Source organism: Haliotis cracherodii, unplaced genomic scaffold, assembly GCF_022045235.1.
Source record: "Haliotis cracherodii isolate W230 unplaced genomic scaffold, xgHalCrac1.p SCAF_7, whole genome shotgun sequence".
In the NCBI taxonomy this organism is placed as follows: domain Eukaryota; kingdom Metazoa; phylum Mollusca; class Gastropoda; order Lepetellida; family Haliotidae; genus Haliotis; species Haliotis cracherodii.
In genome coordinates this window covers 52,968,674-53,040,762 of record NW_027266330.1, presented here as the reverse complement: position 1 = coordinate 53,040,762, position 72,089 = coordinate 52,968,674, and the positions used below count along the sequence as shown (strand labels likewise).

The following is a 72,089-nucleotide window of genomic DNA, read 5'->3' as shown; positions in this document are numbered from 1 at the left end:
CCAGTCTATCTGCTTCTGCTGCGGATGTTTTAATACCTTACGCCTTTTTATCTGTCTGCTCATCAATTTGATTACCATTTCCACGACTATATCATGAGCACGTGTCTATGAATCACTATCAAATAGCGACGATACAAGGTATTCGCGAAAAGATTAGCGCATCTTGCCCAATAATGACAATGTTGTTGTCGTTTTCATGCACAGATGGAAATCTGAAACAAAACAAGTAAATTGTATATAGTCAATTTTGTTTTTGTTGTTGTTGTTGTTGTTGTTGCTATCATCATCATGTTTCACTATTATTATTGATTTGCAGTTACCTTTAAATATATATTTTTAGTTTTGTGTTATACAGAGTGAGTGAGTTAATATTTAACGTCACATCGGCATTATTTCAGCCATATCGTGATATACAGAATATACAGGTGAGCTACAGTGCTTTTTCAGTATTTACCGCTCGCTGTAGGAAGTGGTTCCAGCCTCCATTCGTAAATATCACGACACACACCAACACAGGCTACACAATCAGTAAGCTAGTTGCTGAGGCCATTTTTTTAAGGTTTTGTTTTTAAATGAACGCGTCGAGTATTTAGCGTGGGCCAATACTCAGCTTGCAAACATCAATTATCGTATTACATCTGTTGGAAATGCCATTATACCATGCATCTGCAGTGGATGTTCAGCTGTGTTGTTAATGAACGCTTCGCGTTGATTAAACAAAATTGAGGTCACGTGAAGCTTGTGCACGAGAAACGAGTGTTTGAAAAGAGAATTTGAAACGGTATAACATGTATATTTTCGTTTAATGTTGTTGGCGCCCTAGGTGTTCTACGGCGCCATTGCTGATATTAGAGATATTAGAATGGTTCGATGCACAAACGAACATACTTGTATTATGTGTGAAGTGTAAAGTTTGGAAATCACTCACAGCATATCGTGATAAGAATAAAGACATCCTCTGGTAGCATTTGACTGATTATGAAATTAAAATTAATAGTTAACAAAATTTATATATTCAAACCAACGTGGTCCCGGCGAATCTATGGAAAGCTAAATGGGACATTGTCGCATTGTTGTTGCAATTTCGCGCTGGTATTTTTGTTTTGATAAGGAATATGTTTTTGAAACATACCTAAAACAATTACTTGAAAGTAGCCGAACAAATAATTTGTTCACGACATATTTGATTTTGCATTCAGTATGACCAGTTAACGTTTTCGTTATTTTCTCAACCCTGAGGCATAATTATTTTTTCCATTATTTTCTAGAAAAACTTGATAGTGTCAACAACTGTATCCCGAACTAAAATTGCAGTTGCAGCAGTAGTTATATGTGAATATTGATACCAGTAGTCCGGCGATGTTGCCACTCTGTGCCTCAAATCTCTCTACCATCATTCGACCACCTCCGTGGTTTAGAGGATAGAGCGTCTACCCTGAGAGTGAATTACACAATACATGTGCAATAATCTTGAACGTTACGTTAAACCTCACCTCACCTCACGAATTGTTTTTTTTGTTTTTTTGGTTTTGTTTTGTTTTTGTTTTGTTTTTTTGTTTTTTTTGGGGGGGGTTGCATTCATCAATAATCCAGCTATATGACGGCGGTCTGTAAAGAATCGAGTCTGGGCCAGACAATCTAGTGATTGACATAAGGCGCAATACAATTGGGATACGATGACATGTATTAACTAAGTCACCGAGGCTGACAACCCGATCCCGTTAATCGCCTCTTACGACAAGCATGGGTTGCTGAAGACCTATACTACCCCGGATCTTCACGAGTTCACCTCAAGTATGATCATTGTGGAAATAAACATATTTTTTTTATCGTTTGCAGGGTCTATGATGCTGACGTTACTTGCAGCGTTGCTGCTGGCAACACCTGCCCTGTGCCACTACCACTCCCTGTACCAAGACAGGGAGCCGGAGGATGTTGACTTCGAGCGCACCTTCCACGTGCAGGTAAGACCAAAGATGAGTGAGTGAGTTGAGTTTCACGCCGCATTGGACAACGAATACCAGTTATAGCACGTCTGATAGTCTGGGGTGGCGTGGTGGAGGGTTGGGTGAGTTATGTGGGTCGTCTGGGATTATATCGAAAAATATCAACTGTCCCAGAAAATTCTTGAAAAAATAAGTATTCTTGAAAAGAATTGCCTGCCACAAAAAGAATTCATTGTTGAAAGTTGTTACTCTTAAAAACGCATATTCAGGCTCATAGTCTTAAATATAAATAAGTATTTGGTTTTGTAGCGGAAAAAAATATCTAATCTCGATACAAAATCAAAGCCGAGTGCCAGGCAGGGTAACAACAAGTACAAACTCTTAACCAAGTCCCCGATCCTGTTAATCGCCTCATAAGACAAGAATGGGAACCTAAACAACAATCCTAACCCTAATCTTCACGGCCGGTTTGCCCAATTTGGTCGCCTCTAACGGCTGAGGTGAGGTGAAATTGGGTTTAACGTCACGTCCAAGATTATTGCGGCGTGCATGTACGTGTATATATGTGTTTGTGAGGCTGCTTGTACTAGTCCGGACTGATGCCGATTTATAGTGCTAGCTCACTGAGATACCATGCCGCAGTTTAACATGAATACCCCGCTCAGACACAGTATACTGACTCCGAGCCGACCAGTCCTTGTTTTAGCCCCTCAATTCTGAGCGCCAGACAGGGTAACAACAAGTACCATCTTTTAACGTCTTTTGGTATGACGCGGCCACGGAGGCGGTCCCGCCTCTAACGAGCAGCAACGGGATAATGAATCAATTCTAACCCCGATCTTAACGGGATGCCCAATTCAGTCGCCTCTTAGGACCAACAGTGAGGTGCTGGGGATGCATTCTACCCCAGATCGTTGCTCATGCTGTCTATCACTGGTTTGCCTGGCTCGATCGTCTATAGGTTGGCTTTATATTTTGAAGAATATTGCTGGGTGCGTCATAAAACAACATTCGCTTTCATTCTTGCAGCGACAACATATCAACGAAGAGTGTCCACCTAGGGCTATCTGCGGCGTCGCCTACGACTTCAACAGAACAGTCGGCGGTCGTCGGCTTCCAGAACGCCGAATCATTCAGCACTGCACATGTCCTGGAAACATTGAGTGTCCAATCGATGCCGAGCATAGAGTCTTCTCCAGTATAAAGAGGAGGTATTCACTCGTGTCATAACGGCCTACTGTTTCCTGATTGGCTGATAATAAAGCGGGCGGGGCATGTGATGTATTTTTGCTTTGATTGATGTAATGGATTTCGTACACACATTTAGCATTACGTCACAACCGTTTTGATATCACGGACTTTTCTCTTGTTGCAAAAAAACATTTATTCTGAAATCAGAGCAAACGGGCCCAAAGGTTTCAGTGCAATCTCATTAAAATGAAATCACTGACAAGAAATCGACATTAGCCAATCAGAGAGCAGCTTTTTCGAACTTTAAGACACTAGTTTCAAACTGGCGACTACGCTTCGAAATATATTTTGACGTATTCTCGATGAACAACATTAAAACTGATAAGAAGAACATTCTGGAATGGCTTAGAGATGGCCTAGATTGTATGGATTTAATCATAAAACCTGTAACTGTCGTTTGGAATACCCCGTGTTAAATATTTCGTGGTTGCATGATTAGAAAACACATTCCGACTGTCACTTTCATGATCTGGTAAGCGACGCTCTGATTGGTTGGATGAAAGGTCGTTCTGACGTGAACCTTAATGGGATGTCCTCAGATCTTTGTTCAGCGATAGCGAGAACTAAGATCTGATTTTAATTAGATTGGTTTCAGTGCGTTTTGCATATTGTTTTGCATATGTAATGATAAGCTACCATAACGGCGACATTTAGACTGTGACAATATATCTTTATATATTTGACCTTCGATGTGTTCATGTGGAGCCGTACAACATTGAAAAAGATAAATACGCAAATGGAAATAGATTTTCACGTCTTAGGATAGTTTATCAATGAAAGTTAACAATTTCATGACATATGCTTAATGAATGTAAAGATTGTTCAAAATGAAAAAAAGGTGATAGACAAATGTAATTTGTTGATTTGGCTGCGTAAGATGTGACGAATCATGACATTTCGATGGCCTGTGAGATATAGTTATATGTTGAGCACAAGGAACTGGGTAAACTGAATATGTTAATATCCTACCCAATCGTATCATTCCGTGACAAGCCGAATACCCAATCGGGACATTCCGTGACAAGCCGAATACCCAATCGGGACATTCCGTAAAAAGCCAAACTGTTTTTGGTGTCATATTCCTGAATAGCGTATGTTCCCCAATTCGTCACCACTCGCCCCTTTCCGTAACCTGCGAGAAGACTCGTCCCCCTATCGATGAATGTTATGTGCGAAATACGAGAAACCAATCAGAATGCGCGTATGACTTCAAGCTCTTCGGTCAAAGAATCCCTCAGGAATATTTTTTTATTTTACACATGTCTTGCATCTAACAATATACCCTATATACAGTTAGATGTGTTCAGTCATACTGTATACACACCGTAAGCCCCGGTGTGTTTTAAATAGCATCTGGATTATATCTGACATGAGGCAAATATATGTGATTCATTACGCAACGAGCTGACAATTCTTTTAACTATGCCCGTTTGCGCTTAGACGGAACCCAGTCGCAAAAATGGCCACGAGAGGGACACGAGTCGCTAATCGGTTTGTCCCTGAATAACACGGGTTAGCCACGAATGATCTTCCCCATGGAGTCCCGGTTAGGTCTCTGGCAAACCAAGCTTATCGTAACCGTACAAAGTTGCGCCACAAATGAAAATTCAACTTTGCAGGTCACTGGATGAGATAAACATATTACTTGACAAGATTCAGGGATGTTTATTTTTGTGTCACATGCACAAACGGTCATGGTAAAAATCATTTGACGTACAAAGTGTTTAAAATAAATGATTGTACATCCAGCCTTATTAGGCTTATGGGACACATTAAAATACATATGTATTCATAGTGAAATAATAAAAAAAAAATAATAATATAAGATAGATAAAAAAAAAATTTAAAAATATAAAATAAATAAATTGAAAAAATATATATACAATACTAATAAAAATAAAAATGATGTTTTACTTCTTTAAAAATAACAATATTAGTATAAACTGTTATAGTTTTGTCTTCTTTGAAACATATAATATAGACATTAAGCTAAATTATGTTGCAGTGATTCCTCTTGCATAATAAAAGTCAATGTATCGAAGACCAACTCTCATTGTATTGTTCAGGGAGTACTTGTGTCAACCGATATCAGACCTCGCAGCCTGTGATCTGGAGGACCCCTCAAGTCTGGCCGCCAAGCAGCTTGTGGAGCGACACCTCGTAGACATCCTCGCCAGGTATTTTAGGGTAAGTTGTGAGTGTGAGACTAACAATATTACTCTCACCATGATGCATGTTTGTTTATTTGTTGTTTTTAGCTATATGACGGCGGTCTGCAAACAATCGAGTCTGAATCAGACAATCCAGTAATGGACATCATGAGCATCGATCCACGCAATTGGGATACGATGACATGCATCAAACAAGTCAGCGAGCCTGACCACCTGATCCTACGATCAAGCATAGTCGCCTTTTACGGCAAGCATCGGTTGCTGAAGACTTATTCTACCCCGGATCTTACCGTTACAGACTGCCGTCATACAGCTCGACTATTGCTGGGGGTGGCTTGAACAACAAACAAAGAAACTATTTTGTTTAAATATACCCGTAATATATTATGAGAATCAGTATCATGATCATGTACACAAAACTGACAATCCAGTGTTTAACATCATGAGCATCGATCCACGAAATTGAGATACGATGACATGCATCAACCAAGTCAGCGAGCGTATCCCTTGCGGCTGTATTATTCTAACAATGGCCATCTGTGTCTCCAGATCAACTGTGTGTGTCCCCGCCACATCAACCCCGTTATCCCTAAGACTCCAGGGCGTCTAGAGCTGGCCACAACTATAACACGGGTCCGGCTTGTTGTCGGCCTGCATACTACTTTCCAGGACCGCAGATGCGTTGAGGTCAGTATGATGGGAACCTCGCATGGTTATCAACTATAAATAGATTCACCGAAATATATTAGGAACTTAATCTCGACACATCGTGTAACTTTCTTTACACAGCAGTATAGTGAGTGAGTGAGTGAGTTGGGTTTAACGCCGCTTTTAACAGTATTCCAGTTATATCACGGCGTGTCAACTTAATATGGGAGGAAAGTCCGAAGTGATGCAGATCTCAGACGTTTACCACTTCGGTGAAACCCACGAGCACGGGTATGGCGCTGACAAACCTAGAAACATAATCGGGGTGAACCGGGATTCGAACCAACAATCATTGGTTTTTGGTGTGCCCAAGGGACGCAACTCTGCACAGCGAATCGCGGCGCCTTGGACGACTGAGCCACCCGTGCCCCCTCATAGCAGTATAGACACTTTTGTAGGTCAGTTTGAATCGAAAACTGGGGGCACAGGTGGCCCAGTCGTCTAAGGCGCCGCGATTCGCTGTGCAGAGTTGCGTCCCTTGGGCACGCCAGAAACCTATGATTGTGGGTTCGAATCCCGGTTCGCCCCGATTATGTTTCTAGGTTTGTCAGCACCATACCCGTGCTCGTGGGTTTCACCGAAGTGGTAAACGTCTGAGACCTGCATCACTTCGGGCTTTCCTCCCACATCAAGCTGACACGCCGTGATATAACTGGAATACTGTTAAAAGCGGCGTTAAACCAAACTCACTCACTCACTGAATCGAAAACTGGTGATTTCCCCTAAGGTTATCATCTTAAATTAGATTCTCCGAAAATGATCATGAAAGGAATCTCAGCATATCGTGAAGCTTTCTTTGCACTCCATCATGTGAGGGCATTACAGCAGTGACGCAATCGTAGCAATCGGCCAACCTCGTCCCTTTCCGTAACCCCAAAGAAGACTCGGTTGTGAATTCAGGAATTGGGGCAAATTGTCCCCATACAGTAAACAGTCTTCCGCCTTAACACGGTCGCGGATGCACTTCTTTTGTGCGTTAACTGTTCATTTTCGTTAGTTTTATATATACTTAGTTACTTAATTAGAAGTTATTGTTCTCAATGTATTCAAAAATACAACCTTTTAAAAATACACTTCCAACATGATGACTGGAAACAAGAGCTCGAAGGTCCGTCCCCATGATAAATATCAGTGCCACCATTGAACTAATCTAACTAGTCTGCAGACCCTAGAGAATTAACTTAAAGAGGAGACCAATTCAAGTCTAGAATTTTCAAGTCTAGATTGTCTCAGCACTAGAATTAAGGATTGTTCTGGGTTCCATTTGGATTTTTTTTGTAGATATATATTTTTAAATAAAATAACTTTATTGTGGGACTAGATGTCAGTCTATCGTGCGAACGTCCCTGTTTGTCACATAAGATGTAATGTGGTGATCTGTCGCCGTCTATAATTACATACCACGATCAGATTACCGGTGTTCTCCGTCTGATGGATGTACCCAATGAAAATATATTTAATGTCTCCATGCGTTGTGTTTCAGTAACGGATATGGCCATGGTAACCAGTCCCTGGAGATTACAAGAAGGTTAAACAGCATTTCAGTATATCTCTGATATATTTTACAACCAACCGTTACTGTCATCAATGGCTTAAATGATGTACAATGCCAAAAAAATTACTTTCATTTTTTTTTACGTGTTGGCCTTCCAAGATATGTTATGTTAAATATATAATATCCTGTTTCTCTTCACGTTTCTGATTGAAATTTTTTGTTGCTGTTTTTTTTTTTATGTGTATCATTTTGAATTTATTGGGACACACAATAAAGTGCCGGATCAAAGAAAGTATACATGTACATCCACGTTTGTGGTGGAAAAAAGTGAAACAAACAAGAAATGATCATTGGATGGTGATGTATTGGATACGGGTATGCATCACAGTTGTGTTTCTGATCACAGGTTTGCAGTGTTTCGGCGTCTGTTTTCAGTCCAGTAACGTTTCGATAACGTTTGTAAATTCTTTTTGTCAGATCCAATTTTAAGTGTATACGTTCTTTTTTGCCCTGCATTATATACTGGGGTTGTTGTTTGTTTGTTTTTTTTGCGTAGTAGGGGCAGTCATTCGACTTATGATTGAAATTTGAATAAATAGAATTTAGACATCTGTTACGAAGTAAATTGTAATAACGGGTAAATTGTAAGAACACTTCGGTAAAATGTAATAAAAACTGCGGCAAATTGTAATAACTTAAACTGCGGTAAATTTTAATAAAACTGCGGTAAATTGTAATAACCACTGCGGTAAAATGTAATACGTTCACTACGGTAAATTGTAATAAAAACTGCGGCAAATTGTAATAACTTAAACTGCAGTAAATTGTAATAAAACTGCGGTAAATTGTAATAACCACTGCGGTAAATTGTAATAACTTCACTGCGGTAAATTGTAATAAAAACTGCGGTAAATTGTAATAACTTCACTGCGGTAAATTGTAATAACTTCACTGCGGTAAATTGTAATAAAAACTGCGGTAAATTGTAATAACCACTGCGGTAAATTGTAATAACTTCACTGCGGTAAATTGTAATAAAAACTGCGGCAAATTGTAATAGCCACTGCGGTAAATTGTAATAAAAGATTATTGATTTGCAAATATACAAAGAAACTTGCATGAAGTATAAAATGTGCGACCAAGCTGTTTGGAAATCAAATTCCGGACTTTGAAGTTATTACAATTTACCGCAGTATGTATTACAATTTACCGCAGTATTACATTTTACCGCAGTTTATTACAATTTACCGCGTTATTACAATTTACGTCGTAACAACATCATAACAAACGGTCAGGTAGAATTTAGGAGGGTTGTGATGATGATAGGATTGTTTTGGAGCACGACAATTCCCCGGTTACGATCTACATTACTATTACAATAATAACGTCTCCTCGACTGCGATTTGGACGCGACATTTCGAGGAAACGTTTATTTTGAGCAGTGGTGTTTGTGTGGGTGTTGCTGTTTCCAGAAAAGTGTAATTTGATTTGAACCATACCCAAACCTATGTGAAACTAATGGGTCCAGGGCATTGGAACAAAATGGAAATATAATACCCTGCACAATCGAGGATGGCGTTGACATGTAGTTGAAAGGTATAAGTAGGAGCTAAATACTATGTGTGTGTCTATTTCCGGGATTTTATCGAGTATTTGCATCTTGGAAATTCATCTCGAGACCCGAAAGCGTTAGACACACACATACTATTTTTCGATATTGTAAACCTATTGTTTTATTTAGAAAAAAGCATGCGCACTCTTTAACACCTCGTACTTACTCGGTTGTGAGGCGTCAACAGAGAACGTTCTGTGATTTTGGTAATTATTTCATTATATTTTTTTTTAATTAAAATTTTAAAATCCCAATAATTCCCAAGAATAGAGAATATCGAATCGGAAATATTTCTGCAAATATTTCTTCTGCTGAAGGCAGCGAGAAATTAATTTCCTGAGTCAGCTGAGCCATGGCGTCCATGTTAATTAGCATGCAAAAAATGCTGAGTAATTATGTATTCCTACACAGTGATTCGGTCGCTTGCTTCAGGGAATGCAAGTCATATTTTCACCCTTTGATATTTGGTCATGTGACCCAAATTAGCCAATCACAACACAGAACACACTTTCTATAGGTTTACAATAAGTAATAAACATGGCAACCCCGAATAAAATGCGTCAAATTATAGACAAAGATAATTGTTTCTAAATGGCGGCTAAAACACGGTTAATGACAAATTATTTTCGAATTGCCCGTTCGTATCTACAAATGTGCACACACTTAACCTATTTTAACGTCAGGAAGGATTGTTATGTCGCGTCAGTGTATGTGCATGTTATATATGACAGTGTATTCTCAATAAGCAGCAATAAACAAGAAAAGCAGTACGTATTATGTTACGGGACATCAAAGAAAGGTATATTAAACGTTATTCTTGACCTTCTGTTTGTGTCATTTATCAACTGCTATCTGGATATCTTAAGTTTGGTAAAATATACGAGTGCGCGAGCCAGCAATATCCCAGCATTATCACGGCGGCTATACGTAATCGAGTCTTGCCAGGCGCATGCGTTGAGTCAAGCGAAGATCCGGGTTAGAACTACTCTTTAAGCCAACCCATGCTTGCCGTAAAAGGCGACTATACTTGTCGTAAGAGGCGACTAACGGGATCGGGTGGTCAGGCTCGCTGACTTGGTTGATGGATGTCATCAAATCCCAATTGCCTCGATCGATGCTCATGATGTAAATCACTGTATTGTCAGGTCCAAACACGATTGCTTTACAGGCCGAAGTGATATAGCTGGAATAATGCTCAGTGCAAACAAACAAACAAACAAACAAACACAGCTGTGGATGGTAGCATCAACAACCACCCACGCCGATGACACACAATCAGCTGCAGAGACTGACCAGAGATCAATCATCGTTGCGCTCGATCCCATGTAAAAACAAGATGTCGACGTATTTCCGAAATCCGAAACGGACAAACCAGTGATTGATATTGTGAGCAACGTCCCAAGCCAGGGTACGATGACGCGCGGTCAGCCAAGTAAAAGGACCTAACTCCTGATTTATATGGAATATTGACTTGAACATCACAGAATCCAATCACTTACAGAGAAACGCAACCCAGTGCCACATGAATGCGACAAGAGCTATGTGAAATGTGAATTGGATGGGTACAATGACTGTCGAGCACCAGCAGACCTTGAGTGTATGACGCCCAAGCGCTTCAGGTTCCCTAAGATGGTGGGTATGGTGCCGACAATCCGAGAATCTAATTAGAGTGAATCTGAGATGCAAACTCACATCAGCGAATTTGGACGCCAAGAGTGCGTGCGTCTGTGTGTGTGTATATGTGTGTGTGTGTGTGTGTGTGTGTGCGTCAGCGTGTGTGTGTGTGGTGTACGAGTGTGTTTGTTGCTTTACGCTGCACTCAAAAATATTCCAGCTATATGACGGCGGCTTGTAGATAATCTTGTCTGGACCAGACAGTGCGGTGATGTGAAGAGCCTAGATCAATGCGCCATCAACCATGTCACCGAACCTGACCACCCGAACCTTTTTTGACGCCTCTTACGACGAGCATATGTTGCTAGGGACCAATTCTACCTACGGTTGGTTGGTTGGTTGGTTTGTTGTTTAACGCCGTACTCAGCAATATTCCAGCTATATGACGGCGGTCTGTAAATAATCGAGTCTGGACCAGACAATCCAGTGATTGATATCATGAGCATCGATCCACCCGATCGGGTTTGATGACATGCATCAACCAAGTCAGCGAGCCTGACAACCCGATACCGTTAGTCGCCTTTTTCGACAAGCATAGTCACCTTTTTCGGCAAGCATGGGTTGCTGAAGACCTATTCTACCCCGGAATCTTCACGGGTCTCTACCTACGGGTGCCTTACAGGCAGTGTAGTGGGTTGGTATCACTTTCAAAAGTATTTTAGGTATATAAGGGCGTGTAAGCTTAACTTAAGGTGAGGTGAGGTGAAATTGGGTTAACCTCGCATCCATGATTATTGCACTTATATAGCTTAGCTTAGAGTGCGTGCGTCTGTATGCGTGCGAGCGTGGCTGCTTGTACTAGTCCGGACTGATGCCGATGTATAATGCTAGCCCACTGAGATACCATGCCACAGTATAACATGCATACTGACTCCGAGACGAACAGTCCTTGTTTTAGTCCCTTAATGCCGAGCGCCAGACAGGGTAACAACATGTACCATCTTTTAACGCTTAACTTAAGAGGAAAGCCTTAAGTGATGCTAGTCTTAGACGTTTACCATTTTGGGAAAAGCCAGGAGCATGGTCAGATTGGGATTGGAACCAACGATCATAGCTTCCTTGCACCACTTAGGGATGCAACTGTGTACATAGATTTGGGTGTCTTAATCGACTGTGCAAACGCAAGGATCACAGTTGGAAGATAACTAAACAATACATTTGCAAGTCATCGTTAGGAATTGTATTTTATTTCACAAATAAATCACGAACATTATAAGCTTTCAAGCTCAGCACTTCACAGACGGATTGCAACATATTGTTTTCACAAACATACTTTGTGGCAAAATGTAAACTTATGTCAACACATTTGGTTATCTTTTGAATGACTACACACACATATATATATATAAAACATATAAATCTGTTAAACAACAAAATAGTGAACAATCATAACAACCAACTTTAATTAGAGACGATCAATTCTTCTCAAATAGCACTAGTATCAAGCACATGACTACGGACTGAACATGTTCCCAGAAATAGTTTTAGGTTCACCATCTGGGTGACACAAGGAAGTTAACTGACTGAACGTCGAGTGTTCACCCTTACCGAACCAGGCTGAAATTCCGAGGCGCGATCGCAGCATCACCAGTGGCTACTACGAGTTATGCCCCTTCCAAGTCTCTCCGATATCAGATTCCATCTCTCATATCACTTAGACTTGCTTCAAACAAAACTGAGCGCCTGATCGATAATCAAGATCTATATAATAGAAAAACGGATCTTACCTCGCGAAGTGCAACAAATCACTTCATCAACTTGATTTAAAAATATATATATTTGCAAAATAACTATCTACACCTAGTTGACCTTTCACATGCTCTGCAAATCCCACAATCAACCGGAATCAGTCGCCATGTTGCTCATGAACCGGATGTCGAAACTTGACTTTTATAGTCAGTAAACTCCCTTGCCTCGGGGAAAATGCAGGTTTACAAACATAAATTGTTTGCTAAATGTACTGAATAAAAATAGTCAAGCATTGGAAAAAAATATCCTGTTTCAAATTAAAAAAAAGAAGTCCCCAACCCAACCCACAAACAGTATACAGCTGTGACCTTCCTTATACATGATAAACTTTCCCCAAACGGAAATATATGGATGATGTACAAAGGCCTCCCTTGATCCTGCAATGAAGTGAGTTGGATATTTTATGAACGCTTCAAGCAATGCTGATTTGCCACCTTACAAGCCACAAATGATGGGTAAGACGATCACTGGACACACTCATGAGCAACACCAACAAGACTAGCAGTAATACATAACTAACAACATCCCTGTAATAACCATCCTCAATGATCCAGGGAATTGCGTCTCCATTCTACTTGGATAAAAAGCCTGGACACATTTGCCAACAAAGATTCAATTTGGAAATGACTTCACCACTTCCTTCTCTCTCAGCACAGAATGATTCTCACTAATGAGTTAGTGAGTATGGTATAACACCGCTTTACCAAATTTACAGAAAATATCACGGCACGGGGCTTTACGCATTGTACCCATGTGGGGAATCGAACCCGGACTTTGGCATGATCAGCTAATGCTTTAACCACTGGGCTACCCCACCATGCCCTCTCACACATGAGCCTGCATTCACCATCCAATCCAAATTACTCCGAGAGTTAGCATAGATCTAATTTTAACAATTGCGACCTCCTACAAGTGAGCCCTGAATTTCTTTTCCTGATGTCCTGCATTTGAACCTGCTTCAAAATGAATCTTTGTTGGCAAATGAGTCCAGCGTATTTATCAAAATAGAAGGACAATACAATACACAGGGAAATCAAAGATGTACAACAACACACAACACTAGAAACTACAGGCAATTAAAAAAATTAATTTTGTAGTGTATATGGATTTTTTTTAAACAGATGGCTATTTGCTATTTTCAGATTCCATATATGCATATAGGCTTCTATGTTTGTCAAATATGATTATGATTATTTATAAAGCAAGAAAACAAATAGATTCAAACATTTAACGCAGTGAGGCAGCACAAGAAGGATAATACACTGTTCACATGAGGAAGAGAAAAGAGGATATGTCTGCAGGCCCTCTGATAATGGTCTGACCTGTGAAAGAAGTATGTATTTACTTAAATTTCAGTTGTAAAATGTGATTGGCAAGTAAGGCTGACTATCCTCCTCTAGTGTGAACAGTTTATATAACGACATAAGACATATTCTACCTACATCATCAGCTGATATGCAAATGAAATAATCTTAGTCAGTATCATGAGTTTATTAACACACAAAAAAGGATAAAAATTAGGATCACAGAAATCTTTCTGAAAATAATCAAAACCAACAATTCATGAGACAGGTGAACATCACTCCGATTTACAACAAAAGCAGGAACAATATAACTCAGTTATGACCAGGCCAACTTAATACCTTGTACTATGGATCAATGTGGCTCTCCTGGGCCGTTTTTCAAAACATTGAAACTTCAATGGGACATAATCTTCAGTAAAACAAGCAACTAAATTGGCCTGATCATAGGAGACAATCACATTCATTGCTCATCTCTCAATCTAGATGATACGATCAGTGGAAACAATCACATTCATTGGTCAGCTCCCCATCTAGATGACATGACACAACACATTCATTGGTCAGCTCCCTATCTAGATGATATGATCAGTGGAAACAATCACATTCATTGGTCAGCTCCCCATCAAGATGATACGACAACAATCACATTCATTGGTCAGCTCCCTATCTAGATGATATGATCAGTGGAAATAATCACATTCATTGGTCAGCTCCCCATCAAGATGATATGATCAGTGGAAACAATCACATTCTTTGGTCAGCTCCCCATCTAGATGATACGACAACAATCACATTCATTGGTCAGCTCCCTATCTAGATGATATGATCAGTGGAAATAATCACATTCATTGGTCAGCTCCCTATCTAGATGATATGATCAGTGGAAACAATCACATTCATTGGTCAGCTCCCTATCTAGATGATATGATCAGTGAAAACAATCACATTCATTGGTCAGCTCCCCATCTAGATGATACGATCAGTGGAAACAATTACATTCATTGGTCAGCTCCCCATCTAGATGATACGATCAGTGGAAACAATTACATTCATTAGTCAGCTCCCCATCTAGATGATACAATCAGTGGAAACAATCACATTCATTAGTCAGCTCCCCATCTAGATGATACGATCAGTGGAAACAATCACATTCATTGGTCAGCTCCCCATCTAGATGATACAATGAGTGGAAACAGTCACATTCATTTGTCCTGCTATAACTGTCCAACAGTTTGACTGGACCTGCTATAACTGTCCAACAGTTTGACTGGACCTGCTATAACTGTCCAACAGTTTGACTGGACCTGCTATAACTGTCCAACAATTTGACTGGACCTGCTATAACTGCCCAACAGTTTGACTGGACCTGCTATAACTGTCCAACAGTTTGACTGGACCTGCTATAACTGTCCAACAGTTTGACTGGACCTACTATAACTGTCCAACAGTTTGACTGGACCTGCTATAACTGTCCAACAGTTTGACTGGACCTACTGTAACTGTCCAACAATTTGACTGGACCTGCTATTACTGTCCAACAGTTTGACTGGACCTACTGTAACTGTCCAACAGTTTGACTGGACCTACTGTAACTGTCCAACAATTTGACTGGACCTGCTATAACTGTCCAACAATTTGACTGGACCTGCTATATCTGTCCAACAGTTTGACTGGACCTGCTATTACTGTCCAACAATTTGACTGGACCTACTGTAACTGTCCAACAGTGTGACTGGACCTGCTATTACTGTCCAACAGTTTGACTGGACCTGCAATAACTGTCTAACAGTTTGACATCTCATGACTCGTGACAGTCTTACCACTAAGAACCCTTTATGAAACGGAGTCTGTCACTCCAGCATAACTTGTTTAAGTTAAGGTAAGAGCCATAACAGAACACTTCATTGTAACATGATATAAACCTTGATAGCAAGGTCTTGATATGATACCTCCTGGATAGTGAGTTTGCAATGCAAAACTTGATAGGGTACCGATATAGGAAAACCACCAAGCACTGAACGTCAGGTGCAGCTCATTGTCTCAATACATGACCAACTATTTTGATGTTCATACCACGAAACAGGGTACCACCAAACACTGAACATCACAGATTTGTAAACGATTAGGACTAATGACTTTTAATATGGCTTAGTTATTTGAAAACTGGATTATAGTACAAAATATATCAACATATTCATAAATATATTTGTAAATAAAATATGTCAAGAAACTGAAGATCAGTACATCTGAAACATTAATATATCTGGAAAAATCACAATGCAACACACACATGAGAACTACCCCGGTACATTTCAACAAATGTTTAGTTTACTGACAGTCTATAAAACTAGTTAAACTACAAAGTAACAGCAGTATTACAGTCATATTGTGTCACAAGAGTATATTAAGGGGGAAATATATATTTTTAAATATAAGGTGAAAACATGAAAAAGGATTTTTGATCTACTTCACATACAACAATGGAAGCCCATTGGTGCAATATCATGGTGTTTTCTTTCTTGAAATTTCTAGATACCATTTGAAAGTTCAAAATACTATGGTGAAATTTCAAGATGCTATGTTGAAAAGTCATGATAATACAATTAAGGCCTTAACATTGTTCTTGCACCTGACATTTCAAAGTAGTACCTTGAATTTTCAACATACATGAAGAGCCTTGAATTTTCATTATAATATCTTGAAATTTCAAGAAAAAATATTTTGAAACATGATATGGCCTTAATGGGCTCCAGTTCATAATGCTTGATCAGGCAACACTCTTTCTAAAACTTGGTTTAGGAATTCAACAATTCCAAAGGATTGAAATGCAAAACAAAATAAATTAAATTTTAAGCTTCAAAATAAGTAAAATGCTAAATAAACAATACTCATTTACAGGCATTAGCAAAATATATTAATTCTTTAAATACTATAATTAAATCTGTTAAAATTTTATCTGAAACACTTCTTAACATTTTACAGAAATATACATACATATTGGATATTGGACTTTAAACAAAACACAAAAATATCCAACCTACCCAACAGAAGTTTTGGACCAAAAATCCGTAAACCAAATGGAAAATAAAGTCTGGACTCATCTTCCTGAGGCAAGGGACTTAACTGACAATAAAAGTCCAGTTTCCACCCTTGCTAAAATAGGCTGGAAATTCTTTGCATGACTTTTAAGGTCAGTTAACTATCTCGCTTCGGGAAGATGGGCTACTGAACACATGCAATGTAAAAAATGTATGAGTGACTGATGATGGTTATTACGCTGATTCAGCAATATTCAGCATGACCAGGAACAAAGGGAAATGCGGTTACACATTGTACAAACATGTTGGGAATGAAACCCCGGTATTTGTCATGACAAGCAAACACTTGATCCATTTGGCTACTCATCACCTGCTTCAAAGGGATACTTATATTTACAAACCATAGTCACGTGAAAAGAATCAGGTGCTCTTCAATCTCATTAAAATCAGATCTTGGTTCTCGCTACGTTAAACAAAAGATCTGAGGACATCCGATTACAGGTCATGTCAAAACAACCTTTCGCGAACTTTGACCGACCAATGAAATGACTAACAAATAGTCAACATTAGCAACTCAGAAAGCAGATGGACGATGATTTTAACAAAATCAGCCTGTAACCTTTTCAAGGTTGCATGATTAGAAAACACATTCCGACTGCCACTTTCCTGATAATGTAAGAGATGCTCTAATTGGTCAGATGAAAGGTCCTTCGGATGTCAATCATATCAATACACTCTGATAAACGTCTAGAGCTCTTCGCAAAGCCTCAGATTATAAATTGTTTTTGACGCAAGTTGATTTTTATTTGAAATCAAAATATACTTGTGTGAGATTCAGAATGTGATATAAGAATAGGGGTTACTGTGGCTTCCTGTGATAGTATATGAATATGGAAACCTCCAAATCTCTTAGTGTTGTGAGTTAAAACAGGGGTCACTTGATATTCACTTTTAGGCCAAAATATAATAATCATAAGACGATCATCCCACCCCCTAGCTAAACACACAGCCTCCTACTGACGTGTTCCTTTTTTCACTTGACCTGATTAAGTTGAAGAAATAAACACACAGTGTGTATCTACTTATCACAAGCCTACCACACCATCTTCCCGAGGCAAGGGAGTTAACTGTATATTAAAGTCCAGTTTCCACCCTTGCCAAACCAGGTTGGAATTATATGTTGGCTGGACTAACAAGTCTAGGCATAGTCAAACCAAAATCGCAAAGGAAATCGACAAACCAAAATCGCACAAGGAAATCGACATCCAGTTTGTAAACTGCGCATGATTTGATGAGTGAGTGAGTGAGTGGGTGGGTGGGTGGGTGGGTGAATAAGTGAGTGAGTTAGTGAGTGAGTGAGTGAGCGAGTATGGTTTTACGCCACTTTTAGCAATATTCCAGCAATATCCCGGCGGGGAACACCAGAAATGGGCTTCACCCATTGTACCCCTGTCGGGAATCGAACCCAGGTCTTCGGCGTTACGAGCGAACACTTGAACCACTAGGCTACCCGACCGCCCTGATGCGAGAAGTAAGACCGCTTATATTACAATATAAATCTTGATTATCAACCAGATCGTCTTCACTGGGCGCCATTTTCTGTGAAGCAAATACAAGTGATATGAGAGATTGAATCTGATTGGCCAATAGGAGGGACATAGAAGGGACATAACTCATATTAACCACTGGCGGCGCTATGATCAAGCCCAGGAATTCCAGCCTAGCTGGGCAAGGGCGGAAACTGGACTCTTTAAGTCAGTTAACTCCCTTGCCTCAGGAAGATGTATCAGTTCATGGGAATCACATCCAGCAACACTTTATGAACACAGGTACCATGTGTTTGAAGATATTTTTTTTTAATTGTCCCACCTCGCATATAAAAATTGGATGAAAATCTATCAATTAATTTATAATAGCCTTATTTACAAACACTGTTTTGTATAGATCCTTCAACACATAAATACTTCTGCCTCAATTTTGTAAGCCATAGATAAAATTTTGTAACCACAGTAACCTTATAAACTACCTGCAACAAATTGAAAATAAAATATTCTTTGGTTTGAACTAAAAAATAGCACACAGATTTGCTAAATCACTAAACATTAACAACATAACACAACCATTAACAACATCATGAAAATATATACATACATATGTCAAAAACATCGATCAAGTAACTATCATGTACAGTAGGACCTCATGAATCTATCCATACAAAGAAGAGGTTTCTGGTTGGCCACACAAAATTGAAAATATAATGACCCAGACTGCGAAGATAAGGCTAAAAATAATAATACTGTATTCGACGTAATAAGCACCCAGGGCACTCTCAAAATTACAAATAGGGGGCTCTTATTAGAATATTATTTTGGTGGAAAAGTTGAAAGATCAGTTGAGTTGAAAGATAAATTTCGTGGTTTATGCTGACAGACTGAAATGTTTGTACACGACAGATATATTTTTCCTGAATTTGATTGCCCATAATAAAGGGTGCATATAACGCATGAGTGCATATTATACGTGAATAAATAAGTCTTGTGTACATTGATCAATCGGAAGGGTGCTAATTAGGATTGTTCACTCGCCAATATATCAGGAAATATCGCCGTGGGCTCTTATTAGAGCGGGGCGCTTATTACGTCGAATACGGTAGTCTTGGTTCTCAGGCACAGCCCACATCTCACAGTCCATCCCACGTTTCGTTTTTGTTTCCATTATTAAAAAGAAAAACCCTTAAATATTCCGCGCCCAACACACAACCCTGGCAGTGAAATTCTACATTACTTTAAAACAATGCGATTCAAAACAGTGTGAAACCTTGGATAAAAGTCATATAATGGATTACAAACGCAAGTCCAGATACACAATGAACACCTTATAGCAAGCTAACAAGCCATATCTATGAAAGAACACACACACTAGTAGTCCCAACAGTAGTCAAATATTGTATTCCAGTATTTTACTCATCAAGGAATACATTTCCGTAGGGAGGCCTTTCCAAGGTTAACTGTACACGACTGTTTATTTATTTACATACTAACAAAACAAAACAAAAACAAACAAAAAACCACCTGCTCTATATTTTCAAATGCCATTGCCTGAGAACCAATTCATGTATTTTTCTAAGCCCAAGTGTGCAAGAGACCATGTCCAGTTTAACAAGGTCCTACTGTCCATGACACTCACTGCTCAGCAGTAAATGCAGAGTCAGCAGAAATTCACCTTTGACAGTGTTTTGCTTATTGCATTAGGAATGTAGGTGTCGTGACTTTCTTATGCATTCATGACCATTGATGCTACCCTTTTGTAGCGTTAACTCACAATCAAGTCCTTTAAACCATGCACTAAAATTCCCCTGACTGACATCCTTTCTTATCGTACAAGGGGGCACGGGTGGCCAAGGCGTCGAAGGCGCCGCGATTCGCTGTGCAGAGTTGCGTCCCTTGGGCACGCCAGAAACCTATGATTGTGGGTTCGAATCCCGGTTCGCGCCGATTATGTTTCTAGGTTTGTCAGCACCATACCCGTGTTCGTGGGTTTCACGTCTGAGACCTGCATCACTTCGGGCTTTCCTCCAACATTAAGCTGACGCGCCACGATATATCTGGAATACTGTTAAAAGCGGCGTTAAACCCAACTCACTCACTCCTTTCTTATCCGACAACTTGATCATGCCTTTACAATTATGGACATATTGGACACTTGTTATTTAAGTGCTGCTTTTAGCAATTATCCAGCAATATTATGACGGGGACAACACACTGTATCTCTGTGGGAAATAAAACCCGGGTCTTCGGTGTGAAGATGAAATGCTCTAACAACCAGGCTTCCCATCTTTCAGGGAAATAATCGTATGTCTTGAACATTTTATTGAAATAAACCGACTAATACAAAAACTTCCAGTTTTTCGAACACACACCCAACCCAACAACCCCTTACCTTGAAAAATTAAGTCAGTCCTTAAAGACAATGAACACATCACCACATGTTGTAGTGGGTGAGTATGTTTTTTTCCCCGCTTTTAGCAATACTCCAGCAATGTCACAGGGGGACACCAGAATTGGGCTTCACACATTGTAACGAACGCTTTATCCCCGAGATGTTGTGACAACATTGCCTGGCGTCTCCTCACACTAACCTCTATATCGGACTAGCGGCACGTCAGTGACACTTGACTCTAAGAGAATAAACCAGGAGGGAGGTAGAATATGATGCAGGCAGCAGATGCTTGCCATTTCGATGAAACACAGGACCATGGGTAAGGTTATCCTGAACAGAAGAATGTTGGATTTCAACCCAAAATCAGCAGATCATGACATGACAAAGGGACATAACTCTGCCTCGTTTTGAAGAATTTGAATGGTGAAACCAAGGACCGTAATCAGGGCAAATCTTGGATTTAAATCCAAAACCAGCAGATCCATACATGACAAAGGGACATAACTCTGCCTTGTTTTGAAGAATTTCAATGGTGAAACCAAGGACCGTAATCAGGGCAAATCTTGGATTTAAATCCAAAACCAGCAGATCCTGACATGACAAAGGGACATAACTCTGCCTTGTTTTGAAGAATATCAATGGTTGGATGAAGGATTGAAATGAGGGCAAATGTAAAATGCAAAACCTCAAATCAGCAGATCCTGGCATGACTAAGGAACTCAACTCCACATTGTTTCAAAGAATTTCAGTGGTGATTAGACTGAGGACGTGAATGAGATCTATCTCTTGCTACGTTGTCTTGGCAGTGCGGACTCGCTTCGCCCATGGAGATGCGGAACTTCCGTTGATGTTGAACTCCTCTCCTGCTCGAATCAACTCTTTCTCCAGGGTGTCTGTGATAGGTTGTAGAGGGTCGAAGGTGAAACTGCAGATCAGGCCTTCGCTGTTCACCTGGAGCAGATGACAAAACATATAAATGGTGAGGTGTAATGGGGTTTAATGGGACATTATCGATTAAGATTAAGGCGGTCCATTATCGTGTGTGATATCGAAAGGGTGCATGGGAATCACGAATACGTGCAACCTTTCGAGTTGAGTTGATTGGTTCAACTGTGTCATATGGTCCTGTGACGCAGGGGTAGCATTATGCAGATGGCTGTTTCAATGAAAGCTCATTCCACCCGTGACGAACAGGTCTGGTTGTTGATGAAATAGTGATAGCTAAATAGACAGATTTTTTATTCATGCACCGATTGTCTTTAAATGTAATATCCAGTTATGGATGACTGTTTAATAATCTCATACCAACTTTGACTGGAGTAGGTCCGATAGTTTTTCAGATATTGTAGTAAACGTCGGTACCTTAAATTACCTTCCAGACTATAGCTGTGGCTGTGTGTCTACATGTACTAGGTCTGGACTGATGCCGATTTTATAGTGCTAGCCCACTGAGATACCATTCTAACATGGACACCCTACTCAGACACAGTATACTGACTCCGAGCTGACCAGTCCTTGTTTTAGCCCCTTAATGCTGAGCGCCAGGCAGGGTAACAACAAGTACCATCTTTTAACAACTTTTGGTATGACGCGGCCAGAGATCAACCACCGACCTTCTATCCACTACACCACTGAGACGGTCCATAGCGCTGAGAACACTTTGTGAAACACAGCCCTGTTCCTACATTTCAGTCGGTTGTAGTGTTACAACAGATACTCACCAAATCACTTTTCTTGATCCATTTCTCAGATAATGTAAACTGCTTTGATTTTCCAACAGAGCCTGAAACAAAACAGAGGAAGCAAAGTTCATATGAGACCCGCGAAAGTTTCACTTGTTTCCTGCATTTTCAGCAGTGCTGCAGTGTTGCAGAATATCAACATATTGAAAGCACACTAACACAGAGCTACACTGAACACACGTTAGATGGAATATTGTCATAAAGTCACAAGCTGCCATTATCAGCAAACAAGGGATGAAAAAATAACTTTAAAAAAATTTGTTTGTTTGTTTGTTTGTTGATTAAAACCACACTCTGCAATATTCCAGCTATATGATGGCAGTTTGTAAATAATTGAGTCTGGACAAGAAAATCCAGTGATGTCCAGACTCAATTATTTACAGGCTGCCATCACATAGCTGGAATATTGCTAAGTGCGGCGTTAAACAACAAACAACTTGGTATCTTGAAATTCCAACTTCAAGAGTCATCGATGACATGTATCGACCACATCAGCGAGCTTGACCATCCGATCCCGTAGTTGCCTCTTATGACAAGCATAGTCGCCTTTTACGGCAAGCATGGGTTGCTGAAGACCTATTCTAACCCGGATCTCCAAAGAAACCTGCCACAACTAGTCATCTGCTGTATAACAAATCTGCCAAATAGATTCACCATTTGAGTCTCCACTGAGTTAATAGAGCACATGCTCATCAACCCCTGGCATCATTTTTGCTTTCTTTTTTCACTGCCTAACGCCACACTAAGCAATATTCCAGCCATATGACGGCGGCCTGTAAATAATTGAGTCTGGACCAGACAATCCAGTGATTCACACCATGAGCATCGATCTACTCAGTAGGGATATCATGACATGGATCAACCAAATCATCCAGTCTGACAACAATCCTGTTTGTCATGTCTACGAAAGCTGGATTGCTGAAAATCAATTCTAAACCGGATCTTCAAGGGTGCATCGTCTTTGTGCTTAATTCTAGTGCAACCGATGGTGTCTCCATGCTCAAAGCATAAATGTCGAAAATTGGAAGAAAAAAGACGGACCTGATTTAAGCCCTAGACAGAGTTACTTCCCTTCTTGGAATACACACGTGATAAATATAGCAAGGATTTTTTTATGAAATTTGTTCCAAATTTTTCTGTACAAGATAATATTATCTTGTCTTTAAAGTATAAATTATTGATTGGAACGGGTACTTAGGACCAATGGGAGATGAGCAACACACTAAGTTGTTGCCAGCTGAATGTGTTACCTTGGTACCACTGCACGCTGACAAAATGGAGGCTGTGGAGCTGGGTTACCTCCAAGACCTTGCCGATCTGAAGCTCCACTCCACTCAGACCCATCACAAAGTTACCTGCAACAGTCAGTTTCTGATTGATGATTAGTGCTAAACAAGGTATGCTGGAGTAATATCAATTGCAAGTAGTTGCAAGGAAAGTAGTTTTTCTAATGTTTCTCAAAGTCTAACTTGACAGGTTTGTTTGTTTGTTGTGTAACGCCGCACTCAGCAATATTCCAGCTATATGACGGCGGTCTGTAAATAATCGAGTCTGGACCAGTGATTGATATCATGAGCATCGATCCACGCAATTGGGATCGATCACATGCATCAACCAAGTCAGCGAGTCTGACCACCTGATCCCGTTATTCGCCTCTTACGACAAGCAAAGTCGCCTTTTACAACAAGCATAGTCGCCTTTTACGGCCTCATGGGACCCTGGGTAGGAGAGTGTGTTCTAGCTAGTGTGAACCCATTGTCATTCATTATACTGCTGACTTAGAAATACAGATAGGTCACGTACACAAGTTTATTATTTAGTCATCAAAACCAATGAAGGTTTTTACAAGGCTTTCAGTGAGTGAGTTGGGTTTAACGCCGCTTTTAACAGTTTTCCAGTCATATCACGGCGAGTCAGCTTAATGTGGGAGGAAAGCCCGAAGTGATGCAGGTCTCAGACGTTTACCACTTCGGTGAAACCCACAAGCCCGGGTTTGGTGCTGAGAAACCTAGAAACATAATCGGGGCGAACCGGGATTCAAACCCACAATCATAGGTTTCTGGCGAGATCAAGGGACGCAACTCTGCACAGCGAATCACGGCGCCTTAGACGACTGGGCCACCGGTGCCCCCTATAAGGCTTTCAAGCTCACTAGAATTATGAAGAAACAAGAAAACAGCGTTATCACTTCCCCACCATGGGCTACATTAAAACTGTGTTTGTTCATATAGTAGTGAACAAAAACTATAAGAAAGAGTCCCATAAAAGAGGAAGGAGAGATAGACACTGGGGCCACTTTATGTCATCCGAAAAAATGAATAATTATTAAGTCAATACACACAAAAGGTCCTTCTCTAGAAAAAATGATCGGTCTTGATAATTATTTCTTAGATAAGCTAACTTCAGTAGTTTCTGAAAAACCTTGTCCCCATTGCCCACACAATGCACAAAGTAAAATAACATGTATCAAGGGATGCAACTCTGTAAAAACATAATTTACTGGACCAATTTTCAAACTCAGTCTTGACAAGTATCACTTTGATAAGAATGCAAACTTTCATTCATGTAACTTCAGCAGTTTCTGAGAAAACTTGTCCCCGTTTCACACAGTATCTAAATTGATAAGAATGGAGCAAGGGCCATAACTCTGTAAAAAATAAATTTAAGACACCCATTTTTGAACTCATTTGAGCTCATGACCAGTAACAAAGTGGTTAAAATCTATTTTTTCAATTTGTCCCCTTTGAGAAGCAGACAGACGGATGAATGGACAATCTCCGCTCCTATTTCCCCGCCCCACTTCATATTATAATAATGGTAGCCATGTTTAGAATGGCATCAGAATGTTTCTCAGTAAGTTATATATAGAGAATCTCACCCGAGTGTCTTTTGATATCAAATATATCAACACGAGTTGATAAAAGTGGAAAAATTCCGATGCTTGCGAGTGTTGATATATTTGATATCAAAAGAAACAAGGGTGAGATTTTATTTATCATCCAACATCATTCTTTCAACTTTTCCAATTTGTAGACAGTAATTAGGAGTGTCTTCAGTGTAAAAAGTACTGCAAACAGCTTCAGTAGCACAGCCATTAGTGATGTCATTTGATTGTGACATCATGGTAACCAGTGATGTCACAATGGTCTGCAAAGCATTGTGATGTAATTTCATTGCAGTGATATCTACAGTGTAGATATCGCTTGATCTCATCCCAGCAATATCTCCTGTGGAAGCCAGATTTGGATGATATCGCTGGGATCATTCACCCAAAGTTTCAGCGCCATTGGGCTTGTAGTTATAAAGATGTAAATATGCAGTAACAGTAAATGAACAGGGGTCACGAAGGTCAAGTTGGACATAAAATCCAAATATGACGATGTGGACAATATGAAAATCTAATGTGGAGATAGAAGGATTCCTCAGGGGAGAGTTTATGGACGGGACAGCTTCTTGAGGGCTGGCTGAGACATGAGGGTGATCTGTTCGACCTGTCTGATCTACTTGCCAAGTGTGTTCATGAAACAGCAAATTCCTACCAGCTTCCAGCACTATTCTGGATTCGAGAATCGAGGTAGGCTGCTTTCAAGACATTCAACAGCGACAAGATTCTGATCATTCGAGAGAGCACTCACATTAATTCTAGGAATGGTCACTTGTTGCTTCTGCCACCTATCTGACACACTGTATTGACATTTTGATTGTAAACATGAAGCTGTGTGTCAAACTATGATTTACTGATTATTCCTTGATCTTGTGTGGCTATTTACTTATTTCAACATTTGGTTCTGTATGAACAGGTTACACTTTGCCTTTCATTTTGGAATCATCTTCATCATCATCATCATCACACCAAAATCATCACTATTATCACCAAAATCATCATCACCATCATCATCACCACTATCATTATCACAATCACCATCATCATCATCGTCACCATCATCATCATCATCATCATCATCATCATCATCATCATCACCACAATCATCATCACCATCATCACCACAATCATCACAATCATCACCACAATCATCACCACCACCATCATCACCATTATCACCACCACCATCATCATCATCATCATCATCATCACCACAATCATCATAACCACAATCATCATCTCCATCATCACCACGATCATCATCACCACTATCATCACCACCATCATCACCAACATCATCATCACCACATCATCATCATCACCACCATCATCATCATCATCACCATCATCACCACCATCATCATCACCATCACCATCATCACCACCATCATCATCACCATCACCACAATCATCATCATCATCATCATCACCACAATCATCATCACCATCACCATCATCACCACCATCATCATCACCAGAATCATCATCATCATCATCATCATCATCATCATCATCACCACTATCATCATCACCACCATCATCATCACCACTATCATCATCACCACTATCATCACCACCATCATCATCATCACCACCATCATCATCATCACCACTATCATCATCACCACAATCTTCACCACCATCATCATCATCACCACCATCATCATCACCACAATCATCATCATCAGCATCATCATCATCATCATCATCACCACCATCATCATCATCATCACCACAATCATCATCACCACCATCATCATCATCACCACTATCATCATCAACACTATCATCATCACCACTATCATCACCACTATCATCATCATCATCATCATCATCACCACTATCATCATCAACACTATCATCATCACTACTATCATCACCACTATCATCATCATCATCACTATCATCATCATCACCACCATCATCATCATCACCACCACCATCATCATCACCACCATCATCATCATCACCATCACAATCATCACCACCATCATCACCACAATCATCACCACCATCATCACCGCTATCATCATCACCATCATCACCACAATCATCACCACCACAATCATCACCACCATCATCACCACTATCATCATCACCACAATCATCACCACTATCATCACCACCACCATCATCATCATCATCATCACCACAATCATTATCACCACAATCATCACCACCATCATCATCACTACCATCACTACCATCACCACCATCATCATCATCATCATCATCATCATCATCATCATCATCATCATCACCACCATCATCATCATCACCATCATCACCACCACCATCATCATCACCATCACCATCACCATCATGGGATGGAAGCAAAGTGAATCCAAATACAGCTCCATCGACTTGTGCTACTTGGTTTAGGGCTATTGCAGCAGTTTAGCTGGAGATGAACATATTGAACACACTAACACACTATGAAAACCAAAATGGAATTTGGAAGTTTCATAGAACGGACAGAAAACAAAGAAAGGGGTTTGTGGTTGTGAGGCCTGAGTGAGTGAGTGAGTATGGTTTTTACGCTGCTTTTAGCAATATTCCAGAAATATCACGGCGGGGGACACCAGAAATGAGTTTCACACATTGTACCCGTGTGGGGAATCAAACCGGGTCTTCGGCGTGACGAGCGAACGCTTTAACCAGTAGGCTACCCGACCTCCCTTAGTGAGGCCTGAAGGCAACACTGCTGTCTGGAGTTTGAATCTACATTCACGTTGTCATACCTGGACATCTTGCAGTCATCTGATACTATCAAGAGTTGAGATCCACTGGTGTTTCAGTAGACCCACCTCAAACCAACACTATCAAAGCTTATTACGACACATGCAAAAATGGAAGGGTAATAGGCATAAATAACATTTCCGATGTGCTGCCTTGCAGAATTAGAGGAGAAAAAAGGCAGCAATAAATGGGGAGAGAGCTGACCGAAAATGTGTTATGACACAAAATTAATTGATATTCAAAAATAGTCTTGTAAAACAGGGGTGGTTTAGCGTTTGCTTTTTACGCAGAAGATCTGGGTTTGATTCCTTGTCTGGGTACAACATTTGAAGCCTATTTCTGGGGTCCCCCGCCATGATATTGCTGGAATATTGCTAAAAGCGGCATAAAACCATACTCAATCACTCTTGTAAAACATATTTGGAATCCTAAAATTTTCTTTCAGCCATTGGACTGCATGGAGAAGTCAGCTTACCTTGCACGACTCGCAACAGCTCCAGGTTGATGAGCTTGTACTCCTTGCTGGCTGATGCACTCACATCGGGGGTGCCCGTACTGCTGCTGCAACACAGTACACGTGCACTCAATGATTGCCACATCATGACACCTTATACAGTACATGTGTACTCAGAGATTGCCACATCGTGACACCTTACACAGTACACGTGCACTCAGTGATTGCCACATTGTGACACCTTATACAGTACACGTGCACTCAGATATTGCCACATCGCAACACCTTACACAGAAGACGTGCACTCAGAGATTGCCACATCATGACACCTTATACAGTACATGTGCACTCACTGATTGACACATTGTGACACCTTATACAGTACACGTGCACTCAGATATTGCCACATCGCAACACCTTACACAGAAGACGTGCACTCAGTGATTGCCACATCATGACACCTTATACAGTACATGTGCACTCAGTGATTACCACATCGCAACACCTTACACAGTACATGTGCACTCAGTGATTGCCACATTGTGACACCTTACACAGTACACGTGCACTCAGTGATTGCCACATTGTGACACCTTACACAGTACACGTGCACTCAGTGATTGCCACATTGTGACACCTTACACAGTACATGTGCACTCAGTGATTGACACATCGTGACACCTGATTCAGTATGTGTGCACTCAGTGATTGCCACATCGTGACACCTTATACAGTACATGTGCACTCAGTGATTGCCACATCGCAACACCTTACACAGTACATGTGCACTCAGTGATTACCACATTACAACACCTTATACAGTACACGTGCACTCAGTGATTGCCACATCACAACACCTTATACAGTACATGTGCACTCAGTGATTGCCACATCTTGACACCTTTTACAGTACACGTGCACTCAGAGATTGTCACATCACATCACCTTACACAGTACACGTGCACGCAGAGATTGACACATCGTGACACCTTATACAGTACACGTGCACTCAGTGATTGCCACATCGTGACACCTTATACAGTACATGTGCACTCACTGATTGCCACATCGTGACACCTTATACAGTACACGTGCACTCAGTGATTGCCACATCGTGACACCTTATACAGTACATGTGCACTCAGTGATTGCCACATCGCAACACCTTACACAGTACATGTGCACTCAGTGATTACCACATTACAACACCTTATACAGTACACGTGCACTCAGTGATTGCCACATCACAACACCTTATACAGTACACGTGCACTCAGTGATTGCCACATCACAACCCCTTATACAGTACACGTGCACTCAGTGATTGCCACATCGCAACACCTTACACAGTACATGTGCACTCAGTGATTACCACATTACAACACCTTACACAGTACACGTGCACTCAGTGATTGCCACATTGTGACACCTTACACAGTACATGTGCACTCAGTGATTGACACATCGTGACACCTGATTCAGTATGTGTGCACTCAGTGATTGCCACATCGTGACACCTTATACAGTACATGTGCACTCAGTGATTGCCACATCGCAACACCTTACACAGTACATGTGCACTCAGTGATTACCACATTACAACACCTTATACAGTACACGTGCACTCAGTGATTGCCACATCACAACACCTTATACAGTACATGTGCACTCAGTGATTGCCACATCTTGACACCTTTTACAGTACACGTGCACTCAGAGATTGTCACATCACATCACCTTACACAGTACACGTGCACGCAGAGATTGACACATCGTGACACCTTATACAGTACACGTGCACTCAGTGATTGCCACATCGTGACACCTTATACAGTACATGTGCACTCACTGATTGCCACATCGTGACACCTTATACAGTACACGTGCACTCAGTGATTGCCACATCGTGACACCTTATACAGTACATGTGCACTCAGTGATTGCCACATCGCAACACCTTACACAGTACATGTGCACTCAGTGATTACCACATTACAACACCTTATACAGTACACGTGCACTCAGTGATTGCCACATCACAACACCTTATACAGTACACGTGCACTCAGTGATTGCCACATCACAACCCCTTATGCAGTACACGTGCACTCAGTGATTGCCACATCGCAACACCTTACACAGTACATGTGCACTCAGTGATTACCACATTACAACACCTTATACAGTACACGTGCACTCAGTGATTGCCACATCACAACACCTTATACAGTACACGTGCACTCAGTGATTGCCACATCGTGACACCTTATACAGTACATGTGCACTCAGAGATTGCCACATCGTGACACCTTATACAGTACACGTGCACTCAGTGATTGCCACATCGCAACACCTTACACAGTACATGTGCACTCAGTGATTACCACATCGCAACACCTTATACAGTACTCGTGCACTCAGAGATTGCCATATCACAACACCTTATACAGTACATGTGCACTCAGAGATTGCCACATCACAACACCTTATACAGTATATGTGCACTCAGTGATTGCCACATCGTGACACCTTACACAGTACACGTGCACTCAGAGATTGCCACATCACAACACCTTATACAGTACATGTGCACTCAGAGATTGCAACATCACAACACCTTACACAGTATATGTGCACTCAGTGATTGCCACATCGTGACACCTTACACAGTACACGTGCACTCAGAGATTGCCACATCACAACACCTTATACAGTACATGTGCACTCAGAGATTGCCACATCACAACACCTTATACAGTATATGTGCACTCAGTGATTGCCACATCGCAACACCTTATACAGTACATGTGCACTCAAAGATTGCCACATTGCGACACCTTACACAGTACATGTGCACTCACTGATTGACACATCGCATCACCTTATACAGGATAAGTGCACTCAGAGATTGTCACATTGTGACACCTTACACAGTACACATGGACTCAGAGATTGTCCCATCGTTACATTGTTGTCACAGTCATCATCATCATCATCATCATCAGACTTACTCAGGCAGTCGTGTGTTCTGCTCCACTGCATGCCGTGCTGTACCAAGAACTGTGCTGGGACTATGAGCAACAGTGGCTGCTGGCGGTGTTGCTGGTGTCGTTCCTGATGCTGTTGCTGGTGAGTTTGGTGTTTTTATCAGTGTTGCAGATTTTGAGACAGCGGGCGTGTCTGGCTGGGTCGACGCCTCTGCCCCCGGGGTTGGCTCTGGGAGAGACCCTGGATGAGCTGCAGACTCCATGGGTTTAGGAGATGACGAGGATTTTAATCTTTTTAGTGTTTTCAAGGCTGAACTTGACTTTCTCTTTAAACCTAAAAGTCAAATTTATTCAAGTTGATCAGTGAGCGGTTTTAATGGAGTGATCGAAAAAACTAGTCCAAATTGCGACAATGTCTTTTTGACAAAATATGTCACATCCACGGACCACAGCCTTGTCACCTCAAATCGTACAATACTTATCACTACTTTAACCCAGGTGTGTCAATATGGATGTGCCGAATTCCCGACTGTCTCAAACTCAACATATAGTCGTATCACAAGATGATAAGTCATGTGATCTCATGATGATCAAATCCTATGTTTTGTTTGTTTGTTGTTAAACGCCACACTCAGCAATATTCCAGCTATTTGACGGCAGTTTGTAAATAATCGAGTCTGGAACAGACAATCCAGTGATTCACATCATGAGCATCGATACACGCAATTGGGATACAATGACATGCATCAACCAAGTCAATGAGCCTGACCACCCGATCTTACGACAAGCTTAGTCGCCTCTAACGGCAAGCATGGGTTGCAAAAGACCTATTCTTACCTGGATTCAATGATATAGATAATGTAGATGTATAAATGTAGATATGCCCAAAACTACTGTTTTTCTTCCTTTATTTACATCACGTACAATGCAGTACGTTTACCTTCTGTTCGTTAATGGCTAGGTCAGACAGTCGAGTCGGATGTGTCGAAGCCCGGATAAGTCAAATTATTTCTCTGGTCCTGAGGAGTTTGAGACAGTAGGGTTTCACCTTACTATCTTGACAGAATAGTGTTTCGAAAAGTGTGAGCGAGTTGGGTTTTTAATGCTGATTTAAACAGTATTCCAGTTTGATGTGGGAGGAAAGCCCCAAATGACGCAGGCCTTACGACTTTCACTGCTTAGGCAAAACCCACGAGCATGTGAATGGTGCTGACAGACCAGGAATTAATCAGGGTGAATCAGGATTCAAACCCAAAATCAATGGTTTCTGGCATGCCCAAGGGACGCAACTCTGCACAGCGAATTGCACGCCTTAGTCGACTTGGCTATCCCTGCCTCCGTTTAAAAGAGTAAATATTCGGAGAAATTGACAATGGCAGGCATCTTTGCAGATAAAACAAGCCGAGGAACATACTACTGGAGAATGTACCGTTGTCCTTCTTCTCCGGGGTCACCTTACTCCACACCACCTTCGTAGCTGGAAAAAACATCGAGACATGTACAACTTTCAATAACCAGTGCCAAGAAAATTGTAGTGTTATCTTGCTGTGACTACCTTTGGTTTCTTTGCTTGTTGGTTTGTTTCTGAATTGGCAATAATACAGTAGAATGTCCAATCAAGAGTGGATAAAATCATAAAAATGTCCAATCAAGAGTTGATAAAATCATGAAAATGTCCAATCAAGAGTTGATAAAATGCCCTTATTCCATGTCTCCAAAAGAGAATCACAGAATGGTCCAGACCATTTACTCTGATGAAACTAGACTCTTAGTAATTTTTCTGTTCCTCAAAAGGATTATGTTAAGATTTTGTCATATGCACATAATGTTGGTTGAATCTTGTTTACAATAAAGATGGCAACATGCAGAATGAGAGTTACCTCCCATTCATGCATCTGACTCATCTTCTGGATGCAGGGTCTGGCATATGTGGCTCTGACTCACCTTCTGGGTGCTGGGTGTGACAGAATTGGCTCTGACCTTCAGGAAACAGGGTCTGGCAGATGTGGCTCTGACTCACCTTCTTGGTGCAGGGTCCAGCATATGTGGCTGTGACTCACCTTCTGGGCGCAGGGTCTGGCATATGTGGCTCCAACTCACCTTCTTGGTGCAGGGTCTGGCAGATGTGACTCTGACTCACCTTCTTGGTGCAGGGTCCAGCATATGTGGCTGTGACTCTCCTTCTGGGTGCAGGGTGTGACAGATGTGGCTGTGACTCACCTTCTGGGTGCAGGGTCCAGCATATGTGGCTTTGACTCACCATCTGGGTGCAGGGTGTGACGGATGTGGCTGTGACTCACCTTCAGGGTGCAGGGTCTGACATATGTTGGCCACAGCTTCCAGGGAGGGCAACACTTTGGAGAATTTGTTCTCGGCCATCAGAAGGTCAACATTATCAAGACTAGACAGCAGCTGGGACTGCTCCACCATGGACTTGAGCCTACAACACAACAGCACAGTCATACACTAGCCTTCTGTCTACAACACAACAACACAGTCATACACCAGCCTTCTGTCTACAACACAGTCATACACCAGCCTTCAGTCTACAACACAGTCATACACCAGCCTTCAGTCTACAACACAGTCATACACCAGCCTTCAGTCTACAACACAGTCATACACCAGCCTTCAGTCTACAACACAGTCATACACCAGCCTTCAGTCTACAACACAGTCATACACCAGCCTTCAGTCTACAACACAGTCATACACCAGCCTTCAGTCTACAACACAGTCATACACTAGCCTTCAGTCTACAACACAGTCATACACTAGCCTTCAGTCTACAACACAGTCATACACCAGCCTTCAGTCTACAACACAGTCATACACTAGCCTTCAGTCTACAACACAGTCATACACCAGCCTTCAGTCTACAACACAGTCATACACCAGCCTTCTGTCTACAACACAGTCATACACTAGCCTTCAGTCTACAACACAGTCATACACCAGCCTTCAGTCTACAACACAGTCATACACCAGCCTTCAGTCTACAACACAGTCATACACCAGCCTTCTGTCTACAACACAGTCATATACCAGCCTTCAGTCTACAACACAGTCATACACTAGCCTTCAGTCTACAACACAGTCATACACCAGCCTTCAGTCTACAACACAGTCATACACCAGCCTTCTGTCTACAACACAGTCATACACTAGCCTTCTGTCTACAACACAGTCATACACCAGCCTTCAGTCTACAACACAGTCATACACTAGCCTTCTGTCTACAACACAGTCATACACTAGCCTTCAGTCTACAACACAGTCATACACTAGCCTTCAGTCTACAACACAGTCATACACTAGCCTTCTGTCTACAACACAGTCATACACTAGCCTTCAGTCTACAACACAGTCATACACCAGCCTTCTGTCTACAACACAGTCATACACTAGCCTTCAGTCTACAACACAGTCATACACCAGCCTTCAGTCTACAACACAGTCATACACCAGCCTTCAGTCTACAACATAGTCATACACCAGCCTTCAGTCTACAACACAGTCATACACCAGCCTTCAGTCTACAACACAGTCATACACCAGCCTTCAGTCTACAACACAGTCATACACCAGCCTTCTGTCTACAACACAGTCATACACTAGCCTTCTGTCTACAACACAGTCATACACCAGCCTTCAGTCTACAACACAGTCATACACTAGCCTTCAGTCTACAACACAGTCATACACCAGCCTTCTGTCTACAACACAGTCATACACCAGCCTTCAGTCTACAACACAGTCATACACTAGCCTTCAGTCTACAACACAGTCATACACCAGCCTTCTGTCTACAACACAACCATACACTAGCCTTCTGTCTACAACACAGTCATACACCAGCCTTCAGTCTACAACACAGTCATACACTAGCCTTCAGTCTACAACACAGTCATACACTAGCCTTCAGTCTACAACACAGTCATACACCAGCCTTCAGTCTACAACACAGTCATACACCAGCCTTCAGTCTACAACACAGTCATACACCAGCCTTCTGTCTACAACACAGTCATACACCAGCCTTCAGTCTACAACACAGTCATACACTAGCCTTCTGTCTACAACACAGTCATACACCAGCCTTCAGTCTACAACACAGTCATACACCAGCCTTCAGTCTACAACACAGTCATACACCAGCCTTCAGTCTACAACACAGTCATACACCAGCCTTCAGTCTACAACACAGTCATACACCAGCCTTCAGTCTACAACACAGTCATACACCAGCCTTCAGTCTACAACACAGTCATACACCAGCCTTCAGTCTACAACACAGTCATACACCAGCCTTCTGTCTACAACACAGTCATATACCAGCCTTCAGTCTACAACACAGTCATACACTAGCCTTCAGTCTACAACACAGTCATACACCAGCCTTCAGTCTACAACACAGTCATACACCAGCCTTCTGTCTACAACACAGTCATACACTAGCCTTCTGTCTACAACACAGTCATACACCAGCCTTCAGTCTACAACACAGTCATACACTAGCCTTCTGTCTACAACACAGTCATACACTAGCCTTCAGTCTACAACACAGTCATACACTAGCCTTCAGTCTACAACACAGTCATACACTAGCCTTCTGTCTACAACACAGTCATACACTAGCCTTCAGTCTACAACACAGTCATACACCAGCCTTCTGTCTACAACACAGTCATACACTAGCCTTCAGTCTACAACACAGTCATACACCAGCCTTCAGTCTACAACACAGTCATACACCAGCCTTCAGTCTACAACACAGTCATACACCAGCCTTCAGTCTACAACACAGTCATACACCAGCCTTCAGTCTACAACACAGTCATACACCAGCCTTCAGTCTACAACACAGTCATACACCAGCCTTCTGTCTACAACACAGTCATACACTAGCCTTCTGTCTACAACACAGTCATACACCAGCCTTCAGTCTACAACACAGTCATACACTAGCCTTCAGTCTACAACACAGTCATACACCAGCCTTCTGTCTACAACACAGTCATACACCAGCCTTCAGTCTACAACACAGTCATACACTAGCCTTCAGTCTACAACACAGTCATACACCAGCCTTCTGTCTACAACACAACCATACACTAGCCTTCTGTCTACAACACAGTCATACACCAGCCTTCAGTCTACAACACAGTCATACACTAGCCTTCAGTCTACAACACAGTCATACACTAGCCTTCAGTCTACAACACAGTCATACACCAGCCTTCAGTCTACAACACAGTCATACACTAGCCTTCAGTCTACAACACAGTCATACACCAGCCTTCTGTCTACAACACAGTCATACACCAGCCTTCAGTCTACAACACAGTCATACACTAGCCTTCTGTCTACAACACAGTCATACACCAGCCTTCAGTCTACAACACAGTCATACACCAGCCTTCAGTCTACAACACAGTCATACACCAGCCTTCAGTCTACAACACAGTCATACACCAGCCTTCAGTCTACAACACAGTCATACACCAGCCTTCAGTCTACAACACAGTCATACACCAGCCTTCTGTCTACAACACAGTCATACACTAGCCTTCAGTCTACAACACAGTCATACACCAGCCTTCTGTCTACAACACAGTCATACACTAGCCTTCAGTCTACAACACAGTCATACACCAGCTTTCAGTCTACAACACAGTCATACACCAGCCTTCTGTCTACAACACAGTCATACACTAGCCTTCTGTTTACAACACAGTCATACACTAGCCTTCAGTCTACAACACAGTCATACACCAGCCTTCAGTCTACAACACAGTCATACACCAGCCTTCAGTCTACAACACAGTCATACACCAGCCTTCAGTCTACAACACAGTCATACACCAGCCTTCTGTCTACAACACAGTCATACACCAGCCTTCAGTCTACAACACAGTCATACACCAGCCTTCAGTCTACAACACAGTCATACACTAGCCTTCAGTCTACAACACAGTCATACACCAGCCTTCAGTCTACAACACAGTCATACACCAGCCTTCAGTCTACAACACAGTCATACACTAGCCTTCAGTCTACAACACAGTCATACAAGGCCACTTCAAGGGCCTCAGGAGGCACAGTCCTCTAAGGTCCCTCAGTTAGCTATGCACAGCTGCGTTCCTTGGATACACCAGAATTCTATGATTCGGGGTTCGAATCCCTGTTTTCCCTAATCATGTTTCTCAGTTTGTCAGCAGCATACCTGTGCTTGTGGATTTCCCCAAAGTGGTAAATGTTTGAGACCTACATCACTTCGGGCTTTCCTCCCACATTAAGCTGACACGCCGCGATATAACTGGAATACTGTTAAAAGCGGCCTTAAACCCAACTCACTCACGCTCACTCACATGACTTCCATTGACTCGGAAAAAGCATGCGGCTTTCTGCCTTAAAGATCAATGTTCAAAACGGAGTCTAACCCAGCTCAATCACTCAAAGCCACGAGTCTGGAACAGACAAACTAGTGATTGATATTATGAGCAACAATCCACACTGTTGAGGCATGATGACACACAGCCAAGTCACCTAGTCTGACAGCCTGATCTAAGCACTTGCCTCTTACGACCAGCATATGGAGGACCAACTCTAACCCGGAAATGCCCATGGGGTCTCTAGCCATAATTGTAGCAATATGTTTGTAAGTAGTATCTTGCTGGATTTGCATTAAATTAGGCTGAATTAATAATCTGAATATTTAATCTACTAACTACTACCACTGTTGTTTGTTGTTTAAAGCCGCACTCAGCAATATTATAGCTATATGAGGGCGGTCTGTAAATAATCAAGTCTGGACCAGACAATCCAGTGATTGACAACATGAGCATCGATCCACACAATTGGAATGCACCAACAAGTCTTGGGCATCCGACCCCGTTAGTTGCCTCTTACGACAAGCGTCGTCGCCTTTTATGGCAAGCATGGGTTACCGAAGATCTATTCTAACCCGGATCTGCACAGGTGGGGGTCATAGCTATTGTCACTGGGTCAGTCACTGGGTCAGTCAATGGGTCAGTCACTGGGTCAGTCACTGGGTCAGTCAATGGGTCAGTCACTGGGTCAGTCAATGGGTCAGTCACTGGGTCAGTAAATGGGTCAGTCACTGGGTCTGTCAATGGGTCAGTCAATGGGTCAGTCAATGGGTCAGTCACTAGCTTGGCCTGTGATTAGGTTGTTATCATGGTTATTGTACTCATGAAAATATCCAGCCAAAATATCTGGCCTAAAGTACTGTCTGTCTGTTTGTCTGTCTGTCTGTCTGTCTGTCTGTCTGTCTGTCTGTCTGTCTGCATGACAGGGTAACAACAAGTACCATCTTTTAACGTCTTTTGTTATGACGCGACCGGGGATCAAACCCCAGACCTTCCCCTCTCCGGCTGGACGCTCTACCACTAGACCACGGAGGCGGTCGCAAGCCTGAATGAGAGTAAGTGAGTATGGTTTTACACTGCTTTTAGCAATATTCCATCAGTCATGGTGGGGGACACCAGAAATGGGCTTCACACATTGTACCCATGTGGGAAATCGAACCCGGACCTTCGGCGTGAAGAGCAAATGCTTTAACCACTAGACTACTCTTCCATCCCTTAGTTGAGGTATGGCCTGCATGTTTACTGTAATATGTTTGATCTGGAGGAATTTATTCAAAAATGTATGCCTAAAGATGAGTAGTATTTTAAAATGTGTCATTAGTATCGTTTAGAATATTCATATTTATGAATATGCAATCAAGTGCATTTTAATATCTTGTACCTAAAAATATCCTTAAAAATATATTATATGCATAGATTTCTTCCAAAACAACACTCTTATGATATTTAATTTAACAGTATTGTGGTCACTGGTCATTGTCACATTTGAGCAGATACTAGCACCTGGATAAGTGCAGTACCGGTATATAATTTTATCATATATTAATAATTAACAAACGATGTCAAATAATTTATGTTGTTATTGTTTCACTGAATATGACAAATAATACATAAACTGCTGACTTGTTATTGTATTCGTGAATTAATATTCATATTCATTACCCATAATCCTGATACAAATCGTATTCGCCCCATAGTGTATTCGTTGCAGCCCTAACTGTTACTATCTAGTAATACTGTCAATATTGATGTTTATTATAAAACTATGTATGTGTTAACGCCTTGCTGGGATTTCCTCATCCCACTCGATCACTCTATCGAAAAAATCTCGCATAAACTATGAGTAAGTGCTTATCCGTGAGTAGTCTGAGGCTGAGACTTATCCTCTTCCCGAGGCAGGATTTGCAAAGCATGTGCACCGCCAACTTGGCATCAACAGATATTTTCTAAATCGAAAACATGGAAAGCCCAGTTTAACAAGGGTGGAAACTGGACTTTATAGGCAAGGGAATGAACTGACCATACAAGTCCAGTTTCCATCCTTGTCGAACTAGACTGGAATTTCTTGGCTCGATCCCAGTGCCACCAGTTGTTAGTTGTGTCTCTTCTATTGACCAATCAGATTCAACCTCTTTTTTCACTTGCATTTGATTCAAATAAAATGGCGGCACCCAGTCAAGACTATCTGATCAATAATCAAGATCTATATTGTGATGAAACCCAAAGTGAATCGGATCACGTGAGCACCTTGATTGAAAAGATTTTAACAATATCTGTTGATGCCGAGTTGGAGGTACCCATATTTTGCAAATCTTGCAATGGACCAAAATCTGCACGGCAGTTCACGAACCAGATGTCGATTTCGTTACATGATTAGATTGGACTATGCATAGACTCGTTAGTCCACCCAAAATAAAACTCATGAATTCCAACCTAGTCCGGCAAAGGTGGAAACTGGTCTTTTATTGTCAGTTAACGCCCTTGCCTTGGGAAGATGGTTACTTCATCACTTAGGGTGGAGGGACTCACTGTTGTGGCAGATCCAGCATCTCCTTGATGTTGCCGTGCGGCTTGGTGGTACACGTGATCACCTTCTGGATCATCCGGGTGGAGTTCGTGTACTTCTCCTCCAAGGCTTTCAGGTCTAACTTTAGATTGTCAAGGTTCTTCTCGTGATATGTTGTCAAATATTTTTTTATTTCTTCTTTTTTATCTGAAACATTTACAAAATTGGTCATGTTCTGAGTATGTGAGAGTGTGAGTGACAGTGAGTCTGTGAAAGTATGTGAGAGTTAGAGAGAGTAAGAGTATGTGAGAGTGTGAGAGACTGAGAGTGAGTCTGTGAAAGTATGTGAGAGTGTGAGAGAGTGAGAGTGAGTATGTGAGAGAGTGAGTCTGTAAAAGTATGTGAGAGTGAGAGTGAGTGAGATTGTGAGAGTATGTGAGAGTGAGAGTGAGAGTGAGTATGTGAGAGAGTGAGTCTGTGAAAGTATGTGAGCATGAGAGTGTGAGAGAGTGAGTCTGTGAAAGTATGTGAGAGTGAGAGTGAGAGTGATTATGTGAGAGTGTGAGAGAGTGAGTGAGAGTGATTCTGTGAAAGTATGTGAGAGTGTGAGAGAGTGAGAGTGAGTATGTGTGAGTGCGTGACTATGTGAGTATGTGAGTGTGTGAGAGAGTGAGAGTGAGTATGTGTGAGTGCGTGACTAGGTGAGTATGTGAGTGTGTGAGAGAGTGAGAGTGAGTATGTGTGAGTGCGTGACTATGTGAGTATGTGAGTGTGTGAGAGAGTGAGAGTGAGTATGTGTGAGTGCGTGACTATGTGAGTATGTGAGTGTGTGAGAGAGTGAGAGTGAGTATGTGTGAGTGCGTGACTATGTGAGTATGTGAGTGTGTGAGAGAGTGAGAGTGAGTATGTGTGAGTGCGTGACTATGTGAGTATGTGAGTGTGTGAGAGAGTGAGAGTGAGTATGTGTGAGTGCGTGACTATGTGAGTATGTGAGTGTGTGAGAGCTTGTGAGGGTGAGTGAGTGAAAGTGAGTATGAGAGTATAAGTATGACAGTGTGAGTGTGAGAATGTGAGTGAGTGAGAGTGAGAGTGAGAATGTGACAGTGTGAGAGAGTGAGTCAGTGAGTGAGTAACTGTACAACAAGTCATATAGTTTGCCAGGCCTAACAGTAACACAATATAACGACACAACTTACCATGCAGCACTGACTGAAGCTGCTCAAACGCCCCGTCTATCTCAGCACACATCTTCTTATTGGATAACTGCAACAACGTTAAGTGTCACAATCAGCAGAATGTCCATACAACACAGTAAGCATGAATTATGCATCCATACAGCGGCAGATGTGTTTTTGTAAGGGAAGGCCAGTTGACACTTGAATGCATTGTCAGGGTCTTGAACATCTTCCGAGGCAAGAGCGTCCACGAGCCTGTTTATCAAAGTCTTGTTTCCACCCTTGCCACATCAAGCCTACTTTCCTGTGCTGAATATGATTGGACTATCGCAATTATGGAAAGACCAATCAGAGAACGTGTCACAAAAGCAACATTAATGACTGGTACACCTTTGTATGAAAGTGATTTACTGCTGCCTGTCTTTGTTGACATGTATATGCCTTTTTCATCTTTTAACCCCCCCCAATTGCCAGTGTTTTTGTGACAGGGATGAAAGCGCAAATGTCTTTGCGTAGCTATACAAGATAAGAACAGTGATCTGATTGGATATCGCATTTTCATTACAAGGGACACAACTCGTGATCTAAGCGAGGTGGCACCAGGGTCGAGCCAAGAAAAGTGGCCTTGATGTGACAAGGGTAGAAACTAGACTTTGATATAGGCTAGTGGGCATGCTTGCCTCGGGAAGATGGGTTTTGAAACACTCGTATCTCTTCTTAACAGGTCAGTCGTACCAGGCTTATATGAACCAAAGTTTTCACCCACATTTTGGCCAGTTTGAAAGCAGCCACACACACACACACTCACATAGATGCATGCACATCGCTATTTAAGTGCAATGATCTTGAACGTGACACCAAACCCCATTTCACCCCTGTTCACCTCACCTCACCTCACGTTTAAGTTGTAACAATGGTAACCAACCTCAATCTCTTTCTGTGTTTTCTTCCTATCCTCCATCTGCGTCTGGAGCCGCTTCTGAAGCACTTGGAGCTCATTCAGGTCATCGGCTACCTTCTCCTGCAACCAGTAACCATGGCAACAGAATTATAACCAGCAACAGTGAGAGTTGGTGCTTTGTACGTCTCCGATGTGACTGTCTCATGTATCTATATTCATCCCGATACCCAAGTCATACAAAATATATGTCCATCACGATACTTAATTTGTACTATTTTTGTGTAATATTCTTCCTGTTCCATGTGGCGCCTCTTCCACTTTTTTGGAGTTGTTGAAATCAACCAGTTGGCATTAAAAGTGCAAGGCGAAATAATTTAGGTTCATTCCAAAAGTACTGCAGTCAAATTTAGCGTTTTGTTTTGTACATTTGGTATGGCAATGGTTAGTCTGAGTAGTTGGTAGGAAAGGATGGGACAAAACTTGTTTATCATACCTTCATGTCAGAATGATGAGATCTGATTGGTCAATGTGATCCTGATATAATTCTATGTATCCCGTCTTGGAGGGAAATATATTTCTCAGCAGGGAATAAATCCTTTATACCCCACCATGAACAAGACAGGCCGCACATTGATTTCTTTAAGGCAGAAAGCTGCACGCTTTTTCCGAGTCAATGGAAGTCATGTGACATGGCACAAGTTAACCTCAACTCAATCGAACACCTGTTTTATATCAAGTTTGAATATTTTTTTTTAATATTAAACATGCTGGTAAGATAATTCGTTGTAGCAGGATCACTCAGGGTACATGGGGTTTTATGCATCTCTCATTAGGTTTCATACCACTCGCCTCCAGCTCATGGTGGGGCGGTCGGGTAGCCTAGTGGTTAAAGTGTTCACTCGTCACGCCAAAGACCCGGGTTCGATTTCCTGACATGGGTACAATGTGTGAAGCCCATTTCTGGTGTCCCCCGCCTTGATATGGCTGGAATATTGCTAAAAGCGGCGTAAAACCATACTCACTCACTCACTCACTCTAGCTCATGGTACAAAACCTAAAGCAGGACGCATAAAACCCCATGTAATCCTCGTGGTCCTGCTACAACTTGTAACATAAGGGTACATATGGGTACATATTATTTTTTAAAAGTTGATACAGAATTCAATAATGAATTCACACATTTGTTTCTTTGTTTGTTGTTTAACGCCGCACTCAGCAATATTCCAGCTATATGACGGTGCACTGTAGATAATCAAGTCTGGACCAGACAATCCAGTGATTGACATCATGAACATCAACCCCCGCATTTGGGATACGATGGCGTGCATCAAACCAAGTCAGCGAGCCTGACCACCCTATCCCTTTAGTTGCCCCTTACGACAAGCGTAGTCACCTTTTAGGTATGAATGGTTCCTGAAGACCTATTGTACAGATCTTCATCATACATGGGTAGGTGGATCATCACACTGGTGGACCATGTAGCAATGTGTATCTACGAGGTAGATGTGGATCTAGGTGATGAAACCAACAATGTAAACTCCAACCACTTGGGTGAAACCCACGATGTAGGCGTCGACCACCTTGGTGAAATCCACAATGTAGACTCCAACCACCTTGGTGAAACCCACGATGTAGGCGTCGACCACCTTGGTGAAACCCACAATGTAGACTCCAACCACCTTGGTGAAATCCACAATGTAGACTCCAACCACCTTGGTGAAACCCACGATGTAGGCGTCGACCACCTTGGTGAAATCCACAATGTAGACTCCAACCACCTTGGTGAAACCCACGATGTAGACTCCAACCACCTTGGTGAAATCCACAATGTAGACTCCAAACACCTTGGTGAAACCCACGATGTAGGCGTCGACCACCTTGCAGAAATACACAATGTAGACTCCAAACACCTTGGTGAAACCCACTATGTAGACTCCAACCACCTTGGTGAAACCCAAGATGTAGGCGTCGACCACCTTGGTGAAATCCATGATGTAGGTGTCGACACCCTGGGTGAAATCCACAATGTAGACTCCAAACACCTTGGTGAAACCCACGATGTAGACTCCAACCACACAGGTGAAATCCACGATGTAGGCATAAACATCCTTGGTGAAACCCACGTCATCATATTCATATGCATCGTTCTAACAAAAGAAAGGTCCTAGGTTCAGGAATCTGGTCGGAATACTGCCGAAAGTGGCATTAAACAAGAAACCAACAAACAAATAACACTTGCATTTGGTGTCAATAACTGTTTGGAACTTTTAAACAACAAACAAACAAACTCAAATAAATTCAACTCTGCTAATTTTCACTTAATTCTCCCAACCTGGAACTTTTGTTCTGGACAAAGCGTCTTCCAATGTTTGATGACATCACTGAGTTCCATGCTGAAGACGCGGCACTGTAAACGATGTCAAGTTTGTCATCGCCAGTTACCATGGTTACTTGTGACAATGATTATCGATTTGATCCATGACGAAATAAGCAATCATATACTGGAATAGGGTGATCCAGTCTTTACAAAGTAGATCCAGGATTATTTAAAGGCGGATGTTAGAACCCAATAAATTCTTCAGTAAAATGTTTAGCATTATTCCAGACATACTAGAGGGCGCCAACAATGGCCCTTGCAAGTGTGTCATCAAACCCTGGTGTTTGGCGTGATGAGCGAACACTTCAAACACTAAACTACCCCACCTCGCTGTGTTGTCATGAAACAGCATTTATCTTGTTTATATACTGCTCAAAACAACTCAAGGACCATCCAATTCTTTCATATTCGCATAGATAATCTGTCATGACATGACCATATTCGTCGTAATAAGCACTTAGGAAATTGGTCGAGGTCAGCCCTCAGAACTAAGATAAGCTGCGCATTTGCGTAAAATACTCATAAAATAAACTGAAATACGTAGACACGGATCTACCCCTGTAGTAGTTTCATCTAAACATCCCCTAAATCTCCAACCATTAACATTCGGGTGATGACAAATTCCCTTTGACTTTCATGCTAAATTTCAAACACTGCACAAGCACTGATCATGAACTAAAAAAGACAATACAGACTTGAATCATAATCAAAGCATGATCATATTTACTAGGGCTGTGTATTGGCCAAAAACTTATACAGCAATATATTGCGTTATGTATTGCAATATATACTGCACACAAAAAGGGCAGGGACTATGAATACTTCTGGGGATGTTTTTTTGTAGTGAAGAATGAGAACACAATTTCATAAAAACATCTCCAAAATATTCATGATCCCTGACAGTAACACAATTTGTTCGTATATTGGGAGCTGCAGTCAGAGCTCCAGATAAGCTGTGTATCTGTGTAAAATATGCATCAGAAATGCAGAAATACGCAGTGAAATAATATTCCAGCATATCAAATACGCAACGAACATTACAGATACGCTACAAAAATAAAACTTGTGAGTATCATCAAAATATTGTGAAGTAACCCTGCGTATTCGATTAGCAAATCAGCAACTTATTTTGAAGTTATAAACGGGCATTCCGTCAACCTTGCTAAACTCCACGATGACAGTTACATCATGATCATTTGCCATCACACTTTCTTGTGGAAGTATCGCGGTATTTTTGAGTCCTATAAAGCTCTCGAACCCACACGACACCAGTTTGCAGGGACTAGATGAATAGTGTTTTTAAATATTTAACTTAAATACCCACATGTGTAAAAACTAGTGGGTAACAGAAATTTGAATACCCAGATAGAATTACTGATAAATGCATGGGTAAAATACCCACAACACCAAAAGCTTATCTGGAGCTCTGTGCAGTGTTTGACAGTGATTGACACTGTACATGCAGGTCCTATTTTCTACATACAAAAGTAAATACCACAATGTCAGTCAGGATGTTGATGTCATTGTGTGATTTTGATTGGACAATGCATAGATTTGTTAGACCAGCCAATCTATGACTCCATAACTGCAGCCTAGTTCGGCAAGGGTGGAAATTGGACTTTTACAGTCAGTCAACTCCCTTGCCTCGGGAAAACGCAGCTCAATGGGTCTTGACCAATCAGGGGGATGTCGAAAGTGGAAAGTTAATAACAGACGGACAGACGACAGACAAAGCATCATGACATTATTATATTATACACTCATATCCCACAGGTTCTAGTATCTGCTCAAATGCAGCATTATTTGTTCCCTGACCAATGGATCTGTCTGTTTGCATTCCAGTTATCATTCTCAACTCCCTGGGGAGTATACCACCCCAGCTGCCTAGGGCAATAGAAGGTTTTTACATCCACCTCAATATCATACAAGTGTTGACACATGAACTGATTTGACTTTCAGTCAGGGCAGATAAAAAGTATTAGGTATTTTGCTGTAATATTTCTTGACTTATGAAAATAAAATACATTAAACTTCAATTAGTTTTTTCCATTTTGTCAAGAGAAATTTGTACGAAATCTGAAAAAGATTTTTATATTTCCAGTGATATCAGCAATCAAAACATCACTTCCACATCTTGCTGGTAAAAAATATTGATCTTATTTTAACTTTGTTAATATGTTACATAATACCGTATTCAACGTAATAAGCGCCCAGGGCGCTCTCAAAATTAGATACAAAAGAAAATTTATATACTTAAAAGATATATTTTTTTCCAGAATTTAATTGCCCGTAATTAAGGGTGCATATAACACACATAATAACACGAATAAGTAAGTCCTGTATTCATTGATCAATCGGAAGGGTGCTAATTGGGATTGTTCACTAGCCAATATATTAGCAAATATCGCCGTGGGCGCTTATTAGAGCGGGGCGCTTATTACGTCAAATACGGTAATGATAATGATAATAATAATAAATGCATTTATAAATACACCAAAATCCAATTATCAAGTGAATGCTCATGGCACTACATTATTATTGACCCGTACATGCAGGTCCTATTTTCTACATACCAAAGTAAATATCACATTGTCAGAGTCAGGATGTTGATTTCATTGTGTGATTTTGATTGGACTATGCATAGATTTTTTAGACCACCCAAACTATGACTCAATAACCGCAGCCTAGTTCGGCAACGGTGGAAACTGGACTTTTACAGTCAATCAACTCCCTTGCCTCGGGAAAACGCAGCTCAATGGGTCTTGACCAATCACGGGGATGTCGAAAGTGGAGAGTTGATAACAGACGGACAGACGGACAGACGACAGACAATGCATCATGACATTATTATCCCACAGGTATCCAGGTACTAGTATCTGCTCAAATGCAGCTTTATTTTTTCCCTGACCAATGGATCTGTTTGCATTCCAGTTATCATTCTCAACTCCCTGGGGATCATACCACCCCAGCTGCCTAGGGCAATAGAAGGTTTTTACATCCACCTCAATATCACACAAGTGTTGACCAATGAGCTGACTTGACTTTCAGTCAAAGAGGTCTTAGAGCTGTATTTCAGTGATTTCATCATTTCTTACTATTTGATGTGGTGTTTCGTGATACCAGCAGTATCGTCAGTCTGTATCGTGATACAAATTGATACTAGGCGATGCTCAGCTCTAATTATGTCACGTTCTTGGTAAATGTCCAGTTTCCACCCTTGCCGAACTAGGTGTCAATTATGGAGTCATTTTGGGGCTGGACGAAGGAGTCTATGCACAGTACAATAAAAAACATGTAATACAATTGAAATTACAGTTCATAAACAACATGGCGACTGCATGCAGATTTTGGGTCGATTGCAGGATTTGCAGAGCATGTGTACCATCAACTGGGCGTCAACAGATATTTTCCAAATCTTCTCATGTTCGTAACAAAGGTGCTCAAGTGATTTGATGCACTTCGCGAGGTAAGACACATTTTTTTACAATAAAGGTCTTGATTATCAATCAGATCATCTTGACTGGTGGGCACGGGTGGCCCAGTCCTCCAAGGCGCCGCAATTCGCTGTGCAGAGTTGCGTCCCTTTGGCACGCCAAAAACCTATGATTGTGGGTTAGAATCACGGTTCGCCCCGATTATGTTTCTAGGTTTGTCGGCACCATACCCGTGCTCGGGGGTTTCACCGAAGTGGTAAATGTCTGAGACCCGCATCACTTCGGCCTGGTTCTGCAAAGGCTGGAAACTGGATTTTTAAAGTCAGTTATCTCCCTTGCCTCACAGCAATTATCGCTGCCACCAGTCTAAACTCCCCACTGTGATAGGTGGCCACAACAATGCTTGGAGTTGAACTAGCAGCTGACTGACTGTTATGTGTACAAACTTGTGATGATTGCCGTGACGCCGAATTGTCCCTGCTGAATTATTTTGTTTGTCAGTTTGTATTGTTTTATTACAACTATGTAATTGGTGTAGAACAAATGTTGGGGGAAGGAGAAAGTTTGTTGATTTTCCATTCATCTACAATCTTGAACCAATCTGATTATACAAATAATGTAAATTCATCTGGATGAGTGAGTTGGGTTTAACGCAGCTTTTAACAGTATTCCAGTTATATCATGGCATGTCAGTTTAATGTGGGAGGAAAGCCAGAAGTGATGCAGGTCTCAGATGTTTACCACTTCTTTGAAACCCACGAGCACGGGTATGGTGCTGACAAATTCGAACCCAGAATCATAGGTTTCTGGCATGCCCAAGGGATGCAACTCTGTACAGCAAATCGCGGCACCATAGACAACTGGGCAACCCATGCCGCCAAAACATGGTCAGTCGTAAACCCTTTCAAAATGAACTATGATAGCATTCCCATAAACAAAAGAATAAATGTTACTACATTTGGGGTTAGCAGGCAAATTTCAAGATTCTTGTAATGGCCGCGCCCACACTGGTGGCAGCGATGTTACCGAGAGTGTAATAAAAGTTTTACATGCTGGGAAGATGGATGCGGTGAGTGAGTGAGTGGGTATGGTTTTACGACACTTTTAGCAATATTCCAGCAATATCACGGCGGGGGACACCAGAAATGGGCTTCACACATTGTACCCATGTCGGGAATCGAACTCGGGTCTTCGGCGTGACGAGCTAACGCTTTAACCACTAGGCTACCTGACCGCCACTAGATGGATGCAATATTGATGACTGACTGTGATGAAGGAAGAGAAAGGGACCTACCCGTAGTGACATGCAGTCCCGGAGCTTGTTGACACTGATGATGTCATGACTGAGGTGCGAGTCCCGCATGCACAGGGCACACACAAGCCTATTGCATGACAGGCATGCGATATTCTTCTCTATCATCTCGGCTGCATGGACCCCACATTGGGAGAAGGGTTTAGAGGCTGCCTTCAGCATCTCTTCGCAATCCATACCATCAGCTTTGTCACCCGGCCTGAAATACAATCACGGCAGTATCAGTCTCCATACCTTTTTTACCGCCTAGTAGTAGTACCGGTTTAGTAGTAGAGCGTGTGCCCGGCGAGCGGAAGGTCAAGCGTTCAATCCCCGGCCGCATCATACCAAATGATGTTAAAAGACCGCACTTGTTATTACCCTGTCTTGCGCTCGGCATTATGGGGCTAAAACAAGGACTGGTCTGCTCGGAGTCAGTATACTGTGTCTGAGTGGGGTATTCATTGCTATATAAGTGCAATCCAGTGATTGACATCACGAACATCGATTTACGCAATCTCCATACCTGCAGCCTCTGAAATATATCAAGTCCCGACACCAAGCAATAGTTGTGTAACGATACAGTATTGTATCCGATACAAGGCCCAAGATACAATGCATCAATATAAAACACCTGTACCGCGATACATACGATACATTACATTTATATCTGTGAATGTAGTAGCTGATCAGTTAATTAACAGTAAATCAGTGATGGGCTTTGATGATGTCCACTAAATATTATTGTAATAAAAACTTTAAAGTGTTTGTCATGTCATAAGTCTTGATTCAGGGTTGTGATTCACCCGCAAGAAGAGAGAATATAAACTCATGAATGAAAATACTGTCTCTGGATACAAATTGCATTCCAGCCACAGTATCGTGATACGTATCGTGACCCCATGTACTATTACAATTTACACCTGTACCAGATGAACCAGTGATTGAAAGCATTAGCAATGACCGACACAGACCATCTTCCTGAGGTAATGGCGTTAACTGGCTATAAAAGACTGCCATTTTGTTTGAAGCAAATGCAAATGAGATGAGAGGTGAAATCTGATTGGTCAATAGGGAGTGAGTGAGTGAGTATGGTTTTACGCCGCTTTTAGCAATATTCCAGCAATATCACGGCGGGGGACACCAGAAATGGGCTTCACACATTGTACCCATGTCGGGAATCAAACTCGGGTCTTCGGCGTGACGAGCTAACGCTTTAACCACTAGGCTACCCGACTGCCCCTGGTCAATAGGGGGGACACAGAGGGGACATAACTTGTAATAGGCACTGGTGATGCTACGATCGAGCCTGGAAATTCCAGCCTAATTCGGCAAGGGTGGAAACTGGACTTTTGTAGTCAGTAACCCCCTTGCCTCAGGAAGATGGACACAGACAGGATATGATGAGATGCAACCTTCTATAACCTGGAATCCTCATGGACAGTACCAGTGACACAACAGGAGTATGTTCTGGTGGGATTCATCACACATAAATTGCTTCTTCTTTATTTAACCTTTAATAAAGTTGACAATGTGACAACTGTGCAGTCTGATACAATTACAAAATTGCAATTACAAAAAGAAAAACTACATCTGATTACATCATAATATTCTGCTGGGTTTGTTGTCTCAGAAACGTCACCCAGACAAAAATAAAATACATACTGTACACGAGACAGAATTTACCATATCCCAAATTCAAGTGATTCCATGGCATTTGACTAGATAACTAACAATACTTTATGCATTTATTTTTCCATACACGGAAAAAAAGAATTACCGTGTCCTGATAACAATGGGCGGGGCTTGTGTTGCATTGTGGCACTGAACAATGTCACTGCATGATTTTGTATAATTGTCTAGATTTTGTTAATGATAAAACAAGCATAAGTTAAGTTATTATTCTTGATTATGAGTTGAACTGATGAAGGAATTAGCACCCCCAACTATATCAAAACAAAACAAAATTAACAAGAGACTGTATTAGGGCTGGGACGAGTCCAAATTTACTACCTGGGTACCCAACCCACTATTGCCCGACCCTACCCGGGTACCCGCTGTAGGTCACAAGAGAGGTGTACAAAATGTCTGATTGGGAAACGTTTGACCGTACTCCCTGACAAAATGTATTTAGATACACATAAACTCTGATCTGGTCATGCATACACTGAAGTTAACTGAAGTTACAAACATATAAAGTCAGAAAGAGTGTGTGTATAGTCAGAACGAAATGTGTCACATATAGTCAGAGACCATATAATAGAGGGACGGCCCTCTAGCCTATGCGCGAAACCATCAGTGCTACGGCTTGTACTGCGCAGCCTGTCCGGAAGCGAGCAGAAACGCGTTCACTGTAGTCATCGTTGTTGCCTTTTTTCCCATGCAAAAGATATATTTCACAATACATAATTACACTCATGTATTTCTTAACATTGTTAACATTACAACTGAGATTTGTTGGTGCCCTAAAGCATGTCGTTGTCACTGTATTTGATGACTGTGATCAAGCTTTGTCTTTGTCCGAGAGAACAAAATGGCGCACATGTAAAATCAGCAAAAGTGCAGATTTTGATTTTCAATAACGGCCTCTAATTCGCAATGAAAGTCCTTGGTTACCTAGGTGTATAAAAAGGAGATATGTTAAAAATTGGCTTAGTGCCATTAACAAATTTAGGGCGGATGCGAAATTTCAGATTTTGACTCCAGAAATGGGACTAAATCTGAATTTTCCCGAAATAATTACACCATAACTCTTAATTTTCGCATGCTTTCAGACGAATGTGTTCCTATTATCGGTCCTGAATTTAATAGTTTTACATTCATCACGATTTTCCCTTTGGCTTGGTACCAACGTTATTTAGGTACGATCGGTAGTTTTTTTGGTATGATTTTTGGCGCAAGGCCATATTTTACGTCACATATTTTAAGTTAAATTACCATACAGCAGACGACATAACATGCATTTTGTCTGTGATCATCATCCGCAAATATCCTTTGAAACATTCTACAAAGTCACTTATATTGTATGATATAAGAATTGTTTTTGTAAAACGCGTATTTTTTTTACCATTGCTTTTCGCCATTTCTTCGTAAGTTTAACTTTGTTTCAGTAAGGCTTCTATCACATATCGCGCATATACTACCTACTACAATACTACATATTTGTTATCTTCTGTAGATTTTGTCTGTATAAATCATGACTCCATTTAATCAATTATTTATTTTATGCCGTGTAAATATTGATTATGAGCAAAATGATATTGTCCTAAACCCAATCATAATAATGTAAATATGATGAAGTTACTACTTACTTTGTGTATTTACACAACAATGAAAACATCATACAAAAACAAAAATCCGTTACATGAAATATTTGTATTATAAAATTATCATTTGCTTTGTAAATGCCAAGAAAGAAGAAGGATTATATCGGCAGTCTTCGGGAGAGAAGTTCCAGACAACAAGGTCGAAGGTGTCATTCAGTAAAATATATAGATGGTCTATTGTCCTTTTCTGTGGAAAATACATTTATATATGTCAGAGTTTGTGATGTTTTGTTTTGTTTTTATAGTAATAGTTGCATGCTTCGTTCCAGGTTAGAGTTTAAAGTTTGTTTTTCATTGATCAGATATAGAAAACTATGATGAAAGAATTTGGAAAACAACAAACGTTACTACAGTTTACGATATACTAGTACATATCTAGTACCATGCTCGTTGAAGATATATTGTTATACCTGAAATATCTAATTATTTGTATGTTGAAATATCAATCTAATCGGGTAATATCGAATAACGATTGTAAAATTACAATCGTCCTCTTTGCTTTGGAATTTAATAGTAGCCTCCCTTTGAAAAAAAACTTACCTCGCTCCGGCAAACCCCATTATCACTGCTAGCCCCAAACTGGCATTAACCAATAACATTTGATTCTTTCGAAGCCCATTGTCGGACACATCGAAAATTCATTTAACAACGCTCGTAGTTTAATGTGTATTTCTAATTCACTGGAACTATTAGCATTATAAAATAGTAGCGAATTTACATGAAATAAAAACATTAATATGGCGTCATTTTCTTTCTGGCGAATAGTAAAGCATTTACACCAGTCGGTGATCATGCATTTTTGCAAGTAAATCTAGTCTGGACTTATTATAAGATATGAAGTTAATCTGGAGATATATTTTGTGAACATCGGGAATATGGTGATATGTTACAAGTGTCTTCCTTGCTTCTGGATGAGTTTTATATACACTTCCTGAGTTCCTGTGCAATTTACCGGATCGTAGTTTTCTGTGGCGTTCGTAGTAGATTTGGTATATTTGTTTATTTATAATAGTTAACAATTGCAGCATAAAATGAGATATATTAACTGATTTTTAAAACAAATAGAATACATTATAAAATACTTTTGATATCGGAGCGGCTTTTTCTTCACACGCCCTCGAAAACTTATGCTTGTGGACAGACGTCATATTTTCATTTCCTATCTTTTTCTTTGAGTGAAGCTTTTTGGGAGGTATTACCAACGGCTTGGTAGCAGTAACATCACTGTCATTCTATTTAGACCAAGAGTCATCCGAAACCAACCCCTGATCGAAGAGAGGGAATTCTTCAAGTGGCATATCTAGGTCCAAGACGAAATCGTCCAAGTTAATGAAGTCGCCCATGGCTGTGGCGAATGTAAATTGAAATAAATGTTCCGGAAGACACACATGTTCAGCAAATAATTTGCAGCCAAATGACATGTGCTAATGAGAGATATCATAAAAAAATCTTTGTAATCTGCTAAAAGACGTCCTTTTATTGGATTGTCGCTGGTCGTAGTCGGAGAAATCTCGGCTAAGGGAATTAACTCTTACCCCGGATATTATATAATATTGTTTACGTGGTTACCAGAATGGTCAGTCGTGAATGTCTGCGCATCTACTGCGCAACTGCAGCGGTACAGAGAGGTTAACAGCAGGGTGTCGGGATGTATCAGTTACATGCCAGACCGTAGCGCTGATGGTTTATGATAAACTGTTGGGGAGGGCCGTCCCTCTATTATATGGTCTCTGATATAGTGTAACCATAGAGTTCGAAATATGTTTTGCCATTAAACAATATAATTACGTGACTTACTATGGGTCCGGGTAGTCCTGTGGGTACCCGGGTCTTACTCAGGACCCACCCGACCCGAGTACCCGAGTTACCCGTCCCAGCCCTAGACTGTATGAAATTTAACCTATCGAGTCTAATAGCTATTAACCTAGATAGCCAGCAATTAACCTAGATAGCCAGCTATTAACCTAGATAGCCAGCATGGCCACAACCAACAAACAGCGCAGATACAGTATCATGATATATGTTATATAAAGTGACTGTAGTACTGCCATAGATATACTGGGCTAGGTGTACAGATATCTTTAGGCATGATATAGAAATTAGGACACCATTTATGGTGCCTTGGTGGTAGCACAACGGGTATCCTGCCGGGTAGCATAGCGAGTATAAATAGCCTACCCAAAATGATAACCGGCATCTGCTAAGTTCAAATAAACAACAAAATTAATTATAAATTAAGCTGGCACACTTATTCATAAACTAGTGATAATACTAAGCATTATAATCAGAGACCACGTTGGTATATATGTTTGTACATTGGACTTCTGGAAAAAGAGGCTTTTGTCTTAGATCCGCGATTGTTGATATAAACAGTTGTTGACGTTCACAACCAATTTTTTTTAGTTACATGATCCAAAATAGATTGCACGATGTTTACAATGGGAATAGGATAGAATGTCAATACATACATGTTTCTACAACATGGGTTGATTCTACACTCGGTTGATGTGTGATGGGACTTCCCCCATTTTAATTTCAGCGATAATTTCCGGTTGTGGTGATTGTCTCCCTTTGCGAAAGATATGATAGTTGTCTCCCCTAGCGAGGGCACAAACAAGCTCATTCTCAGTGCGTGGGATCTTCGTTACAAATGAAGAGAAACCAATTTTACGAGTGGGCGAATATTAAAAGGAATCGATAGTGTTACTTTTTTGTGTTTTACAAGTTCATTGGTAGTATGTGATTTTATTTTTTCATATTTCAACGCGAGCCTACCTAGATCTATCATAATAATGAAAATAATTGCGAGAGCGCGGTTCGCTTATGTCACAAAGTAAGTATATTTTCTTAAAGGGCCACTGATCTTAAGCAATTCCCCGGGACTGGCTGTTGCCTTGTTATTGTTTTTTTTTTCGTGAGTATCCGGATGTATAGCAGAAATCTAGACTAGTTCGCGACCTGTGCTGCGCCATTCGTAAGCATATTGGTCACTTTTATGGATAGTAATATTTTAAATTTTTTTAAGGGCGTATGATCACATTGATCAACAAAATAAAAAACAGTTTTCGAGATAATAAGGAAATGTAGGTATCTTTGTGAATAGCATCCGTAATGGTGACGAAGTTTTGATAAGTCACTTGCTTGGTAATTTTGCTATTTTCGTTTACACTGTTTTGACTTGCAACACAAACTAAATATTTCACCTGAACATTGCTTATTTTATAGTCTGTATATTTTTAATGTCAAAATGTGTAAAATTTTCACTTAGGAAATTTATTAAACGCCTAAATATTCAGTTATTTTACAAATTGACTGAAAGAAATTCCATCTGTATTATTATGATAACGAATTCCGAACATTTTTATGTTTAATATCACCAAGCGCCTGAAAATGTCAGGATTGAAAGTACATTTCTACATTGTTTGTCTTCTAATACTAGCATAATTAATATATTCTGATGTTTTAAGCCCTTTTGAACGTCTTAATCGTTTTAGTCAATCTGTTAAAGAAATGGACAGATTTTTCAGTCAATTTGTATGACTAAAATATTTAGAAATTTTATAAATTGCCTGAGTGAATCACATTTTACACATTGACTGTAACATATATACGCTTACAAAGGAAAGGACTTGTGAAAACAACGTATATCCCATACATCTGCAGCTGTACAAGGAAACTTATTCGATGTCACGTGTCTCAATATTTCGGGATATTATAACCCGTGTTCGTTTCTCAACTGATCACTTGGTTTGTTTCAGTTGTTTCACATAGGTGTCAAGTCTCAAAGGTCGGCTGAGAAAGCCCACGTGACAACTATTTTCATTATGTCCACGGTTCTTAACAAAATCCATTGAGTTAGATAGCAATAAACAATCAATCCACGTAGTTTCGGTTAATCCTTTGAACAATGTATGTTGGTTTTACATCGGCACTTCTGATTTAAACAGTATTTTATTTCCATTAATGTTCAGATTTTACATTAAATAGCATTACAAAATGGAAAAAAGGATTAGCAAACAGGCCAAAAAGGCCTATATTAATGCTTCTCCTAATATTGTACATCATACATGTAGATTGTAATGAAGTCTATAGAGCAGACATTAATGAGTAACACAACATGAAATAAAATGGAAAGCAAGATACCAAATGCATTTTATATTCTTAAGTTGACACAAAACTTACGTAAAGCGGTTTGTTTCAATGATGTAATTGTGAACTGATTTTATAATGTATTCATTGTCTGAGGAAGATGAATCTTCGTTGCCGTGGAGTATAGTATGTATGCTGAGCTGGTTAACAAAAAAGTATTTATCAATTCTAAACTTGGCATAGCGTGGACAAGATAGAAAAAAGTGGAAAGCATCTTCTCTATTTAGGCCACATGGACAGATGGGATTATCAATCAGAAATCTGTGAAATAAATGTGATTTTAAATCACTACAACCTAGTCAAAGTCTAGATAAAATCACCTGACATTGCCGCTGGCCATAACTAGCGGCACTTCTCGCCATGATATGAGTCTATTCCGCTTTAGTAAACCTACTCATGTAAACACTTACTTTTGACATATCCACTGTGCAAGATAACAGTGATTAATCAATCAACATATTCTCTGTTCATCCTTTGATGGCTAGGAATGATCCGTTGATTTAAAAAAAAAAGTGAATCAACTGATCATTCATCTCTTGCTGGGCTGCCACGTGCATATTACATAACACACATTTCACCTCACTTCAAACCTTTTAGATTGAACAATTATCCCAGACACAAGAAATGCCAAATGGGAACCTTTGTCAGGTAATCTAAGTGGTGCTACCACTAATTATACCTGTAATAAATTCATTATCTGAGCATCATGTGAATGACGACAAATACACGGTAGCCCAGTCTCTTGTCACGCTCAGTTGCGTTAGCGAGCAAATCCACTCGCGGCAGCTGAAGTACTCACGGAAATGAAAAAAACCTGTTGTTCTCAATATAAAAATCGACACAAAGTGTTACATAGCTGTAAATACGAAATAACAAAACAACTAGAATAGCACTAGTCTGGATTTGCTAGTTTGATCTCAGTGAACAATACAAAATGTACTTTACAGGAGGCAATTTGTCGCCACTTTCAACATTCAAAAATAAAACTAAGTCCAAATTGACATAGCAAAAACAGACTATAGGCATTATGCACCTGTTCTCACCTGTCGTCAAGGTGTCATAGGTCACCTTGATCTACTTACACCTGGTTATGCCCTGTTTCACAATAGTCTGTTTTATTCACATTTTTACACACTTTTACGTGTAAAAAGGCATAAAAACATTTGATACGCTGTATTTGTGCCACGGCCCAATTAGTACTAATTTAGTTGTTTGAATATTTACATATTTTGTATATTAACTGCATTTATTTAAGATCTGAGGTCGAAAAAACAGGGTTTTTTTCATTTCCCTGAGTACTTTTTTTTTTTTTTTTCAGTGAACCCAAGCGGGAGTGTTTGACGACCGAGAAGAAGCCAGCGATTTGCGGTGTGTTAAACAACAAACTAAAAAGCTGGTTGCCAAGCTGAACACTGGTAGAGAGTAAAACTATTGAAATGCATTGTTCAATTTTCATCCAATTTTAAAATCAAACTCAGGAGCAAAGACTTGATAAATTTTAGTATTTGTCAATACCAACTTGTTTTAAAACGGTTTTAAAACTTAATCAATAAACCGAATATTATGTAGTTAGCACACTGTTGTTGACATCACGAAGTATATATTTATAGTGAACATGTCTCTTCGAAGTCATAAGTTTTGTCTGTGCACGTTCACTTCCAGTCGTTTTTCCAGACAGTGTTCGGGCATTGAAATCAAACGAAGTGGTGATATAGGAAATTATCAGCGATTTTCAAAAATATATACTTTTTTTAATCTTCTTGGATACATTTGCATTTCAAATGCATCCCACATCAAAAGATGTTTTGGTTTTAGCAATATCACGGCGGGGGACACCAGAAATGGGCTTCACACATTGTATCCATGTCAGGAATCGAACCCGGATCTTTGGCGTGACGAGCGAACGCTTTAACTACTAGGCTACCCGATCGCCCCTCGAGAAAGCCAACCAAACAAACCAGGCGAAGGACTTGAAGATAAAAACTGGGGCACCGATTGTAAATCCTTGATATACCGTAAGTAAAGATCACCCCCCGTAGGGACCAAGTTGTTTGTGTTGATGTTTTACGCCACTCTTAGCAATATACCAATTAAATTACGGTTTCCTGTAAATGATCGAATCTGGACCTGACAAACGAGTGATTGACATAATGAGCAATGTCAAACCACCGTCGGGACGTTGCTCAGAATAAAGACCATTCGTTTGTCTGGCTTAAACGATATGTTGATTGACCAATGTAGTTGTTGCTATGGTAACCTATCTACTGGTATGTCGGCATGTGAGCTCGCAAAAAGCAATTTTATCTCTCCTCTAAAACCTAACAGTCTCTCTGCTTCAGGTGACGAATATTAATATGTTTGCTTGGAGACGCCAATATAATGTTTTAACCTCACAAAACCTGATACAAACATGTTACTTCAGTTAAGGAATGCCGTCAAAAGGAGCGTATCGATTTTAAGCCCGTGGGTGGAGCTTCACGTCCGATGACATGTAAGCTTAGAGGCGCTAGAAGAATCTGTTCAACCCACAAACCATTTCACATGCGCATCTCCGCATGAGATAAGGAACATCTTCCCGAGACAAGGGAGTTAACTGACTGTGAAGGTGGAAACTGGACTTTTATAGTCAGTTAACTCCCTTGCATAGATATAAGCTCCAGAACTTAACACATGCCCCCCCGCCCCCGCTTCAGATAAGGATTGTCGAGATATAAGCTCAGAGGCACCCCAACACTGTATTTATCCCCACAACTTAACACATGCCACTCCCTGCCCCCTGCCGAGAAACCTACCCATTATAACACGCACGCACGCACGCACGCACGCACGCACGCGCGTTCAACCACATTTCTCCTCACCTCACCTCATCCCTTAGGAGACGGACCTGTGAAGATCCGGGGTAGAATAGGTCTTCAGCAACCCATGTTTCCCCTAAAAGGCGACTATGCTTGTCGTAAGACGCGACTAACAGGATCTGGTGGTCAGGCTCGCTGAAATGGTTGATGCATGTCATCGATCCCAATTGCGTGGATCGATGCTCATGATTATTTATCACTGGATTGTCTGGTCCAGACTTTATTATTTACAGACCGCCGTCATATAGATGGAATATTGCTGAGTGCGGCGTTAAACAACAAACCAACCAACGTAAGAGGCGACTAACGGAGTCGGGTGGTCAGACTCGCTGACAAGGTTGATGTATGTCATCGTATCCCAATTGTGTAGATCGATACTCATGATCACTGGACTGTCTGATCCAGACTAGATTATTTACAGACCACCGTCATATAACTGGAATGTTGCTGAGTTTGGCCTTTAACAACAAACAAACAAACAAACAAACAAGCAAATAATCTTTTAATGTTTTAGCTCAAGTTGAGCCGCGCCACACTTAAAAGTATAAAATGTAATGTTTTTGTGCCGTTTAGACTAATTATAAGATGTAAAGTTGTGCATGGTGTTATCTGTTGCTCAAGTTGAAATGCCCAGATCAGATGTGTTCAGCGATTGTTTCGTACCCTCGAGAAAACAGATTAAGGCCTGTCAAAAACGTTTAAGCGTTTATATTGACAGTCACACTAATATCATATGTTTAATGTTAATGTTCTATTGCTATGTCCTCTCTTTTGTTTGTATGTTTTCGTAACTGGTCGGACGGAACCACGAGAAGGAAACGATTGTTTACATCCAACCAATGACGCAATATATAGACGCAATACATATATATTTCTGTGGTTCAGATAAGGTAGGGAGCGGTCGGATAGCCTGGTAGTTAAAGCGTTCGCTCGTCACGCCGAAGACCCGGGTTCGATCCCCGACATGGGTACAATGTGTGAAGCCCATTTCTGGTGTCCCCCCCCCCCCCCCCGTGATATTGCTGGAATATTGCTAAAAGCGGCGTCAAACCATACTCACTCACTCAGAAAGGGGGGTAGATATATTCTGTGGTGCAGATAAGGATTTAATATTGACATAGAGTGAAATTCTGTATTTCCTGAAATAGGTAGGATATATCCCCTGAACATTCAATATAGCTGAAATAATGCCGATGCGACGTTCAATTTTAACTCACTCACTGAACATTCCCGACTTATTAAATCGATACCTAATTGATTAAACATTGTCCCTGCCGGGAACCCATGTATATCACAGAGAGAGGTGTCCAAAATGTCTCCACATTGTATACCTGCTGAATCGGCTTGATCAGTCAACGCCCTAACCCCAATGGACTACCCCACCGCCAAGGCGTCGCAGTTAAGATCATTTATGTAAACAGATGTCAGATCAAGTCAGAAGTGTTGTATATTTCACGCAGGTGTTCGCCAGAATTGTCACGTGATGTGCTGGTTACGAGTTCAGCCAATGGGTACACAATTCCGTTGCACGGGTTTTCCATGCGCTTAATTCAGACCACAGAGGAAGCAGACGTGACAAAATGTATCAAATGCACTGGCGCATGTCACGTTAGTTTCGATAAGATTTTTAGAATTCATTTAAAATCGTGATTACAATGCGCTTGAACCCGGATTTCTCACGTTTCTATCATTTATGCGCTTCGGTAAACGATGCGTTATAAATTTTGGTGTTTCATGTGCACCATGAAAACTATCCACGAAAAAACTTGATCACAGGGATTTCCTTAGCTTGGAGTGAGTTGGGTTTAACGTCGCTTTTGACAGTATTCAAGTCATATCGCGGCGTGTCAGCTTAATGTGAGAGGAAAGCCCGAAGTGATGCAGGTCTCAGACGTTTACCACTTCGTTGAAACCCACGATCACGGGCATGGTGCTGACAAACCTAGAAACATAATCGGGGCGAACCGGGATTCGAACCTACAATCATAGGTTTCTGGCGTGCCCAAGGGACGCAACTCTGCACAGCGAATCGCGACCTTAGACGACTGGGCCACCCGAGCCCCTGTTTTAGCTTGGCGAGGACGTTGGACAAAACGACAAGGTGTGTACAACAATATCTAATTACTGTTTACTTTTGGTTAACATATAATAATATTTATAAAATATTGTGTAATAATTTACAATGTGTTCGCCATAACAAATGTTAAAAACTGTCTAAAAGAGGGTTTTTTTTTATGAGGAGTAGATATGTGAAATGGTTCCTAAAACTTGTTGAGAATAATATAATGGGTGAAATGTTAAAACCTTGCAATTTGTGGGTTTAGTAAGGGACGACATATATGTATGTACTTTAAATGTATAACGATGTAGTTTGTGTATGAGTGTGAGAAGGAGTGTAAGGGTGTTTTTTTAAATGTCTGATTTTTTTCAGAATATATAATGGTCGGTTCCTTAGCAACCTTTGACAATAACAACCAACATAATATTCTTCCAGTTATTATCAGTATGTGACTGAGTTTGGTTTTATAGTCATAGTGTTACAGAATGAAATATAGTCCAAATGTTTAGAGTTCAAAAAATCATTCTAAATCCCTTTACATTTTACATTTGTACCAACGAAATAATTACTTTTCTCGTTGGAAAGTAAAAAACTAGCCACTATCATGCTACATGTACTCGGGTGAAATCACATATTTACTGTCCAGCGAGAAAATGGTCGTCATACCTACCAAATTCCCTTTTGGCATGGACAGCGCTTAGCCCCTGTAATTGTAGCAGAAAACATTCTTATGAATAATCATATTTTTGTCAGTCAAATTGGCAACGTCCAATACATTCTCACAATCAAGGATAATACATCACAAACTTGCAGCATAAATGTTACATACAAAACGGCAAGTATCGCTTCCCGTTTAACGCTAATTAATTGCAGATTGAAATTTTCATGACACAATATCTAGACCCGATTTTAATTCGAAACGTCTTAGATTCCATTAAACAACAAATCATAATACCTCAAAGTGCGAGACAACAGGCTGACCTCTTCATACGTTTGACCCGTGAAGATCCGGGGTAGAATAGGTCTTCAGCAACCCATGCTTGCAATAAAAGGCGACTATGCTTGTCGTAAGAGGCGACTAACGGGATCGGGTGGTCAGACTCGCGTGGATCGATGCACATATTTCAATCACTGGATTGTCTGGTCCAGACTCGATTATTTACAGACCGCCGTCATATAGCTGGAATATTACTGAGTGCGGCGGTAAACAATAACTAACCAACCAACCAACTTAATACGTTTATGTTTGCGAGTTAATTAGATCATTTAATGTTCCAGATTTTGCTTTGTGGTAGAAAACACAGCCACATATGATTTATTGTGCACAGTACTGTGTGTGGCGAGTTGCTTTCTTAGTCAATGACAATCTACAAATAAAATATCAAATATTGGACATTACGATTTAATGAAATTATCAACTGCGTAGATAGCAGATAAATTTATGCCTTAAATATGATATTTACTAAAAATTACCAAATCTCACAGAAACAAAATATTTTGTCAAAAGCAAAATCACCCCATGTAAAGGACCTTTAGTTTCAGGAAGATAGCTCAAACCTTGAAAACTGTTGGATTGCATTCTAAATGGTCTCTCGTCGAGGAATTTCGATCCCGATCAAAATGGCTCAAAGTTTTTTTGATAATAGTTTAGTTTGAAATTATGTTTTGCTTGGCATAGATGTAATTTTTGGGGCTGTATACTGGACCTGGTAACGAAATTTGAAACTGCCGAAGATACTGCCGGTGGATAACAGATTGGATTGCATGGACTGAGGAGTAGACATAGATTGTTTATATATTTTAAAAATATGAAATAAAAAATAATATGGTCAGGGTCCTCTGTTGTTTTGCAAGTTGACACACTGACCATTATGGTGTCTGTTATGTTTACATAATACAGTTTAGCTTTGTAATGAATCTGTGAATTCTTGAAATTACTTTGTCAAATTGCGTCGAGTTGGAAAAAAGTAGCAATTTAATTTGTGGTGTTGTGAGCTCGAGCTTTAAACTTTTGGGTTAATGTTGTGCCTAGCCGAGTAGTTGATGCTGTTTTGGTTTCTTCTTGGAGGGAGGTTAGGCCAAATAATCAAAGCAGCGTATTGAGGGAGGTGTCAGTTCTTGTCCTCAGGGGCTTTATATTGAATTGAATTAAGTTTATCAATGTTTTGGGGGTAACAGTGAGGCGAGGATGGGAGCAGCGTGGTCCATTTAGCTTGAATTAGTTTTGTATATATATATGTTGATTAGTGCTTGTTTGTCAGCTCCCCAGTCGGTGGTGCAGACAGCACTCATTAGTTTGATATCATTTTGACATGAGTTGACCAACCTGAAATGTGGTGTGACCATGTTGGTGTTCGTCCAAGTTCGTACCTTTTGGAAAGTAATTTGTTATTTAGGTGTTTTATAATAATATATTTTGAATCCCCAGTGGACGACCAATTTTGAATTGCACATGGTGAGATTTGTTTTGGGGCTTGCCTTACTGATTTAGACGAGGTCCAGAAGAAAATGCAAACTTTGAAGAAATATTTGTGACTTCGATATAATTTGGAAAACTGTCGTCAATCATGAAGTTAAAAAGTGTCGGCGATAGTATGCTTCCTTGTGAGGTGCCATTTTCTCAGTATAGGTGTCAGAAAAAGTGTGATAATGGTAAAGATTTTTCTGGATGTTGAGAGAGAGCGTATGAAATTTACAACCTTTAACCCTTCGTATAAGGCCGTTGTGTCTAACCATGTCGCATGCTATATTAAAGTCAATACAAATGTCCATAGTGTATTATTCTTGTCCTTGGGCTGTTTTACCATCTTGTCCTAAATGTTAAAAGGGAGTATAAAGTGTGCCTATTTGGAGTCAAGCCGTTCTGGGACCCGTTCCACAAAGCCATGTGTAAGCTTATGTTAAAGCATATGAGTTACAACCACCTCCGAGCTGAGATCCCTTTGTGAATCGGACCGCTTGGCTGACTACCACTTCTACTACAACCACAATTACAACTTCCCCCACAACTTCCTCGACTACCACAACATCCGCCATGACTACAACTACCCCCACAACTTCTCCCACTACCACTTCTACTACAACCACAATTACAACTTCCTCGACCTTAACAACATCCGCCACGACTACAACCTCCCTAACTACTACAACATCCGCCACGACTCTGACTATCCCCACAAATTCCCCACACTACCACTTCTACTACAACCACAATAACAACTTCCCCCACAACTTCCTCGACTACAACATCCGCCACGACTACAACTACCCCCCCCCACCCCCCACAACTTCCCCCACTATCACTTCTACTACAACCACAATAACAACTTCACCCACAACTTCCTCGAATACCACAGCATCCGCCACGACTACAACCTCCCTAACTACTACAACATCCGCCACGACTACAACTACCCACACAACTTCTCCCACTACCACTTCTACTACAACCACAATTACAACTTCCCCCACAACTTCCTCGACTACCACAACATCGGCCACGACTACAACTACCCCCACAGCTTCCCCTACTACCACTTCTACTACAACCACAATTACAACTTCCTCGACCTTAACAACATCCGCCACGACTACAACCTCCCCAACTACTACAACATCCGCCACGACTACAACCTCCCAAACTACTACAACATCCGCCACGACTACAACCTCCCTAACTACTACAACATCCGCCACGACTACAACTTCCCCCACAAATTCCCCCACTACCACTTCTACTACAACCACAATAACAACTTCCCCACAACTTCCTCGACTACAACATCCGCCACGACTACAACTTCCCTAACTACTACAACATCCGCCACGACTACAACTACCCACACAACTTCTCCCACTACCACTTCTACTACAACCACAATAACAACTTCCTCGACTACAACAACATCCGCCACGACTACAACTTCCCTCAAAACCTCCTCGACTACAACATCCGCCACGACTACATCCTGCCCCCCTCCCCAACTTCCCCCACTACCACTTCTACTACAACCACAATAACAACTTCCTCGACTACAACAACATCCGCCACGACTACAACTTCCCTCAAAACCTCCTCGACTACAACATCCGCCACGACTACATCCTGCCCCCCTCCCCAACTTCCCCCACTACCACTTCTACTACAACCACAATAACAACTTCCTCGACTACAACAACATCCGCCACGACTACAACTTCCCTCAAAATCTCCTCGACTACAACATCCGCCACGACTACAGCCTCCCTAACTACTACAACATCCGCCACGACTACAACTACCCCCACAACTTCTCCCACTACCACTTCTACTACAACCACGATTACAACTTCCCCGACTACCACAACATCCGCCACGACTACAACCTCCCCCACAACTTCCTCGACTACAACAACATCCGCCACGACTACAACCTCCCTAACTACTACAACATCCGCCACGACTACAACCTCCCCAACTACTACAACATCCGCCACGACTACAACTACCCCCCCAACTTCCCCCACTATCCCTTCTACTACAACCACAATTACAACTTCCTCGACCTTAACAACATCCACAACGACTACAACTACCCCCACAACTTCCCCTACTAGCACTTCTACTACAATCACAATTACAACTTCCTCGACCTTAACAACATCCGCCACGACTACAACCTCCCTGACTACTACAACATCCGCCACGACTACAACTTCCCCCACAACTTCTCCCACTACCACTTCTACTATAAGCACAATTACAACTTCCCCCACAACTTCCTCGACTACAACATCCGCCACGACTCCGATCTTCTGCTTCTAGCTCCTTCTATAACTAATAATGTTAACCCCTTGTTTAGGCCACAACCTGTAACACCTGTAACAACCAGAACCACCACCCCAACATCCGCCACGACTACAACTACCCCCACAACTTTCCCGACTACAACATCTGCTACGACTACAACTTCCCCCACAACTTCACCTGCTACTACAACATCCGTCACGACTACATCTTCCCCCACAACTTCCCCGACTACCGGGGCGGTCGGGTAGTATAGTGGTTAAAGCGTTCGCTCGTCACGCCGAAGACCCGGGTTCAATTCCCGACATGGGTACAGTGTGTTAAGCCCATTTCTGGTGTCCCCGCCGTGATATTGCTGGAATATTGCTAAAAGCGGCGTAAAACCGTATTCACTCACTCACTCACTCCCCGACTACCACAACATCTGCTACGACTACAACTTCCCCCACTACTACTACTACTACCTCCGACACGACTACAACTTCTCCTACTACCACCACGACTACAACTTCGCCTACCACGACGGTAACTCCCATCAAATATCACGAGTGTCCGCCTCACACCATCAACATCGACAACAAACAACGTGAGGACAAACAATACTGGTGGGTCAACAACTAATGCCACTTCTACGGCGCAGCCCTGAGCTACTCCCACCCGGGCCCCTCCCTTCAATGCAAGGGTGCTAATTACAACTCAGAATACGTTTACACGTATGATGAGTTCGAACGAGGTTTGCCTGAGAACGATCTATCACCATTGGAATGTAGTATGCCTTGCGAAACGTGGGCGGAAGAGTTCAAGACCGACTTGTCGGGGTACGTCGACGCAGCGGTGACGTCCATGACGACACTGACGTGTTACTACTACTACACTCTCGACTACACATTCCACGAGTACAACAGCGAACACTACGAATGGTTTGATCATTATCAGCTTCAACACGGACCATAGGCAACAATCATGGATCCGAGCTTCTCCCAACGGCCTTTTTTTTCTTGTTCATTGATGTACTGTTCCCCGCTTCAATACGAACTTAAACGTGATACTATCCCAGAATGCAAAAGGACCACCAACTCTCTCGACGGCCACTTCACAACTGTGTATATCCTATACGAGTCTCGCTACACTCACAATAGTTTGGCGAGACTTCATGGCATGCAGGGGGTCATCTCAAAACAATATGCAGTATGTAAAAGTAATTTAAAAGTAAATATTAATTAAAGAGCAAAACTCTCGGGAGGTATGAAATTCCGTCTGTTTATCTTCCCTGTTAATAAAGGACCCGTGAAGATCCGGGGTAGAATAGGTCTTCAGCAACCAATGCTTGCCATAAAAGGCGACTATGCTTGTCGTAAGAGGCGACTAACGGGGTCGGGTGGTCAGGCTCGCTGACTTGGTTGATGCATGTGGATCAATTTTCATGATGTCAATCACTTGATTGTCTTGTCCTGACTCGAATATTTACAGACCGCTGTCATATTCCTTTAAAACACATCTGTGACGTCATTCTATTGTTTGAACGCTCCATTACTTTTCAGGAATGGAGACTTGTTTGTCAACTATACATTATTTTGAACCAACATTTGAATTAACTTCTAGATTGGAGAGTTAATCGGACATTCCGCTCTACGAAATATTGCTGAGTGCGGCGTCAAACTAACAATTAAACAAACAATTTAACAGAAAATCTAGCTTCAGGCTCGGTCCAGCAAAGGTGGGGGAAGCCGTCAGGTATATTGCCGAGTAAACAACAAACAAACAAACAAACGTTCCACCAGGAGGTGTAACCTATGTACAAGTCTGTCGCCATGGCTGCATTGCATGACTGTGTCTTTTAAATGATGACCTCATTCTTGCGGTGGACATCTTCCCGAGGCAAAGGAAGAAACAGTCAGTTAACTCCCTTGCCGTGGGAGGACGTTCTACATTAGCAGGAGGAAGACTTCAACACCAGTGAGGTCAGACGCTCCAGCAGTAGGCCTCGTGGGGAGTACCGGTATGTTGAAAAAATCATTAACACCCAACTCCATCAATGCAGTTCATCATAGTTAGGTCCAGACAGGCAGACAAATGTATTCCGTACTTCAGGCCACCGGCCCATAATACAATGGAAATATACTGTATATATATTTGCATGCTGAGTAGATTTAAGAATGATTTACCGTTCAACACTATGTTTCCGTTCGAATGTTCGTGACTTGGAAGAGAAATTTACCTAAGCTTTTATAATTTGTTCGTTTTCAGCTGACATAAGTCTTATAAAACTCCCAATAGAGGGAGGGGTAACGAGACGTTTGGGCAATCCGAATCATTTCATACAAAAAAACAATGTACAAAACATTTACAAATACACAAATAGCCAGCAATATATTAGGGCTACTTTATGCTACGAACTTAATGACTTTGAATTTCTTTGTGCCTGTGTCTTTTACTGACGGACATACAGACATGACAAGACACAAATTGTGAGTGATTTGGGTGGTGTAACGCCGCTTTTAACAGTATTCCAGTTATATCACGGCGTGTCAGCTTAATGTGGGAAGAAAGCCCGAAGTGATGCAGGTCTCAGACGTTTACCACTTCGCTGAAACCCACGAGTGGGGTATGGTGCTGACAAACCTAGAAACATTACAGGGGCGAACCTGGCTTCGAAATCACAATCATAGGTTTCTGGCGTACACTGGAACATAATATCTGTACGCTACGTGTACTGGATATTTCATAAAAAGACTGTAAAGTTGTTGGCTTTGGTGTCCTAAATATGCTTTGCTGTTTTCAGAAATGGCTCTGGATAAGCTGATGTTCTCAACTGTCAACCTCGATTATTCGGTGTACTATTATCATCTATACCATTGACCCATTCGTCACCGTTGCTTCCTTAAAAGCCTGATTGAAATAGTTCCATGCTAAAAATAACAGTTAAACCAAATTACACGCACGGGAGATTGTTTGTTGTTTAACGTCGCGGCGGTCTGTAAATGATTGAGACCAGACAAGCCAGTGATTGACATCATGAACATCGATCTAAGCAATTGGGATACGATGACATGCATCAACCAAGTCAGCGAGCCTGACCAACATATCCAGTTAGTCGCCTCTCACGACAGGCATAGTCGCCTTCACAAGTCTCACGGCAAATTGTATATTACTAGGCCTGGTGCTCCAGACAACTGGGTCAACTTGCACAAAGAAATCTTAGCACTATGATCCAAACGCCCATACTGTAATTGGGTTGGAGAGCTTTGAAAGTATTCCAGTTATATCATTGTGTCAGCTTTAGATTGATGAAAGCCGGAAGTGATTCAGGTCTCAAACGAATACAACTATTGTTAAACCCATGACGCATGGTGCTTACAAACCTAGAAACATAAGAGGGGCGAACCCGATTCAAACACCCATAACACGGACTTACGACAGTGGTAGTCCTGAGGTCGCTTTGTGCAAATGGACATTGCTCCACGTGCGAGGTGAATGTTGTTTTACACCACAGGGAGTGAGTGAGTGAGTATGGTTTTATGCCACTTTTAGCAATATTCAAGCAATATCACGGCGGGGGACACCAGAAATGGGCTTCACACATTGTACCCATGTCGGGAATCATACGGTGTGACGAGCCAACGCTTTAACCAGTAGGCTACCTGACCTCCCTTTCACCACAGTAAGCAATATATGTACCTAAAGGGCAAGTTCACAGGAAAATAAACCTATTTTCTTGTACTTTTTCACCATGAAAAGTATTTACTTAGTAGTTTCAGAGGCAAAACAATAAAAATATCACAAGTATCTAATTTATTTTATTCATTACATCGGTTCATATTTTTCACATTTACCGAGAGTTCTATTTCCATAATAAACACACCATGGCTTATGCCCCTTCCAATATGACGTCATTGGTGCCAATTGATAAAGGAATGATGTCATAAGACTTTATTATACCCGTTTCCCGTAATGTGTGATTCTATCTTCTCAGATGCGCAGCCTATTGTTCTGTTCGGTGCCGTGCTGTTCAAAACACAACGCTAAGCACAATTACTCTAACATCATGTCTTTTCAAAAATCGCGACTGAGAAGGCAACAATGCATGGATAACGAACTGTAAGATTCGCGATGATGGCTGGAAGGGTCCGTTGTCTGAATTGCGCTTATTCGTTCATTTGTGTTGCGCATATTGACTCTTGCTGAGTTGCTGTCATGTTCCGCGAGAGATTATACCTGCTGGTTCTGAAACTGATCTGAAGCGGATAGTGTACGATCCTTATATGGAAACGGGCTAAAGGGACAGCACTCTCATGAAGACTGTGCTGTTTTTGTATTCGAACGAAGCGCTTGATGGTAAAATTGCTCACGTGAGGCACTGTCTTCATCAGCTGATGAACGTCAACAAATACAACTTCAAACCTTATATTGACAGATACATAAATCATAACAAAACAATCCATTAAACATCAAACTTTAATTATTTAAAGCGAACTATATCAGCGCGGAGATTCGATTCCATTTGGAGTGACATCCCTTGGTCTACAAACAGTAGAACATGGCGGCTACGACAATGTCATTAGCTTGAAATAAAAGTTACACCCAATTTGCGTGAGAAAGAAGTCCAGGCCCGGCTGATGCTGAAAATGCTGTTAACTTTCTGTGAACTTTGGGTGTGTGTTTAAGTCATACCCAGGCTGCTGATGACGGGGATTACCGCTTAAGGGGGCGCGGTTGGATTTCCCGAAGCAATACACGACATTTCTCTTGGTGAGTCGAGCATTCTCTGTTATAGCTTCGAATGGACGCTTCATTCCGGTGACCCGACATATACATGATCTGTCTGACTTCAAAGCCTGCATCATTCTTAGCCTTAATCGATGACGCTGTCAGTTTTCCCAAATGAGTTTTAATTTTATTATTATATACCGAGGAATCCCCCTAAAGTAGTTCTGTATGTCTCCGCTCGATTGACAACGTAATCACGTGACATACTGACGTTCATCGGGAAATGATTGGTTGGTTCGTTTGTTGTTTAACGCCGCACTCAGCAATATTCCAGCTATATGACGGCTGTCTGTGAATAATCGTGTCTGGACCAAACAAGCCAGTGATTGATATTATGATGACATGCATCAACCAAGTCAGCGAGCCTGACCAACCGAT

General features: G+C 41.2%; 2 protein-coding genes and 1 pseudogene across 4 annotated transcripts in view; 2 read left to right on the top strand and 1 right to left on the bottom strand.

Annotated features, from left to right (window-relative positions):
- LOC139447564 (uncharacterized) overlaps window positions 1–7,869 on the top strand; it is a 190,952-nt gene extending 183,083 nt beyond the window's left edge. The window contains exons 3-7 of the mRNA XM_071228967.1: window positions 1,840–1,964; window positions 2,976–3,157; window positions 5,264–5,384; window positions 5,918–6,055; window positions 7,560–7,869. Coding sequence (XP_071085068.1) covers window positions 1,845–1,964; window positions 2,976–3,157; window positions 5,264–5,384; window positions 5,918–6,055; window positions 7,560–7,562 — 564 coding nt within the window. The 5' untranslated portion in view covers window positions 1,840–1,844 and the 3' untranslated portion in view covers window positions 7,563–7,869. The remainder of the gene's footprint in view (window positions 1–1,839; window positions 1,965–2,975; window positions 3,158–5,263; window positions 5,385–5,917; window positions 6,056–7,559) is intronic.
- Window positions 7,870–16,888: 9,019 nt separating this feature from the next.
- On the bottom strand, window positions 16,889–55,641 carry LOC139448113 (tripartite motif-containing protein 55-like). Of its 3 annotated transcripts, none has more exons than XM_071229627.1 (12): window positions 55,564–55,641; window positions 49,773–49,989; window positions 42,692–42,787; window positions 41,788–41,854; window positions 40,615–40,798; window positions 33,994–34,133; window positions 33,108–33,170; window positions 31,718–32,027; window positions 28,728–28,813; window positions 23,880–23,984; window positions 22,609–22,670; window positions 16,889–21,838 (listed from the first exon to the last, which is right to left on the bottom strand). In XM_071229627.1, coding segments are annotated over exons 1-12 (1,494 nt in total). In that variant the 5' UTR covers window positions 55,566–55,641; the 3' UTR covers window positions 16,889–21,676. The 3 variants fall into 3 exon arrangements, with proteins under 3 accessions (XP_071085728.1, XP_071085730.1, XP_071085731.1); XM_071229629.1 differs by having other exon boundaries at window positions 28,728–28,810; XM_071229630.1 differs by having other exon boundaries at window positions 33,123–33,170.
- Window positions 55,642–57,875: 2,234 nt separating this feature from the next.
- Window positions 57,876–72,089, top strand: part of LOC139448986 (uncharacterized) — a 19,666-nt pseudogene continuing 5,452 nt past the window's right edge.

What these genes read in the sequence shown, in the direction of transcription:
- LOC139448113 (XM_071229627.1), bottom strand. An exon ending in TCAGACCCTGCACCCTGAAG is followed by an intron (nt 33,171 to 33,993) that starts GTGAGTCACAGC and finishes TGTTTTTTCCAG; the next exon opens with CTACGAAGGTGGTGTGGAGT. An exon ending in CAGCGTGCAGTGGTACCAAG is followed by an intron (nt 22,671 to 23,879) that starts GTAACACATTCA and finishes GTTTTGTTTCAG; the next exon opens with GCTCTGTTGGAAAATCAAAG.